The 70,227-nt window shown below is 52.0% G+C and overlaps 1 protein-coding gene across 4 annotated transcripts; it reads left to right on the forward strand.

Moving 5' to 3' along the window:
• The first annotated feature begins 15,566 nt into the window (after positions 1-15,566).
• On the forward strand, positions 15,567-53,826 carry LRFN5 (leucine rich repeat and fibronectin type III domain containing 5). 4 transcript variants are annotated; one of them, XM_085060874.1, is made up of 4 exons: positions 15,571-15,900; positions 44,197-45,604; positions 46,599-47,311; positions 53,406-53,826. In XM_085060874.1, exons 2-4 carry the CDS (start codon positions 44,217-44,219, stop codon positions 53,513-53,515), a joined length of 2,211 nt encoding a protein of 736 aa, XP_084917000.1. In that variant the 5' UTR covers positions 15,571-15,900; positions 44,197-44,216; the 3' UTR covers positions 53,516-53,826. The 4 variants fall into 4 exon arrangements, with proteins under 4 accessions (XP_084916998.1, XP_084916997.1, XP_084917000.1 ...); XM_085060872.1 differs by lacking the exon at positions 53,406-53,826 and having other exon boundaries at positions 15,567-15,912; positions 46,599-48,105; XM_085060871.1 differs by lacking the exon at positions 53,406-53,826 and having other exon boundaries at positions 15,568-15,900; positions 46,599-48,105.
• The last annotated feature ends 16,401 nt before the right edge of the window (positions 53,827-70,227 follow it).

Genomic DNA, 70,227 nt, shown 5'->3' on the forward strand with positions numbered 1-70,227 from the left:
AGAGGTGAGCTGTGTGTGGCTGCCAGAGGTTTGGGATGACACATCCTTAGGGAAATCATCATGGTTCTTGCATGAGCTTGAGAACCAGGTATTGCTGTTGTTGATGCTAAAGGGTCACTTGAACCCAAAACTGACTGAATAAATTTATCACAGAAAGAAAAATCCTGGTTTTTTATATTAAACAAAACCATTTGAGCCACAAATCACTAGAAACTCAAAGAATACTGTGGGATTGCGGGCTTTGAACTCTTTCCCAGTTAAGTGCTCTCAGCCAACGTGCAAGCCTGTCATCTTCACTTTTAGGTCTGTCTCATTCCTGCATAATGTATTTTACGTTAATTTCATCACATTTTCTGCCAGAATGCCAGATTTTCTGGCTCCAGGATTTCATCCACAAACTCAGCCTGTGTTGTCCAGACCTGGTCTGTTATTCCCAGCATGAGGCTTTGGTTCTTTCCACGACACAGTAGCTGATTTGCACAGTTTTAGAATCTGGGATTTGGAAGAACACTCCTTTCTGGCAAAGCTCGTGGTAGATAAAAGGTTACATGGACTTTTGGTTGAACTTAATCACTGTTTGTATGTTTTGCTGTATCTCTTGCAGTGGGAAACGGAATTATCTTTCATCTTGCAGAAATATAATAGATTAATAGCCCTGATGATCTAAGGTATATCTAAGGTAAACCTGTAGATAGAGGTTATATTTTTATTAGAACCACTGGTGTGGTAGGTGAAGTTTCAGATGTGAAATGCGCTTGTTTTTGAGTTATTGTCTGTTTTCTTCCATCTGTATTGGGTGTTGAGGTGAAGGATCATCTTCTCTGTCATAAATGTCCTTTGCTCATACCCTCTGTGCATCATGGTTGCAGCAGACCCTCCACCCTGTGTGAGATGAGCGACATTATTTCTGTCCTCTGAGGGAAAACATGGCAGGCTTGGAATTCCCTCAAGCAGTGGTTTTAAAAACAGTCCCACTAAGCTGCTTATGTGAAAGTTAATTTGATAAAAAATCCCCTACGAAATGGAAACGTCCCTTGGATTTCCACAGCAAAGCATCAGGAAGCAGCTGCTTTCACACCTGGTGCTGCTCTGAGCTGTGGGTAATGCAGGTAAGCCAGACACATAGGAAGGATTACTCTGGCTACCTACATGCTTCAAGCTGCTTTTAATTGCAAAGAAGGGCAAAACATTAAAATACCATAAATATAAAATATAAATATAAAATATTTCAAGTGTTTTTTTAATATTTGCTCCTCCATCTGCATCTCAGAGGAAGACTCCACTCCCACTAGGAGATGTCAGAAGCCACGGGAATGGGGAAGACTGGGTGCAGCCTTGCCTCAAAACCTGCCGGGAGGTGCAGGTGCTCCAACAGCGTAGCTTCAGGTCATGCAGCCTGAGCTGTGGAGCAGCACAGCCACAGCTGGGCATGGGAACTGGGAGCGGAAGCAGCTGGAGCCTGCGGAGGTCTGCAGGGAGAGGGGAAAGCCTGATGGTGGGTGGTGGCAGGGGGGTGATGCATGGGTGTTCCTGGCCAGGCCACACTGTCAGGGCCATGAACTTCACTGGGAGAGAAAGCTGGCCATGGACAAGGGCTGGAGCAGTGTCTGGGACACATCACTGGGACACATGCTGGGGCATGTCTGGGACACATGTCTGGGGCACATCCTGCTGCATATCCTGGGGCACATCCCTGGGGCACATGCTGGGGCACATCCTGCTGCATATCCTGGGGCACATCCCTGGGACACATGCTGGGGCACATCCTGCTGCATATCCTGGGGCACATCCCTGGGGCACATTGCACCAGCTCAGCACGGGCAGTCCTTGACATCGTCCTGGAGCGTGGGACAGGGCTGCTGTGGCTCTGCAGAGGTACTTGGCAAGGAATTCATGTCCAAGAAGGCTCAGAATGAATAAATGCCTGTGGGACCTGTGCCACACCTGAGGGGTGGCAGGACATCCTACCAGGCTGTCCTGCCAGGACCATTCTGCTGAGATTGCCCAGGTCCCAGGTGGACAATCCCCTGCAGAATGGGACCTCTCGCAGGGCCCCTCACCTTCCAGAAGCCACCATTTGTCACATACAAATGCCATTTAAGTTTCTGACTAATGAGAGATGTAATTAATGGCACAGAGAGCACACTGTGCATCATGTGATACATCACACACATCTGATACTTTGTCTGAGAAATGATTTCTCATTGCAGACCCATCCTTTGCATTTTTGAACTTCACAGCCCAGTTTACACGCCCCAGCACTGTGGTGTTTGGCCTGTTCAGGTGTCCCCTTCAGGTTTAATTTTTTTCCCTGGGCTTTATGCATTTATTCAGTCTGTATTAAATAGTGGTCATTATTTATCACTGGACCACCTGGCAATGAGCTCTGCCTGGAGTTCAGCTCTCCGGAGATGCCTCATTTGTCTTCTGTTTGCCTTGAACGTAAGTCATAAGGCAATGGGGCTGCTTGAAAATGTCCCATTTTACTGAAAGAAAAATCATTCTGCAAACCAAATACACAAAGTGTAAATTGTATAGGGTTTTCATGGGCATGTTTTGGTAATGAGGCAAATTATAGGGCTGGCTTCTGTGAGAAGCTGTCAGAAGCTTCCCCTGTATCTGATGGAACCAATGCCAGCGGCTCTGAGAGGGACCTGCTGGTGGCTCTGAGAGGGACCTGCTGGTGGCTCCTGCAGCTGACATCCCCCCAGCTTCCTCATTCCATCGTGCTGCTCCCCTCCGGTTGATGCTAATGGATGTATTCCCAAACTGAGCACTGAACAGGGTAAGAAGCAGCTTTTAGGGAAGAGATTGCTATCTGGTGTGTGAAACAATGAAGGGAGAAAACAAACAGGAGAAAAGAGAGAAGAGAGGGAAGTACAACCTCAGGGCTGGATTTCTTTTCTTTGTTAGTGCTGGGTTTTGGGAAAGTGGAATTGGAAAAAAACCCCTTAATTTAAATTTTATTCAATGCCAACCTTCTCACCCTCAAAGAACTGTAACAATACTAGTGGGTTGTTTAAACAAACCACAAAGTGCCCACAAACCTGCTTTGAGGAACTAATAGGGAATCTGGTGGTTCCAAGACATCTCTTGAGAAAAATAAAAAGCTGGGCTGTAATGGTGTTTGGAGTGCCATTTGCTTCAGAAATGTTGCCTTATTTGCTTCCACAAGATCCTCTCAGACATGTTTCAATCATCATCATCTCAGCCATGGGAATAAACTGAGATTTCTTGATCCATGAGAAGGTGCCAGTCACTGAGTTTGACTTTGAAATTGAAATGCTGCCCCTTTTCAGACTCAAAATCAGCAACTGGCAGGCCAGTGCACAGACTGGTTTTTGTAATGCAAAAGAGATCCTCATGAGCCCTCCAAATGGAAGCCCTCCAGACTTGTTACACAAGTCTTAAATTCATTATTAACAGTGTAGCACTGCTAATTGTACAATTGTAATGTAGCATTTGGTAATTGCTCACTATACAAACACTGTAAAGGCCTTAGAGAATGCATCTAATTACCGGCTTTTGACAGAAAGCAGGCGGGAAATCAGTCCACCGGCTGGTGAAGTGAGTGGCTCAGCTTCCTCATCCTCACGGAGCATTGGCAGATGCAGTTACAAGCCCAGTGGATCCACCAGCCGGTGGCCACCAAAAGGGAAATTTTGTTCACCCACTTCTTTCACATCCTGCTTCCACTTCTGGGTGTGCTGTCCTGCTTCTGTAGCAAAGGGCTGAAAGAAGTGCTGGGAGGCATCTGTTGGTTCCACTTCTGGCCTTAGTGGAGGTGCAACTTCAAAATTAATCCAACCGTGGACCTTGGCTTTTACTGATTTCATGGAAGCAATGTCGAATATTTTGGAGAGGCTGTATGTGAGTTAGCTGTTGTGACGATTTTTTGCTGGGAATGAGTTGATTTTCTTCCCAGTAGCTGGTCTGGGGCTGTGTTTGGGATCTGTGTTAGTAACACTGTGGATCCCCCAGGGATTTGTCAGTCCCTGCTGAGCAGCACTTGCACAGTGCCAGGGGCTGTTCTGCTCCTCACCCACCCCACAGCGAGGAGCTGGGGGCACCTAGAGCTGGGGGGACACAGCTGGGACAGCTGATCCTGACTGCCCCAAGGGATGTCCCAGCCCACAGGACAGTGTGCTCAGCATGGAGAGCTGGGCGAGGAGGATGGGGGCACATCTGGAGTGATGTGGTTTGTCTTCCTAAGTCACTGTCATGAGTGCTAGCAGCTGGCTGTCCTGGGGTTGGCTGAGCACCTACCGGATATGGGAAGCAGGAAATAAACTCCTCGGTTTGCTTTGTTTGTATGTGCAGCTTCTTCTTCACCTGTTTAAACAACTTTATGTCAACCCATGAGTTTTTATGCTTTTGCTCTCCCCGTTCTCTGCCCAGCCCAATGGGAGTGATTGAGTGGTGGGGTGAGCTGAACTGCCAGCTGGGGTGAGACCAGGGCACCCGAGAGGCCAGAGCTGCTGGTGGCACTGGCCCACTGCAGGAGCTGGTGGTGGTTCTTCCAATGACCTGCTCCTGCCCCAGGCTCCAGCTGTGGCTGGCAGCAGCAGGCACAGCCCTGGGACTCTCTGTCCCCAGCAGATCCCCTGGCCTGGGTGTCCCCTCCGTGTGGTCCAGCACAGCCACCACTCAGTGCTGGTGGGCAGCAGGAGGGGGCCTGGGGCTGTTGAACCCCTGGCCCAGCCACACTGCCCTGAGCATCAGATCTCCAGAGCCACCACACATGGGGCAGCAGCACAGCTGTGCCTGTCCAGCAGGGTAGTTTTACACATTTTTCATTAAACTTATGTTAAATACGGGAAAAAAAACTGCAGAAAGGAAGCTTGGTATTTCATATGTGATCTCTTTCATACATTTTGGTGCTTCTCAGGTTTGGAGATAAAAACGGGATCAAAAAAATTTTCTTCTGTCTTTCTGTTGGAAATGTATTGATGTTTGCTGAATTGACATGATAAATTTGCTTAAAAAAACTAGTCTAAAATCAGATGGAATGAACAGAATCTCTAGAAATGCTTTTCCAGTCAGATGGGCAAGGCAAATGATTATTTCTTTTTACTTCTTCTACTTTTTGAGAAAGAAAGTTAGTTCCCTCTTTTTGTTTCAGAGCCAGAGCTCTCCTTGCAACGCTGCTCTCAGATGTGACCAGCAATACAGCCCTGCCCTGAACAGTGCCAGGAGCTCAACAAGCTGTCTCAGACGTGACAAGTGGCCATACATGAAGCAGATTTTTGGTTCTACTGAGAGAACATCTTTTCCATGAGTATCTGTAGTTTTTGAGAACATAAAAAGCTTTTCTGGAAGGAGCTCCTTTTGTTGTGCAGTTTGAAACCAGAGAGGGGAGTGGTGAGAGGGAAAGCTGAATCAAGACAACAGCATCTATCTCTTTATTGTGTATGAGGTCTTTCCATTGGAATGAATAAAGATAAAAATCTACTTGAGTATCAAAAAAGCCTCTCTGAAACAGCTATGTCCAGCTTTATTTAAGATTCCCATGCCCAAAAACAAGGTCTTCATCCCAAGGTGCTGTTGTGACAGACGAGAAGCTGTGATTTTAATGACTGCCAAATTGCAAATGGTGTCATGGGTGGGGAAAAGAGGTGCACTTGTTCCTCTAGTTAAGGAAAAGGGTTGAAGTGAGATAGGACAACAGGAATCTTGAGGTTAATCCTCAGCAGTGTGCAAAGTCACAGGAGAAATTGAGAAGAAATAGCTGGAGACAACTGGATGTAGGTAATTAAGGAGTCAAACAAGGCAGGTTTCAGGAAGACAAATTGCAGTCAAGTTCCTCAGCCAGAAATATTTTCCTTCTGCCTGACACCCAGGCAGGATTATCACAGAGTACCCATGCAGGATGCATGAGGTTGGCCAGGCTGAGCTGCACAGAGATTCCTGAGCTGAGCGCTCATATTGCCACACCAGGAACCTGAGCCTCCTCCTGCCCAGAAACCAGGAAAGCACATTTCCAGGTTGGTGCCACACATCAGCTCCTGTAGGGCTCAGCAGGAGGATGCTGAGCGCAGGTGGGAGATGTCTGCCATGGTGGTGCATGGCTCACACAGGGCTGTGGGGCTCAGCAGGGGCAGAGCCTGAGGCAGGGGACCCCACTATTGTGGGGGCAACAGGAGAGGCATTCCTGAGGGGTGTTATCCCCATCGCAGAGGGAAGCGTCAGGTTCCCAGACCTGCCTTTGGCTTGGTGCACAGGGACAACTGCTGCTCCACACAGCTCCCTGAACTGTTTGGTCACTGCCATGTAAAAGATATTTTTGGGACATAGAGTTCCCATTTCCTGGATATTTTCATGTGTCTATGCACACTGAATTCCTGTTCCATATTCATAACTCCCTGACCTCCCAAGGGCACTGGCTCTTTGCAATCTCACCTCCTGAGGCTGTAAAATAGCTGCGGTGGAGGTTTTGGATGTGTTTTTTTTAGAAGTTAGAGGATCAGATTAACCATTTGATATTCAGACACCTCCTGGAGAGCAGAGCTGGGCAGGCAGCTGCTGTGATGGGCAGGCAGGGAACAGGACTGGTAACGGAGGAGGGTGATGCTCGGAGAGGGGAGTGTGGTGGCAGCTCCAGACCACCGTGGGAGCCAGGCTCAGGCTGGTGTGGGCATCCAGCCATGGCAGCCAGACCACGAGCAGGGGGGACAGGATTGATCACCTTCCTCAGGGTGCAGGGGGTGCATGGCTCCCAGGCTCTGTGCCAGCACATTAACACCTCAGCAGCCCTACACCTTCCTGGGCTGCTCTGACACAAGTGGAAAAACACCTGTTTTCCTCTGATTTTCAGCATTTATTAATGTGTTCAGATGAGCAAACCCTTTTTGCAGCCACATTTTTTCAAGCCCCAGTCTTCATCCTTCACTGCCCAGTGTGAGTTCCCAGGACTGTCAGACACGTGGCCCATCAGCGCAGCAGCTTGAAGGGGGGAAAGAGAGGGATTTGGTCTGGGGGTGGCAGCACAATTCTCAGTATTCCCTGACGTTCTCCTGTTAACCCACAGTCAATCCCAGCACACTCAGAAATGTTACCCAGGCACTGAGAAACAAAGGAAAAGCAGGAAAACATTCATCTTTAGGGGCTGAACATTAAAAAAAAGGAAAAAAAACCAAACCTGTGTTTGGAAGCTACAGTGGGAAGCTGAAGATCAGAAGTAATATATGCTTTTTTTTGAGGATGGCAAGAGATTGGAGCAGCTCATACAAGGGGCCAGTTGAGTTTTGCCTATTGAAGTTGTTTTTAAAAATCCAGCCTGGGCTCGTTTCCAGAGCTTCAAACAGCAGCAAACCCCTCAACCCTCTGGCTCTTGGCCCATGCCCTGTGGCAGGCCAGACAGGGATGATGCACCTACTGCTTCTCCTTAAGGAATGAAATCCTGCAGGACCAAGGGTTCTGTCCTTGAGAGATGACACTAGCAGGAGCTGCCAAGAGCACGTGCTAGCAACAGGAGTGAGAGGGTAATTAGCAGTGACAGCTCCTGACCCAGGCATCCCTGATCTCCCTGACTCCTGTAAGGGGAGTTATTAGTCAAATACAGTGCCTTCATGGGAAACAATTACCGCTAATTACTGTCAAGTCATGGCTTCCTGAGATTTTAAACACAGTGTGGAAGTCTTGTATGATTAAAGACCATCAGGTGACTGTCTAGGGGTTTCCATGCAGCATATTCCTTACAAGATGGTTCATGCCAAACAGGTGACTTTCACTGATGTTTAATCTGTACATAATATTAAACATACAGCAGGCTGGCAGACTGAGACACAGCAGACAGCCCAAACCCTCCTCTTGTACCTCTCAAAAACCAGAATCAAAGGGGATACCTGGAACATTGTGATTGTTCCTGTGACTGCTGATCAGACTTTTGGTTAACTCAGCCCATAGCCCACCAGCCTGGTGTGTGCTGGGAGCAGCGTCACTGAGCAAGAGCCCCAGGGTGGCAGGAGGTGGCCAGAAGGAGCTAAAGGTCTGCAATGCAGCCACTGTCCCCCATCCCCACAGCCAGCACCTCCACATATCACCTTTCAGGAAGTTCCATCATGGTCTGCTGACTCTTGGGAATAGAACAGACCAAGCTGGGAGGTGTAAAAGTCAGCACACCCCAAAAGGCTTTGCAGCAGATCCCACAGTGGTGGGACTGCTGAGGCTTCCATGCCTCCTGTTGTGTTGGAGGGGATGCCCACTCCATGATGGAGGATGAGGAATGAACACTCACCCCGGGATTGGGATCTTCTTTGCTCAGAGGTGTGCGATTCAGTTATGGCTTAAACATTATGGAATCCCATGGCTTGAGTGGTGAATAAGTGAATTCATGTGAATCCCTTGGGCAAAGGGAATCAAATCCCTGCTTGTTGGGCTTGGTTGTTGTATCTCCTAATGAGCTCATTTTAAAAAAAGGCTAATTGACAGAGTAGTTGGTCCTGTACATTTGAGAGATCCAAATAACCATGACACCTCTCTTCCTGCCAGCTGCCAGCTGTGAGGAAGAGTGTCCGTGGCCAGGCAGGACACTGAGGAAGGCCAGAGCAGCAGTGCCCTCCTGGAGCAGTGGCTGCAGTGGAGCAGGGGCTGTCTGTGCTGCAGAGCCTGTTGGGACAGTCGTGAAAGTTTCCACCTGCTCAGAGAGGTGTGGTAGCAATGCCAAGCCTGCAAAAAGGAAAGGAGGGTGAGCACCAGGAGCAATGAAGTTAGTTTTAGCATCTCTAAATCTCTGGAAAAACTTAAATCCAAGTCTAATGCAGGATCTTGAACTGGCTTGTGTTATGAACATACATGAGACGCTGGTAGCGAATGCCCAGACCAGAGAAAGGACCAGATCCTGGGCTGGAAACACTGTGTCACAGTTAAACTGAGGAATTCAGCACTTGGAAATTGTTGAGTCTTTGCCTTATTAGATTATCTCGCTGCTCTTCCTTCCTCCTCTGTAGGGTTCTTTATTCAGAATTTGCTCAAATATTTTCCTTCAGAAGATTTAATATCTCAAAGTGCAAATATCCAAACCCTGAATCATTTTGTAATTTCATACTCTGTGGTTCTTTCATATGCATATCAATCATTTGCCATCCTTTTGAAGGATGCAGCTTGAGTAATGGAAGAGAAAGAAAACCCATTCAGTGTTGATTTTAATTGAACAAGCTCGGAAGCGGTGGGGATCCATGCCAGACGCCAGCTCGCTCTTTTTTGAAGAGTTATTACTAGAATTCTTTTGCTTCTATGTCTCTATTTTTTTTCCAATTAGCAACTTCTCAAAAATATTAGTTATCTTATTATTTTCCCGGTTCTGCTTGTTTGGAATGCTTATGCATAATAATCACTAAATCCACTTTCTCCTCCTGTTCCAATGGAATATTTTATTCCTTGTCTGGGGAGCAACACTCCAGCTTGCATTCCAGAGTAATTTTTGCAGTGAAAATTAACTCATTTTTGGTGCAACCTTTTCATTTTGGTTATGGCAGTAGTTATGACAGAGTTCCTGTATGCTCTAAACTGCAGCTGTAGAGACTGTAAATATTATAAATTAAAGACTGCAAAGACTGGAAATGAAAGATTATTCTTCCTTCTGTGTACAAATGAGGTGTAGGGTAGTGCTTCATTCTGCCACCACAATGAGTTGAGCATGAGCCCTCAGCATGTTGCTTGGATATAAGAGAGGAGATAGGACATCCAGAAGAATAATAGTTTGAATTATTGGACGCGCTTTAACATGTAAGATTTGGTTTAAGGAAAATACTTAAATCAGCAACTGGTAGAAGAACGAGTTCCTGTCTGTTATGGAAAAGAGCTCTGCACATGGCTCTGACAGTGTTGAGGGAATTGGGGCAGGTGATGGAGATTTTGCTGTTTTCTACTGAGAAGTCATATGAACTAAGAAGGAATAAATTGTGTAAGAAACAAATGTGAATAAGGAAGAATTTTAAAAGACTGAGACCCAAAACTCCAACATGAAGAGACTGCACATGTTAAGGAAGCACGTTATTAAGATTCCAGAAGCAGGGAGGAGGAACCAGGCAATGAAACACACCTTTGACTTTAAACAGGCGGGGGGAGGCGTGCTGAGCCTGGTGGCACAGTATAAAGTGCCCGTGTTGTTTGTCAGGTGATGCCCACCCCATCCGCACGCCACCCAACACTTCTGTCTGCTGAAATCATGGAATCAGAGCATAATTTAGATTGGAAAAACCCTCTGAGAGCATCAAGTCCAACCACTCCCCCAGTATTTTCAAGCTGTTCAACAATGTATGATCGGAAGTTGCATTCAGGGATAGGCAATCATTATTCTTGAATCCAGCAGGGTTAATATCACCTTCAGAAAGAAATTAAGAGCTGTTTTCCCCTAAACCATCTCATCAGACTGCAGCACTACACCACACTACACACAGCCCTGGGTACAGGTTGGCTTTGCCTTCCATGTCCAGCTGTGCTAGTCCCCTCAAAAATGCAAGTATGTCTGTTCAGAGGTGAAAAGATGGGGCTGCCCATGGTGTCAGCAGCCCTCTCCTCGTAAGCTCATAAGCTCTGCCCCAGCTCCATCCCACATATCAGCACTTGCCTGTCAGCTGCAGTGAGCCCCTGGCAGTCCCCGACTGCTTTGGCCTCTGCCTGTCTTGAGAAAACCAGTCCCAGTGCCTGGAGGTGACAATGACACCTGGCAGAAGGAAATGGCCTTTTGCAGGCAACAGATTTTTTTTGGACAGGCTGTTTTTCTAAATTATGACTGGGCTTACACTCTACTTTTTATTCACAACCCTGCAATAAATCTGTTTCTTCCTGTTTCTTGTGTAGGATTTCCAACTGTTGTATTTCCTCCCACCACTATTTCCCAGTTAAACAAGAGCCATGCTCTGGGCGAGTTTGTGTCCTCACCAGACCACAGAAAACCTGTTGTGTGGGGTTTTCTGGCTCCAGGGTGGGCACTGCCTGTCCATGAGGTTTGGGCAGAGGGGGACAAGGCTTCTCACCAGCACAGCAAACACTTCCCACTTGTGCCTCATGGTCTTTCTGAGACAAAACTGTGCTCAGGCAATGCAGAATCGTGGCAGGTGTGTGATCACCACAGGACACCCAGTGCTCATCTGTGTTCATCCTCCACCTTGTGTCTGACAATTAAAACACTTTTTTAGTAGGCCAGGTATCAACAACTAGAAATCTTCATATAATCATACAAGAGATTTAAAAAAATAACTCAGCACATTATTTTATTTCTCAAAGAATAAATCTGTTAAAAGATTAAGCAAACAGACACTACAGTTACTGTAATCACAACCTTAAACCTAAGCTGTTTTTTATTTAAAAATGCAAAAAAAAAGGTGCACTCCAGCTATTAAGTATCTCTTTACACGGTTTGGTTCCACCAGATGAACCAGTCAGCTTGGGGACAAAGCTGCAGCCAGCCCCCCAGCCCTGGCCCCTGTGGTTTTGGGTGAGAGGTCCCAGTCACCAGCAGCGCCAGGGGCAGGCAGTGCAGGGCTGACACATGAAGGCCAGGGAACCAATATGTGCAATTCACCACCCACCAACGTACCCTGGGGAGAAATGTCACACCAGTTCACCTTAAATAAAATCAGAAGTAGTGCTGAGGGACCTGTTTGTCCAGGCCAGGTTTAGCACTGCTTGCCCTGCGCCTCCCCAGCCAGTGAGGGCAAGAGCTGGGGGCATCAAGACAGCTGGGGAGGGTTCTCATCTCTGGCCTGGTGACAAGGAGACAGAGGGCTCAGGAAGGTGTAGGATCGGTCCCTGCCAGTTTTTGTACAATGCAACAGCTCCCCCATCTTACAGACTAAAGAACTTAAAATGGAAAAACATCCCCAGGAAACGATCAGTGTTTAACTCCACATGCTTCCCTGGTTCTTCTGAAAGGAGAGGCTGATGTGCATTGGTAACTGAGCTGCTCTTGTCTCCAAGGTGCTACAGGGAAGGGAAATTCACTCCATGCAATGTGGCACATGACATTTCAGTGATTAGGGCAGTGAATTTTCTCCTTGTAAGGATGAATAAGCATTGCTGGTTCCAGACACTTTTTGATGAGGTACCACAGTCTCTCTTAAGGAGTACTATGTACTGCCTCTTGATGTATTTTTCGCTGGGCTCTGAGAACCTGCAGTGCCCGGCGCCGCTTCCCTGCACTGCTGCTGGTCTCCTTTAGGGTGTACACGCAGCACGCAGTTCCAGCATTCGGTGCCAGCTGAGGAAGGGCGCCTGTGCCGATGGAAAACTCAGTGCTCAGAGCGGAGTGACGTTATGCCTGAACAGTCCCTGCTCCAGTCCATGGCACAGCGACCACCACGGCAAACACGGGGCATCCCGCCCCTCCTGCTGCCCCAGCAGTCTGGCAGCCACCGCCAAGAATGCCTCTGGCTGCCGCCACGGCTCAAAGGATGGCTCCGGTCTGTGAGGTGGGGCCGGGGAGAAGGTCTGCAGGGATGAGGGACAGGCAGCCCCCTGTGGCACCGCACGTGTGGGTGTTGTGGGCAGCAGGCTGGGTGAGTATGGTACCCCATCGCCAGCCCGGGGTGCCGCTGCAGCACGGTAGCACTGTGCCCAGCCCCAGGTCCCTCCTTCCGGAGGTGGCTAAGGGTTAGAAGGTGCATAAAAACAGCTCTGTGTGTTATTTGAATGAAGCACTTTCCTCAAGGTCTCCTTATTTCAACCAAAAAAAGAAATGATGAAATAATTTTAAAATTATACCTATGAGAGGAAAAAGATTTCAGGTTAAGGAGTTCACCAGTTCTATTAGGAAAAAAGCATTTTAACACTGGATGGTGAGGGGAAGACAAAAGCCCCAGCAAGAGCTTGTTCAGAAGGGTAAGGCTGAGCCCCAGTAGGAGTGAGGGTCCCCAGGGCAGGGTGAGTCCTGGCCTGAGTTAGGTGGGGGCTCACCTGAGGAATCCTTAGGATCCCAAGTGCCAGGGCCACGTGGGAAAGTGCTTTCCATGAAGTATGCTGCCAGGCACTGGGAATAATGATGCCAGGACACAGACCTGCCTCTTCCCAGGGCACTGAGGTTTGTCCTGAAACAGGCTATCCCAGGGCATTGAAGGGTGCATTCAGGCACAAACACCCCTCACAGGATCACCGCGGGCAGCCGGGAGCATGCCAGGAGACACCACAGCAGAGGGGTGAACAAGAGGGAGTGGTACAGTTTCAGGGTAAGCCCTGCAGCAGCACAGCAGCCACACACTGTCACTTAGGTCTGGGTCCAGGATCAGGCAAGCAGGCTTTCCATCCCAGCCATCACGGAGTGAACCTCACCGGCACACCCAAAGCTCCCGAACTCTCAGACGCCCCAGGGGGAAGCAATTTTCCCAACTGGGTACATTAACTAGGTGGTGGTGTTGTCTCAGTCTCATGTCCAAGAGGGATTTCAGGCTGGCAGAGAAGCTGCAGCAGACCTTGCTCAAACACCTGAGGCCAGAGAGCACAGGACATTGCTGTAGCTCCAAGGATGGGGAGCTCCCGGGCTGCGCTGCACTGGTTCCAGTTCACAGTAGTCCTACACCAGCCCTCACAGTGTGTTTGTGCTGGATGGCACAAAACACTGCACCCCCCAGTATGTACCAGGCTCTGGTTACAAGCACAAGCTTCCACTGAGTTTCCACCGAGCTTCTCCATGTTCCTATGGCCAAGGAAGCCCTACTGTGATGTTTGCCTCCCCTCCCAATGCCAGCCACACTACCTGCATCACTGGCATACCAGCCAGCCTGCTTCTGGGGCAGCAGAGAACTGGCAGAGCAGCAAAGGCTTGAACCTGGAGCCCAAGACACTGGTGGATTCCAGCCAAGACCACGGATGTTTTACCAGGGAGCATCTCATTGTCTCTCTTCTCTCTCCAGAGGGGAGCACAATATGAATGCTGAATCAGAGCTGAGGATGACATTGTCTCCAGCTCCAAAGACCAGTGCTAGGACTGAATGTGGGGCACAGACCACATTAGCAAAACCTGTGACATGAGTTTTCCTTTGGGGGAGAGAAGATTTAGACTAATTTTCTCCTGCCAGCCTCTCTTCCCCTGTAACGGCTCAAACCAGCTCCATGAAACAGCAGCTGGTACTTGGAGATAAACACTAACTCAGGCCCAGGCTGTCAGAAGGGCAGAGGATGATGTGGCTCTAGCAGCTGTGTTGCTTGTGAGACCAGGGTCACAGGCTGCTGTGGAGACCACAGAAACAAATTCTCTTTCCACTTCAAAGTTCTCAGGTCACACGGACAGCCCTGTGCCCGAGAGCACTGATGTGTTCCCTCTTCCCACCCTTACCGATGCTAGCTGCTGCATCCCAAGGAACAAAAAACTTTGGCATGGTATCAGCAGAGAGGCATGAGGACTGCCACTGCATCTTCCCGCTTCTGGGATGGGGGTTCTGCCACACGCATCCCCAGTGAGAAGATGCTTGTGTATCCCAGCAGCATTGCTCCTGCTGCCTCCAAGCATGTGGAGCAGTCAATGAGTTCTCTCCTGCACCCTCAGCAGTGGCGGCCACGCGGGATGGTCTGGCTGCGGAGAGTCCCGGGGCAGCCCCGGAGAAGCGGGCAGCTGCCTCCTGTCCCAGCGGGACGGTGTCGGGGGAGACAGAACCATTACCCAGCGGTAGCAGGGCACGTGCCTGCACATCCCTCCAGGTGCGGGGTCACTGGCCGTTGACGAGGCTCATTAATTAGCTCCTCTTCCAGGCTCTCCCGGCAGTGCTCCTCTGCTTTGGGTCCTGTAACGTCCCCAGCGTTTCCCCGCAAAAGAGCATTAAAGAAAGGTGTCCGTGTTCCATACCACGAAATGCACTCTCCTCCCTGTTAGAGATCCAGGAGACAGGTAACGATGCCGAAATCCCCAAAGGCTCTCCAATTTACTGCCCCCAAAGATGACCCAGCCTTTCCTTCACCTGCCAGGATCATCCCTCCTGCAAGTCCGGTGTTGCAGTCCCTGTCCTCCGACCGGGCAGGGCGCGGGCAGGATGCGGACAGTTGCGTGCCCCGAGGGTGGACAGGAGCCCTCGCCATGCCGGACAGCGCGGAGCAGAGCTGCCGCTGCGTTCCCATCCCGCGTGGCCGCCCCGCGGCGGGGGACGATTCCACTGGTGCATCCCCCGGATCGATCATCAGGTCAAATCCCCGGGCACCCCCGCAGCCGGGCCGCCCCCGCCCGCCGCCCGCTCCGGACCCGGGGCCCCGGGCGGCGGCTGAGGGAGGGCTGTGGGTTGCCCCGAGGGCCGCGGCCGCTCTCGGTCCCCGTCGCCGCAGCCTAACCCCTCTGTGGCGGGGCAGGCGGAGGCGTGTCCGTATCCGTGCCGGCGCCGGTGTCCGTGCCTGGTCCCGCCCGGCGGCGCGCAGCCCCGAGCCCGGCGCGGCGGGGGGCGGCCCGGCCGCACGTCTGCGCGGCGGCGGTCGGGCGGCTGCGGCTCAGCCGTGCGTGCGGCGGGGCGGGGAGGGCCCGGCTGCTCCAGCCCGCCCCGGCGCGGCGCGGGGGAGGCGGCGGCTGCTCCATGCGGCAGCGAGCGGCGCGGCTGCCCGCCGCCGGGGCCGGGGCCGGGGCCGGGCTGAGGCCAGCGGCGCGAAGGATGGGCGCAGCTGCCGCCGCCGCGGAGGGCCGAGCCGCGGGCGCCGCGCTCCCCGCTCTGCCCCGCCGCAGCTCCCGCCGCCGCGGCTGCTCCGCCTGAGCGCGCCCGGCGCGGAGCGGCGCGGAGCCGCATGGCCCTGCCGCCGGCCGCCCCGCGCTAGCGGCACCGGCACCCGGGAGGCGCCGGCCCGGCGGCGGGGCTGCCCGCGCCTCGGCCACGTCCGTCCGTCCATCCCTCCGTCCGTCTGTCCGTCCGTCCAGTGCAGCGCCCGGGGCGCAGGATCCCGCAGCGGGGCGCGGAGCGGCAGCGCTTGGCGAGGATTAACCTGGCTCAGGTACACGACAAGGTCAGCGCCGGCGGGCGCGGAGCGGGGCGGGCTGCCCGGTGCGGGGCGATGCTGGAGGGCCGATGAAGGCGGGTTGTCCCGCGCCTCCCGCCCCCGCCCGCGCGGGTGTGCATGTGCCGCCGCCCGCCCGAGCCGCCGCGTGGGGCCGTCCCCGGGCCGCCCTGCCCGCCCCGGCCGCGGGCAGCTCTGCCGCGGACCCGCGGTAGGATGCGGGTGGTGAGCGCCGGCTCGGGGCGGAGCGGCGGGCAGCCCGCCTGCCGCCAGCGCCCGCAGCCCGCCGGGGCCCGGCCGCGGCCGCACCCGCAGGGGACGCGCTCCGGCCGCCGCCCGTCCCCGGAGGCACCAGGTAACGCGAGGGGAGTCGCGCCCGGCACATCTGCATTGCACCGCGGTACTGGCCCGGGGGATGCGGCGGGAGTGGGGGGGAGGGTGGCGGCCCGGCGGGTCCCGAACGGCCTGGTCAGGGCAGCCCCGAGGCGCGGCGGGGTGCCGGGATGGGGGCGCCAGGACGACGCCCTTCCCGGGAGGGCGGCGGCCGCGGAGTGCGCGGGGCGCGGAGCGGCGGGCGGGTACCCCGCGGACTGGCCGGGCCGAGCCGGGCCGGGCCCGGCCGCGCTGCCGCCGCTGCCCGCGGGACGGCGCCGGCGGCCGCCCGCGCAGGGCTGGGCTGGGCTGGGGATGCAGCGGGGCCGAGGATGCTGCCAGGCTGCGATGCTGCGGGGCCGCCCGTGCCGCGGCCGCCGCCCCCTCCGCGCCGCGGTGCTGCTGCCGCTGCCGCCGCCGCCGCCGCCCGGTTACCCGGCACCGCTGGCGCTGCGGCGCTGCCCCAGCGGGCGGAGGCGCCGCGGTGCACGGAGCCATCCCAGGGCGCTCTTGCGGGCTGCTAATGGGTTGCGGGGCTCTGCCACAGGGCGCGGGAACCCCGCGGCTCCCCTCGCCCTAGTCCTCCCGCCCCGTCCCACCGCCCCTGGCCGCCACACGCACACCGCTCTCCCCGGGGGCCGCCGTGGTCCCCCGCGTCCCGGGTGCGGCTGCGCCCCCCTGTCCTCCGTCCCATCCGCCCTCTCCGTGGCGACCACCGCTGTGTGCGGGAGAACGAATGTAGGACAGGATGGACCTTCCCCGCCGGAAGGTTCCCGTTGGGGAGGTGGCAGAGCAGCAGCGGAGGAGCCGGCGGAGCCTCGCAGCCATGTTGGTGTCGGAGCAGCAGCCCTCCCGGCTCCAGGAGCCCGACAGCGGCCGGCAGCGGGTGTGAGAATGGGCACATCTGGGCCAGGTGCACTGGGGAAGCCTCTTCCCGGGCTGGTCCTTCCCAGCACAGACTGGGGAACACTGGCTCTGCAGTTCCTCTGCATCCTGGGACAGCGGCTCTTCCCTTCCTTCACTTTCTCCTCCTCCCTCCCAGTCTGTTGTATCTCCGGGACACTCATTACGTCGTGTGTCTGGAGGAGAGAAATGTGTTAGTCCCAGCTGTGGTCATGAGCACAGCCTCACCAGTCCTGGAGACCAGGGGTGGGACAGCAGGTGCCCCCAGCCAAGCCCAGCCCTGTGCAGCCTCTGGCTGACTGCCGCGGAACTGGACGGGCTGGGAGTCCCTGCCCTTGGCCATCGCGCTGTCGTGCCGGTGATCCTCCCCACCCACACTTCCATTTCGCATGTTCCCGAGTGACACGTGGTGTCAGCTTATTCCTTCTCAGCGTCCTCGGGCGAGCGCTGCATGTGCAGGGCTGCTCAGGCCAGCACATCTAGACAGCACATTGGCGAGTCGAAATGGATCCATCCTGGAATTGAAGTCTAATTGGTTCCAGCTGTGCATCTGCAGATGGAGGGGCCCGGGCTGGCTCTGGCAGCAGTGATCCTGGCTGTGGCTGTGTCCGGGAGCATGGGCGATGCTGCCCAGATGGACTGCATGTGTTGGGACCTGCATCCCAGCTGCCTGGACCTGGGTGCTCGGGGCTGGGTGTGCTGCTGCAAGGATTCTGGCTGGGCACTGTGGTCCTGTGTACAGGCCACACCTCAGAGCCAGCCCGTGGACTCTGTGGTATTGCCACAGTCATTCCTGGCACATAGAGGTGTGCCAGGCCTGGCAATTCCACTGCTGGTTTGGGAGGCAGGTTTGGTTTTGCACAAGCAGCTGTACCAGAGCCTGAGTGTTCTCGGTGCCCAGCACCTTCCCAATCCATGTTGCTAAATATATACTGTACTCAAGGGATTATGCATTTGTTTAAATGCATAATAAATGTATTTAAATGCGTAAGACTGGATCAGAATGCACACCAGAGCTCGCCAGTTTGGCCTACAGTTACAAGCCTCTCTGAGATACATCTCATGGCATATTACCTCATCTTTCTGCTTCCAGAAAGAGCAGTTCCTGGTTTTCTCATGGCAGGGCAGCCAGTGAGGCAAACTCTGGATATCTGAGGTTCCCAGTGCAAGTTAAAGCTGAACTAGTTCACGTGTTCACCAAACACTTCGAGCTGCAGGAGGGGACTTGAGATTGTCCCATTCCACCAAACACATGCAGATGTGGAAATGTACTCCGGATTGTCCTGTTCCACCAAGCATATGCAGCTGCAGGAGTGGGCTCCAGATTTTCCTATCCCAGTGAGAGCCGGTGGGCTGAGTGCTCATGTCATCCTTGTGACAAAGAGAAGCTGGACTTGGCTGCAGCACTGCTCAGCCTGGTGTCCCAGGGGCTTGGTTTGAATTTTTCATGCAGCTCCGTTGTCTGGAGAGGCTCCCACTGGCTGTCAAAGGTGTAAGTGGGGCCAGGGGGGAGGAGAAGTGGCTGCCCAGCCCAGGATGTGGCCTGGCTGGGAATATGAGACAGAATGGGGGGAAACTGAGATGTGGCTGAGCAGCATGGCAAGAAAAACCAGATCTTCCCCAATTTTTGGAGAAAGATTAGAGGGGATGTGGAGGCGGGTGCATCAGGAAGGATGGCCTGGGCACTCAGGGTGCATGTCTTGGGAAGGTGGAGCATCCCAAGGTGCCTGGAGGGCCTGTCTCTGCTGGGGCACGTGGAGATAGTTCAGAGGCTGGAGAGCTAATGGCTTTGCATTGCTGATCGATACCTCCTGTGCTTTCAGATGTGGTAACAGGCTCGGTTTTATAGAGCAATCTTTGCATATTCCCTGCACAAGCAGCTGGGCTGGAGCACTGCTCTAATGGCCTCGCTATTAGCAGGCTCAGAACCTGAGCCAGACTGAAAAGGCTGTGTAAGTGCTGCTCAAGCGTTTTGGGCCAGGCATATTCCATGCATTAGGGAAGATTTGTACTCCTTGGACCAGACATCACTGAGTGTTGTCTATTTATACGCATCTAAATATATCCTCTGCAGTCTTCAGACTTTTCTAGTTAGTAGTAAAATTACTTTTCAATATCATGCTATTAAAATGTGCTTGCTGACACTATCTGATGAGGTTTGTGCTAGGAGAGAGCTATATGTGTGTGTTTGTTTTAAATAAAAACTATTCTTGAGGTAGTTACCTAAAACAGTTTGGAAACAAAAGCTGGTTGTCCATGTGGCTGGGTAGCAGAGAGAAATGTGGTCAAACAGAAGCAGCACTGGAGACATGCTCAAGCCTGGTAAACCAAATCTAAACCTTGTTCAAAGTATAAGGTTTTGTTGCTGAAGAGTGAACCATTCTTTCTAGAAATACATATCAAATAATCATGCACTTTGCAGCAAAATAGAAACATTTGCTTCAAATTAGTCAGATATACCTTCTGGTGCTCTGGAGTTTGAGATGTCATTTTGAAAACAAAATGACAAATCTTGAAGTAGTAACTTTGGTTATGGAATTCCTCGGTGCGGTGCCCAGATCCAGGCTGTTGAGGGTGTTCCCACACAGCCCTGCTGCAGGGGTGGGTCTGTGTCCCTGTGTACATTTCTCTGGAGCTGGTGTGGGTCTAGTTGGGCTCCCGAGGAGGGGTGGAGACCTCAGCTACATCCCCAAGTAACCCACGGGCTTGCTCACTGGGTGCTGCTGACAGTGATGGCTGGCTGAGTGCCTGCAGCCCGACATGGAATAGTGATGGCCATCCTTTTGCTTTTTGTGGCAGCTCTTGCTGCCAGTTCTTGGAGAACTGAGAGGCTGCAGAGGAAGGGAGAGACATTGGTATTCACATGGGAGCAGGTGGAATAAGGAGGGGAGAAGACAGGGCTCTTGGAGGAGGCCCTGGCCCAGAGCCCTTTGAGCCAAAGACCAGTGCTGATCCTACGGGCCATGCCAGGTCCCTTGGCTGGGCTCTGGGCTCCATGAGCCAGAGGTTTATAGCATGGTGAAATGGTGTGGTGCCATGAGCTGTGTCCATGCCAAGGACCACGGGTGCAGGTTTACCTGGCAGCTGCTTTAACTGCCTTATTGACCCATTATTTAGGTGGGGTGAGGGTGGCCGTGGTGTATGAGGGGCTCCCTGCTCATGTGCCACATCCCACCAGGCTCGCCAGCCACTGAGGCACAGGCTGGGCACCCCGTGCCTTCCACCTGAGCTGGGCAGCATCTTTTGTGTTCTCGTGGAATAAATGGCTCTGTAAGTCATACTTGTTTCAAGCAGGCTCAATAATGTAGAAGGTGGTTTGTCAAATGGCTAACTGGGGCGGTATTGGGAGCCTTGGTGGGTGCCTCTAATGGTGTAGCATGTGGCCAGTGGGACCTTGAAGTATTGGAGCCAGTTCCCGATGCTGCAGAGCTTGTGTCCAATGCTGTCCTTTTGAGTTTGCTCTTGTAGATGAAGCTTCTCCCCAGGAACTGTCTCATGGCAAAACATTGCCATGAAAACACATGATTAGGTAGCTTTGCTTTAAAGTGGAATATCTTTATTCCCTTGAAATTTTCATTAAGGCTTCTCTGTCAAGATCATGTTGGAATTCTTTTGGATTGGAGACAGATAAAACTCTTCTGTTTTCATTGCCTCAGCATTGTTTCATTGCCAGATAGCTGATATTCCCAATATATTTATTTCCAGTTATTTATACTTCATGGTCTCTACTTGGCCATGGGGGATGGAGAAGCAGGAGCCCACCACAGTGAGCTGTGACAGCTCTGTGACTCCTGCAGCAGGAATCATCAGCTGTGGGACAGCAGGTGTACAAGGAAAACAGATACAAAGAGGAAAAGGTGGTGGAGAAAGTCACACCGAGAGGAATCCCTGGGATATGTTCTTTGTCTCCTGGTGCTGCTGGTCCCGGGATTGGGATGGGATTGCTTTCACACCGCTGAAGATGCAGAGATGTTCTGCTGCACATGGGTGAGGTGCTAGTTAAACTTCTCCGTGTTTAAGCCAGAGGTAAGAGTTTGCCTGGGATGTGAAGTCTTTGCCCTGGCACAGGTGCTGTGGAGGGCAGGTGCCATTGGCAGCGCTGCTGGGGCTCTGAGACCTGCGTCGTTCTTGTTTTCTCCAACGCACTTTTGAAACCCTTGATGTAAAGCTCCCTGATAGGGCTCGTGGGAGCGGGTCTGAGTAAGGCGAGCGGGATTTGTCGCCTTGTCAGCTGTGAGTCAGTGGTGCTGCCGGGTACGTGGTGTTTCACAGGGAGCCTTCTGCTGCCGGCTGTGATTCCATGTGGAGCCAGTGTTGCTGCGCTGTGTGTGCTGTGGGCAGGTTTGGTGTTGCCGTGGGCAGGTTTGGTGTCGCGATGCTGTGGGCAGGTTTGCTGTGCTCGTGGCTCCTCCTGACACGTCAGCCTTGTGTCTCATCTCTGCCGGCACCCAGCTGCAGTGACGCTGCTCTTGGGGACCAGGCTTCAAACTGCAGTTCCCAAGCAGTGGCTGCTGTTCCCCTGCTTCTGAGCCTCAGCTTTGGCCATGGCTGCCCTTGGGGACAGTGCTGTGTCACAGGCATGCAGGAAGGGCTCTGCACACCAACAGTACCCTGGTCAGGAGAGCAGCGTGGCCCTGAATGCCACAACTGAACCCAGGCAGGCTGACATCGACGACTGGGCATCTTTCAGCTATGGAGTAAAGAACAAGGAAAACAGCACAAGTCCCTGTCGAGGCTCCAGTGGTGTCTGCCAGTGCCCAGCAGTGGGGTGTCCCAGCAGCCACTGGGCAAGGGTCCTTGGCACAGCATGGGGTGGGTTGGAGGTGTGCTGCGGGTGCATCCAGGTGATAACCTGTCCTCATAATATCATTTGTAGGTCTGGTAGCATTCAGGCCCCATGGGCTGTGCTGAGGGCCAGGGCTGGGGTGCACATGGAGAGAACCAGCCACCCTGGTGACATGTGGCCTCAGAGGCTCAGCCAGCAGAGCACCTGCATGGGCACTCCTTTGTGGGCTGCTCGTGATTTGCTGCCCTAGTGTGTTGTGCTGCTGCAAACAGACATGTCCTTGTCCCCAGGTACATAGCAAGGATTGCATTTAGTGACTGGAGGGTGCAGCCTCCTTTCCAGTACTCCATGTTACTTGCACAGAGCCCACTGCTCTGCTGGACCCCACAGATGTCCCACATATGCCTCCCCTCTGCATTCCCACATTGGTGAGCAGTGAGGATCCCTGCATTGGGGTCTAGTGTGTGTTGGAAGTACCTGTGGAGACGTGGTTAGTGCCCTGCAGCAGCTCTTCAGTTGTCCAAGGTGAGGAAGTTTGTTCCTGCTCCAGACAGAGGGAAGAGATGTCAGCAGAAGTGCAAGTGTTGCTGGTGCATACCTCTCAGCATGTGAATCCTGTGAGCAACTCAGTGTAAGGGCTGTTCAGCCCAGCCGTGTCCCTCACAGCTGTTTTTGCAATTAAATGTTGCAGAGCAATACTTGTGTTCTGGCCTGATGGTATAAATCAGTCCTTTTTTTAAGTTTCTTTAGAAAACATGAGCACCCCAGTGCTGTGGAGTGCAGCCCTCTCACTGGAGTTACTTGTCTGTGGTGCAGAGGCTGAACGTGGTTGCTCGTCCTTCTGTGCCTGAGGTGAGGAGCCTGGGCATTGCAGTCTGCTTCCAGACTGGCACTTATCATACATATCATTATATCATCTTAATGCAGTATGTCACTAATTCTTCTGCAGTCCATAGGGCTGTTGACACGCCCCAGGGTTCTCCAGGCCCTGGCTGTGCTCTTGTCCTCGTTACCACAGGTGTGTCGGGTCATGTGTGACACCCGTCATGGGACAATGCTCTGTCCTTGCTGTGTCATGGTGCTGCCTGGGGTGGGGGCACAGGGTGTTCTCTGGAATCCCTCAGCGCAGAGGAGCTCCTGGAAATAGCAGAGAAGTGGTGCATTGAGTTGTGCATGCTGCAAGGCACTAGCTTCTAAACATTTCGTAGAAAGTCATAGCAAATGGCAGTGCCCAGTGGTTCCCTGCATGACTGGGAGGTTCCCAAGTAAAACCCATCTTGGCAGAGGCTGCCATCTCAGGAGAGATTTGGGCTTCTTTCCATGACACATGGTGGTCTTCAGGGAGCATTGGCCTTGAGCATTAAGCCTGGAGGATCTGTGATGTGATCTCTGGCCTGAAGGGCATTGTCACCTGAGCAGGTGGTGGATGCAATTGCCCTGCCCTGAGCAGGGACCTGCAGGGGCCCTGCCCTGATGGCAGCTAGCCACAGGGACTGCCTGTGGGTGAGCACCTAGCAGGCTCTGCCAAATGCTGGGGCCACGCTGGCTCTGCCACCGTAGTCCTGGTGCTGCACAGAGGGGCCTGGGGATGCTGCTGCCTGGCAGGTGTCAGAAGAAACATGGCTGGGAGTGCGGAGAGCAGAGCTAACTGCTGCCCACCGCCAGCTCTCTCCCATCCCCAGCCACCTCCAGCTCTGCTGGAGGATGTTCAGCTGCCTGGACTTGAGGTTGCTCGAGGGCTCCACCCCACCTTGCTGCAGATGCAGGGTCTTGTGATGTCCCTTCTGACCTGCACCAAAGCGCTGGGCACCCGGGAACCTCCTGGGGATGGAGATGCTGGGGCTGCTGCTCTGCTTGCCCTGCCATGTGCCATACTATGGTGCTGGGCTCTTCCTGCCTGCCCAGCTGTGTGCCACAGTGCTGGTTCCCTGCTGCCCCATGCAGGGGTTGTTTGTTCTGTTTGCTGGGTCTAGGTAACAAGCCAAGCACGCACAGCCTGGCCTAGAGTGTTCTGATGTGCTTGAAGTGGGAGGTTTCCTCCCCAAGGGCCGGCATTCCTGTTGAGTTCATTGTTGCCCACGCCTGCCCTGAGTTGGACGTGCCTAACCTGTGCTATTTAAGAAGCATTCTGCAAACACATGCCTTCTGTGGATTGAAGCTATTCCCTGTTCCAGAGGAAAACATGATAAACGCTGTGGAAAAAGACACATTAGGTCAAGATGGAAGATTGCAGCTTCTGCTAGTGCTGGATGAGGATTGTGTTAATTTCTAAGGGAACAGATTAGGACAGTAGTTTTTAAATGAGCGTTCCTGGGTGTCGTTGTGCTGTATATCCAAATGGGTAACAGCTGAATTGCTGAGGTGAATGCCCTGTGACTGTGGTGCCACTTGGCTGCGTGCCCATGGCAGCTCCATTTGGCACCACAGCCCCTCCGTGCTCACACTGGCTCTGCCAGTGGCTCCTGCGGTGTCACCAGCAGGCACAGGGCTGTGCTGAATAAGCTTCATTTCTTCTAAGAAGCCTTAAAGAAGCCAATGTACAGACTGTGTGACTGCACTTAAATTCCATCTGGAAAGTTACGATAACAGTAAATAAAGAACAATAATAAGGAGTGAAATTGTGGACAGCAGGATACAAGACTTGGAATGCTGGGGAAAGGCTGGACTTGCTCCTTACCATGTGGAATTTGGTTGTAGGTAAAATCAGATATCCAGTTCCCCAATGGTCAGTAATGCTTCCCTGGTTTCCCTCTGCCAAGGCTTTTAAAGTGTGCTGAGCGTCATGGACATGGTTTTGATTTACATCTACAGTAGCAAGTTGGGTGAGGCACCAGAAGGGGATTTCTAGGGTGAGGTGATGGATCCATCCACGTCCCCTCCATGTGTGTTTGGCAGGTCAGGTGGATCTGCATTGGCAAGGCCTGATGCATCAAGTGCAGATGAGGGGCTGGAGGCACTGGGGGGCTGCAGTGCTCACCTGTCCTCTGGGGCAGCATCCTGCACACCGGAGTGGGCAGCAGCCTGGGAGGGAGGGGGCTGCAGGGCTGGGGGCACTGGAAGGATGGGGTCTGACTGCCAGCTCCTGCTGGTGGTGGCAGCCCACAGCCCTCAGGAGCAGTCCTGGGAGTACTGGTGCTGGGTGTGCTGCGTAGTGTGGAGCAGAGCAGAGTGCTGGCTCAGCTCCCTTTCCAGCTCAGCCCAGAGCTGACTGCTGGCATATGACACTCCTTATCTCTCCAGCTCAGAAATGCAGTGCTCAGGGCATCCTGATGGATTTGTGACACTTCCCATGGGACTCTGTGCTCATAAACCAATTAAAGGATTACATTGTTGTAATGTGGAGAGTATTCTTTGTTTATTAAGTAATGCAGGTATAATTCAATTAGTGATAGGCTGACCTGCTGATGTCAAATGGGGATGCCAGTCAGGTTGGTCTTGAGCTCTGCCCCCCAAATTGGAGCAGTAGGAGCTGAGGGGAGCAGCTGCCCCTCCTGTAGCTCCCCTTGCCTGACATGGAACCGTGAGAGTTTTTATGGCTTTTACTGCCGTGTTCCTTTACAGAATCATAGAATCCCAGAATCATTTGGATTGGAAAGGACCTTACACCTTGTTCCACCCCTGCCACGGGTAGGGACACCTTCCACTAGACCAGGTTGCTCCAGTTCCACCCAGCCTGGCCTTGGACACTTCCAGGGATCCAGGTGCAGCCACAGCTTCTCTGGGCAGCCTGTGCCAGGGCCTCACCACTCTCATAGGGAAGAATTTCTCCCATAGAAATGAGATGATTTATTATTATGAGATGGTTTCAGGCTGGGACAAGTGTTTACTGTTTGTGGTGGCTCAGAAAGCCCCATGTCACCAAGCGGTGTCCAAAGCATGGTCTGCATGTAGGCACAGCTTGTGCCCCCTGTGCCTCCGTGTGGGTGACTGTGGGTGGCTGCAGTCCCCTCCCTGTCCCCAGCTCAGGCTCTGCCATGTGCTGCTCCCTGTTCTGTATCCCTGCGGTCTGGGCATGGGCACTGCTGCTGGAGTGCCATGGTGTGGAGGGGGGTGAAGCTTCTGCTCCCTTTGGTGAGGTCTTCAGTGCGGAGAGTCCTGTCCACAGGGAAGTCCCCCTGCTCTGGGCCGTGTGACAGCCCAGGGGAGTTCAGGGGCTGCAGCTGTTCTTCCTTCTGGAAAGGGGAGTTCAGGGGCTTGTGGGTGACTCATGGTGCCTTGGCATCAGAGCGAAGCGCTGCCTGAGCACCTGTCTGCCACCAGAGAGGGGGAGAAACAGAAATGTGAAGTACACTGCACATCAGTAAGGCTGTGCAAAAGATTCCGGAGTGGAACAGGACTGATTCAGCAGATTTGGAGATTAAAGTTCAAATCTCAGTAAGGCATGATTTGCTCCTCGGAGAGAGACAATGAAACTTGGACAGCACAACACCAGTGTGTGGCTGGGACCAAGTGGGTGCAAAAGGTGTTTCCAGACTTCCAGAACTTTCCAGAAAGACTAGTAGGTTTCAGTGTCCTGAATAATGAATGCTGGTCAGAAGCCCTCTCTGGTTTTCCATGCAATCTCATGACAGAATTGCGCTTAGTTGGCAACACAGATCAAAGCAAAACTTTATGTGTTGAATGCAAATATAATGTGGAAAAGGGGGATCTGCACACGTGTGGGCTAATAGAGGCACAAAAGCAGTTCGTGTAGCCTGGCAGTGCTAGAGCAACATAAGCACCTGACAGCAGAATTATCTCTGAGGACCACAGACTGACTTGTAAACCCTGGAATAAATTGCTCTTATTTTGTAGCACCTACTTGCTCAGCTGCACTTTGCAGGATTTTGCTTGTCTGGCAATTCCTGTTCATCAGGAGGAAACCCTGGACTGCTGCGGGGTGGCAGCTGGTGAGCTCTGAGCTGCACAGAGGGTATGGCCCTGGCAGTGAGCTCTTTCCCTGCCAAAAAAGTAACAGGTAGAGGGGCCAGAAGGGTGATCTTGGCGGCAGGGCAGAGAGGCTGCGGACACTGCAGAGGGGGAGCTGTCCTGGCCCCCTCTGCCCTCTCCCACTGCAGGGCAGTGGAAGCCCCAGCCCTCAGCAGACCATTCCTACCCTCAGGGCAGTGGCACAGGCAGCATGGGCTGCCTAAAGTGTGGTGCCTGCTGCAGCAGCTTTGTCCTCCTGGGGCTGCTGCCTGCTGCTGCCTATCTGTGATACTGTGAAACCTCTCAGGTGCTGCTTCTGTCCATGAAGCTTGAGCAGCTTCTTCAAATCCTCCCCAGATTACAAGATTTGAATTTGTTTTCTTGGCAGACAAAAGTGAAAGCTCAGGATCTCCGTGCTCAGTCACAGCCTGGCAGCTCTCCTGTCATGCTCATGCTGACAGCGATCCGCTCTCCTGACGTGTTTCCTGTTCCCATCCTGGTGCGATGCAGTGCCTGACTTTCCGTTCACCTGTGCCCTGCTGCTGCTCCCAGGTCATGGCATTCCAGCTCTTACAGGAGTTTGTGCAGTGACACAGCTGAGTCACATCACTGTGGGATGCAATTTCTGTCCTTCCGAATGTTAGTTCACGTTGATGCGCAAATGCTGTTTCCCCATGACTTTAATTGCAGGTACAGCACCTCTGGGCATCCAGAAACAGCAGTCTCTGCTGTGCTCCCTGTTCCCAAGGTCAGGATAACAGAGGGGCTTCATGGTAGTTGGAGGGGCTGGAGCTGGGAGGGTACCTATTACCAATTAATGAAGGGGAAAGAGACAATGGCAGGAATTCTGTTCCCAGCACATCTTCATGTTTCCATTCACAGGAATGGAAACAGCAACCTGCCCACATCTCTGGTGACTTTAAGCTGATGCAAATCCTTGCAAATGTTGGCTTCCTCTCTGCATGGTTTGTGGTGACCTGTGCTCCTGGAGGGCAGGATCCCTGTGTCCCAGGAACTGGGGCAGGGCAGGGCAGGGCTGAGCGGCAGGTTCGGGATGATGTGGCCGTGTGCTGATGGATGGTGCAGGCTCCCAGCAAATGGGGACAAGGGGCCATTCATGGCCTGCCTTGCATGCAGCAGTGCTGGGCTGCCTGCAGAGCACCTGAGGCTGTGAGGAGGAGGAGGAGTCCACTGGAAGTACCCGGGTGGGCGCAGTGCTGTTGGGACAATGCACTCCTGTGTCCCTGTCCTGCCGGTGCCGGGCATGGAGTGAATCCTGCAGGTAGCTCCTGTCTGTCGGACCATGGAGTCTCATTGCTGCTGCAGAAGTGACGATGCTTCTGTCACATTCGGGGCCCGTTTGTCACATTATATCAGTGTATTCCGAAGTGTTATCACAGGGTGTGGAGCTGATGGCTGGAGCCATCTGCGCTAGGTGTGGACCAGGTTGCTGTTCATCAGCCTTGGTTATAAGGGGCACCAGGCTTCCAAGCAGGATCACTTCGCTTTGTGAAAAGATCTTTTCAGTATAATTTTCAATATAATTTTCAGTATAATTTTCAGTATAATTCAGTATAATGTGGCCTGCTGGGTGCCCATATGTGGAATGCCCATGTGAGGTAAGGAAATTGCATGTAAAGGCAGCTTGTAACACTGGGAGGATGCAGTGAGGATAGTTGGATCTCATTCGGATGATGTGAAAGAAGGGCTGCCTGGGAGTGAGGAGTCCTGCTGCAGGAGATCCTGCTCTAGGAGACCCTGCTCTGGGAGATCTGGGGATTTGTCTGTTTTCTTTGTGCATATGTGAGAGTTTACCTGATGGCACATAGCAAAGTAGCAAGTACCCTAATTTAAATTGGTGAAGCAGAGTGAGGGGTTGCCATATCCCCTTGTAGTGGTGGGAGCTGTCCTGTGCTGTGGCCGTACGGAGCTGCTGGGTAGGAGCTCACTGTCCCCACATCATCCCTCAGTGCCAGAGCCAGCGGAGGAGCTGTTCTTGTGCCCAGTGCCATCCCAGTCCCCGCTCTGCTGGGCTGAGCTGGCAGCCCATATGGAGGGTGGTGACAGGGGGTGACAGGGGGGTCCCTTGGGATGGCTTGGGCACCCAGGCATCTTTCTGAAGAAGGGAATCGAAGGCATTGGCTGTCTTTCTGTCCCTCAGTTCAGAGTGGGATTTCATGTCTTAGGGGCCTCTCTCCTGAGATAAGGGTATGTGTTTACCCAGACAGTGCTCCTGGAAACTCTCCTGCACTGTCTCTGGCTTAGCCTGTTGTGGTTGTATTCCTCCCAGCAGCTCCTGGGTGGTTCTGGTGGGGTTTTGGCAACCATGGACGTGCTGTGATGCCTCCAGCTGCTTCCTCTGGTCACAGTCATTCTGAGGAGTGGCAGTGTGATGCCAGGATATTTTTTTACTTTTGGCAAATGTACTCTTGCCCTGAGCAACCTGCTCTAGTGGAAGGTGTCTGTGCCCATGTCAGGGGGTGGACCTGGTCTTCAAGGTCCCTCCCAACTCAAAACATTCTGGGATTCTATGGTCTTTCAGAAGACTCACAAGTCCTTTTCCTTGGAGCTGTGTAAGGTCACTGTGCCTACAAAATCAGTGGTGCTGGAGCTGCTGACTGATGAATGGACTTGAAAACGAGTCAGTCCTGTGATTGGAAGTGCTGCCCAGGGCATCATTCTGCTCTGCCCTTGCTGGGACACTGAAGTAATTTACTTTTCTCCAGCTCCCCCTCCTCATTTTTAATTACAAAAGTAAACAAGAGGACCAGGCAGCAAAAGAGATAGGCAAGGGAGAGCTTAGACAGCAAAGCTGGGAATTAAAAAAAAAAAAACTGTGGATTCCATGAAGATTTTTTTTCCAATGAAAGTCTTTCTTATTAAAAGAGATTCAATTGCCATCAGATCTTTTTAGCAGAAATTAAGTGCATACAAGAGAATTTGTGTATCTCAAGAGCCTCCAATGCAGCGGGAAAGGCAGGATGCCTTTGCTTTTCTGTTGCTTTCTTTAATATGAGAACAATTTAAAGAACAGTGAAAAACTTAAAAAACCAATCAGCAACAACACAAGTGTTGAAATGTTGGCAAATGGCTGTGGTACTTGTCTGGCACTGGGACCTGCTACAATGTCCCCCCACACTGTACCAGGACCTGCCCCCTGTTCCCTCTGCTGCACTGGAACCTGTCACCTGTCCCCACCCCTGGGGCTGCTGGATCCATGTTTTAGCTGGGCTTGAGCCTCTGGGTGCTTCCTGAGCTGTAACCAAGGAGTGACTGCCTCTGTGTCAGGAAATAAGAGAAAATTCCCAAGGTAAGCTTCTCTGCTAAAAAATGGCATTTTTTGTAATACAAAGGGCTCTTCTCAAAACGGTTCACATGGGATGACTTCTCCTTATATTTAGACCAAGTTTTGGCATGACCTGTCTGGGGTGGGGGGTTTTGTGGGTCCCTGGAGTGTGTGGTTTTGAACCAGGCATCCCGAGCCTGTGGGGATGGCTGCATTGTTCCCTTGTGCCACCAGAGCTGTAGACAGTGCTGGTGGTGCTGACCCCTGGCAGCCTGGGGTGTTCAGGCTCCCCAGGAATAACTTTGAAGAAAAAGATGGATTCTTGATCCATTCAGAGCAAAGCAAAAGTTAAAAAGCTCCCAGTGACATCCCCTGCCATCATCTCTGTGTTTGCCTCTCACCTCTCACCTCCTTGTGTACATCCAAGGAGTGTCTGAGCAGCAGGAGTGGCTGTGGGAGATCTGGAGTGACTGGGAATGGTGTTTGGGTCTTGCTCCCCGTGCTGGTGGCACCTGGGACCCTGTTCTGCCTTTTGAAGCTTGGAGCTCTCTCCTCTGTCACCTCTCCTTCCTGCCAGACCTGCTGGGGTCAGTGGGTAGGGTGTGACAGGGACATGTCACACAGATACATATTCCTGTGCCATGGAGCTGGGAGATGAGGAATAGTGATGCATTTTTAGAGAGGAAGTTGTATGGAGAGCAAAGTCTCTCTCTCTGCTTTGATTTCTGGGCATAATCTGAAGATAACTCAATTAGCTGCAGTAAAGTCATGCTGATTTACTTGAAGTAAGAGTTTGAGGTTCCTTGTTTCTACAAGCATTTCCCTGCACAATGCTGCTCTGCCTTCTTTTGTGAGAGGGAAACTGCATAATTTTCCTGATATTAATTAAGATAAGAGAGAATTATACCAAAATATATTCAATGGGGGATAAATAAGTTTAAAACATGCCTGAACTCCAGATCACAGTCCCTGGCCTGGCCACTGGCACAGCTCTGGCACCTCAAGCAGGGGCCTCTCTGCGGAGTAGGTGTGGGGCCAAGTGGGGGGGTCAGGCTGTGGTGCCACTTGGGAATCAGCTGGACTTCATTTTCCTTTGAAAATTGTAGTGAGTGGGGAAGGCACACAGGGAGGGGATGCAGCAGAGAGTGGCTGTACTGTGGCCACCACGAGCTGAAGTGTGCCTGTGCTGGAGCTCTGGGCATGCTGCTGTGGTGGCCCGGGGGCTGCAGAGCTCGGGAGCCACGCACAGCCCCTCTCTGCTCCCCTGGGTGTCCCTGCATGAGTGACCAGCTTTCCCAGTGTGAGTGCACTTGGCCACGGCTGGCAGAGCCCTGTGCTTGTCCCAGTGTGGCACCATGTGGGCTCCATCTCCTCCTGCCTGGTGTGCTGGAGCTGCCACTGCACACTCCGGAGGAGGGCTCCTGCTGCTGCCTTGCTGTGCTGGTGCCATGCAGAGAAGCCTGCATGGCAAGGGGTGAAGGTGCTGGCTCCATGAGCTCTGCTCCAGAACTGGAAGGGCTCGAGGAAACTCTGTTGGAGCTGGTGGTGCTCAAGGATGAGCTCCACGTGTTGAATTCCCTTTGGCTAAAGAGTAGGATTCTGTTATTCTGAGCAGGCACGCTGCAGGTTGCTGTGCAGTCCCAGCTGCTTACTCCCGATGGGACTCAGGAGCTGCCCCTTACATTGGTACAGAGCACAGCACTGTGAGCCATGGCAAGGTGGTTTGGGTGTGTTGATGTGGGAAAAGGTCATCAGGCTCTCCCAAGATTCTGCCTTCTCCAGCCATGGTCAGAATGCAAGATGGAGACTCCTACAGTGCAGCTGCAGGCATGTAGTGTGATGGGCAGAGCCTGGTGTGGTCCAAAGCAGCTGCTGTGCAGCTCCTGTACAGCTGGCTCACAGCTGGTCACAGCTGGATTGTGGTGTGAACAGAGCCCTCAGGAGGCATTGCTGTGGCCTCGGGGCAGGATCAGCCTCAGCTGTATGGCTGCATTTGGGGTGTGGGTGGCCATCCATTGGCATCCATCTCTTGAGTTCCTTGGAAATCTTGCCGTAGCAGCATGGTTGATCAATTTTTGAAGCAGCAATTAAAATCTAAATTTCTTTGCCAAAGCCTTGAGTATGTCTCTTATCTGAAATGCTCAGAGTCTTTGCTGAGTTAAGAACATTACGACCAAGAGACCCATTAAATTTTCTGGCACAGAAGAAGGAGATAAATCCTGCAAACTGATGAGATCGCATGTGGCAGATCTCATGATACCTGCTTCATGCACTGAGATGTAGAGAAGGAGGAAAATGACCTTTCAGAATAATTTCTCTGGGCTGGAAGTTTTGAATGTGGCTAGGGATGTCTTTTCTTCTTCCAGAAATCAGTGTAAAGTAGTTTTGATCTTGTGCAGCTGAAGGGAAACCTGTTTTACTAGCTTATATTACTTTTTCTGTCCTACAAGATGTTTGATTTGTCTTTTGGAAGCAGAGGAAAGGACACAGTGCCACTCTGTCAGCTCTTGCCTGAGCAGTTCACACCATCTCTGGTCATCATGTTCACAAACTTTCAGAGCTGTCATTCAGAGGTAGGTGAGGTCACAAAACAGTCATGGTTCAGCTTCTCCTGGTGTCAGTGATGGTGTCCTCCACTAATCCATGGTCTGCAAGTTCGGGAGCTGCGGTTCATTAATGGGAATAGCTCCACTCAGCTCTGGGCTAGGCTTTTTAGCCAAAGCTTCCATCTTAACAACCAGCAAACACCAATGTTGGCACTACCCAAGTGTCCCTAACAGCAGGGCATGTTAATGTGAGGTGACAGGGGATGAAGAAATGGCTGATTTACAGATGAAATAATGAGGCACTTGCTTGGTGGTGACTTGTTGAAAGCTATGGGTCTGGAGCAGCTCCCGGGGAGCCAGCAGCACTGGGCTGAGGTGCTTTTGGGGTGCTGGAAGGGCTGGAGTTTCTGCTGCAGCTGCCTATCTCACTACCTTCTCTTGACCCACATTTCTGCCAGATCATCAAATCACAGAATCATCAGGGCTGGAAAAGCTTTCCAAGATCCTGAAGTCCAACCTATGCCTGATCCCTACCTTGTCACCCAGCCTAGAGCACTGAGTGCCACATCCAGTGGTTCCTTGGACACCTCGAGGAATAGGGACTCCACCACCTCCCTGGGCAGCCCATTTCAGTGTTTGAGAGCCCTTTACATGAAGAAATTCTTCCTACATGCAAGGGGTTTAATTCTTTGCTCCACTCTCCAAAAATGCTTCTGCACACTGAGGGTATTTTTTTCCCAAAGTATCTGTCTTCTGAGATTGCTGAAAGTTTTCTAATTAAAATGTTCAATATCCTTCGGTCAGGTACCAGGTGCAGGAGAAGGACTACATTTGAGATATAAACATAAGCCTGTTACAGGGCTGGACCTCACAAGGCAGAGCAGGAAATGCATTGGGGTGATGCAGAAGTTTTCTGTGATTATTTCTGTTTGCCACTTGCACTGGAGCAGCAAAATGCAAACTCATGGCAGCTGTTTCCTACTGCTGCAGGAGCTAAAATAAAGGTTAAAAAGTGACAGTTTAAGTAAGACAGTTTAAAAGTGGCAGAGCTGGATAACTGGTACCCAGGAGTATTAAAATAATTGGCCAAGGAGCTCCCCGAGACAGTAATGGTTTATTTTTAACAAATCCTGAAATGCTGAGGATGAACCAGAGGCATGGGAAAAGGCTAATGAAAACTGATAGAAAAATTAAATATGATTTGGTCCAGGGAGAATTGTGCCATCAGCTCCTCCCAGGCTGTATCCGTCTCCCACTGGCTCTGCTCTCCTCCCCCTTGCATCCCTCATCATTTTCACCACAGGGTCTTCTGCAGACCTGGACATAGAAAGCAGTGAGATCTCCTGTCCTTCCTGCTCCTGTTGGATATGCTGCTGGGATGGCATGGCCATGCTCAGCTCCTCTTCCACCCTGTCCTGGCACATTGGATGGCTGGACAGTGGTTTGGTTGATGCCATTAGGGGCTGGGCACTAGTCCCATGGCAGCCCTGCAACCAATGACCCCTACCACCTGCACCAACTGCTGGTGTCCCTAGCCTAGGAGGTGCCAGCTGGACAGCTGTGTGATGTGACCAGGTGATGGTGCAGTGACAGTGCTGACCCAGCAAATGACCAGTCCCTGTCCCTGGGCATGGGTACACCGGAGGCCAGCTTGATGTTCCCACGTCCTGATCCTGACTCACCAACCCTCATTCCAGAGCCAGGCTGTGCATTTCATAGGCTTCTGAGGTTCTCTTGTCTCCATCCTGCACAACACAGCTTTCCTTACGTGTTGCTTGTACAGAGACCTCATACCATCTCAAAAGCAGGTCTTTAAGCCCTTCAGCATCATTACTCTGATGCCTCTCGGCAGTCAGGCAGCAGCTATGGAGAGAGCCGATGTGAGCTGACAGCACAGGCTTGTGTGTGATTTCCTGATGGCGTGACAGAAAGTGCCCTAATGACTTTCTGCTGCGTGTTATATTGTACTCCGCAAATTTTCTTCTCATTCTTTCTGGGAGGGTCAACTCCCCGAGTCTGACCCCAGCAGAGGTGCAGTGAATTAGGTAGTGTGTCACCTGAGGGAGTGACACCCTGGGTCCTGCCTGGACAGGGCTGCTGTTAGGGACTGTTGGTCATTGCAGCCCTGTGAGCCACAGCTTGCTCATGGCGCCATGCTGAGGAGCCCCACAGACCCACCCAAGCACCCCTGCAAATGAGCATCTTTGTGCTCAAACATCCCTGTGTCCAAGCACCCCTGTGCTGGAGCATCCCTGTGTCTGAGCCTGTCCTGTCCTTGGCCAGAATCCCTGGGGCAGTGCCAAGGGTTCACTGCCACTGTCTTTTACTCCTGTCCTCCCCCGACTCTGCCACTGATCCCAGTTTGCTGTCTGTCCTGTTGCCAGAGCTCTGTAATATTTCCTGCAGCTTATCATTACTTTCTTCTGTTCTTATTCCCTATATCAGGAAACCATAAATATGTATTTTAGAGCCGTCAGTTTTTCAAGCGTGTGGAGTGCTGCCTCCTGAAAAATCCCAGCAGCAGATTTTGAGCCAAAGGGAAGATTGCAAAAATAGTTTCTCCCTTATGGCACATTGAAAGTTTCCCTTTTAGGCGAGATTGCCCAACCCTGACAGATGTATCTGAAGTTCTAAAAAATATGAGTCCCAGTATTTCACTTAAACTGTCATTCTTGGTAAAGGAAAATATTCCTTTTGGTACGCCCATTGATTTCCTTTGGATCTCAATACAGACTAAAGTCCATCGGGCTCCTGCTGCAGCCACATGGTCAGTGAGCTCCATGTATGTGTGTTGAGCAGCTGTTCCAGGCTGGCTCTGTGGTCAAACTCTGCTCTGAGTTCCTGAACTGGAACTCAGGACTCAGCTGGGGGGCTGCCCAGAGCCTTGTCCCCTCACCAGCCCTGGACACCAGCTGTCTGTGCTGGGGTCTGGAGCTCCTTCAGCACGGACACCGTGGAATGTGCAGGCAGAGGAGGGTGGGTTCTGCTCCGTGCTCGCTCTTTGTTGGGGACTGCATGACCCTCGCTTCTTTCCCAGCCTTCAGCTGAGGGGAGGCAGCCACCACTCCCTGCCTCACGCTGTGTCTCCAGGGTGCCATTGGGCAGGGTGGTGGGATGGGAGGGACGTGCGCTGCTCCTCCTGCCTCAGCTGCATTGCCAGCACATGGGAACGGGGCTGGGGGCTGGCCTGGCACTGCCCCTGGCCTGCACTGCCCCTCGTCCTGCTGCTGTCAGTGTTGGACACAAGCTATGTGTGGTGATGGAAGTGCTTGAAATTCACTCTGGGATGGGTGAGATCCTCTGCCAGGGGCTCACCTGCTGGGGCAGTGTCACCTCACGTCATCCCTTTGGGAGCTCCCTCCTGGGGACACATGGTGCTCTGGCTGTGGCACCGCGGCGTGGGAGTGCTGGAGCAGCAGCAGCAGCTTTGGGATGTCCAGTCCCAGGACAGTGGGTTCTGCTGGGGCTCCCCCTCTGGGGTGTTCTCGGCCTCAGCCTCAGTCTTAGTGTTTCACAGTATGCCAGGGGCTGTGCCAGGGGTCACACAGTCAGTGCCTGTCCTGCCAAGCGGGATTGCCTGGGTTTCCAGACGAGATAATATGGTGGATTAATTAGATAGTGAAGTGCTAAGAGCAACTGAAGAGAGATGTGCTTGCTGCGTGCCCCAAGTTTGGATTTATTACTACTACTTTCTGTATGGCCTATTAATTTTTGATGACTTTAGATAAATTGCATTCAGCCTGAAATAAATTAAAATAAGTGCATATAAATCATGTTCTATTCTTGGCTTCTGCTAAACAAATTTCCATTTCATCTCTTGTTGTCCTTCCTTTATTACATGTATCCTGCCGGTGTGTGTCACCCATTATTGTGATGGAAATGTTTTATCTCCTTGAGATTCCCTGGGTTTGCCTTTGAACTGTCAGGGGTGCTGTAGACATGGCACATCTTAGATCATCTCAGTAGCTAATTTGGCCACATCTGTTTGATTTACCAGTTAACAAGCCAGACCTAAATACTAAATAGGTGTTCTTCCATGAAAGTGATCTGCAGTTTGTACCCAGTACTCCTTGACATTAACTTAAACTTTAGAACTTAAAATCCAGCTTATGTTTTATGACTCACATCCCCAAGTGATGTTCAGGCAAGTGTAGAGACAATCCTAATAAATGCCCGTCTGGTTTTAGATTGTTTAATTTACTATATGTTTATGTAAGAGTACAGTGACTAAGAAAAGAATTGGCCTCAGTTAATGCTGCAACGATTACAAGATATTATTATGCAGATAATAAATGTCCATCTGGAGTAAATCATTGTTAGTTTACTTTTCATTTAATTTGGTGGGCTGTGCAGAAGCGAGGCTGTGGAAGAAATAAGTTATTTTTACAGTGCTTGATAAAACCTACGAACTGCTCAGGCTTGGAAATCTGCTTATGGTTAATCCCCCGTTTTGGTCTGCTGTGTCGTGCTGACAATCTCACCCTTCATAGTGCTGGTTTGTCGTCTTCTGATTTTCCCTGGTTAAACTCTGTGTGTTTGGTGGGCACACTGGTTTGGCCACAGTGCCCTGGACAGTACCTGGGTTCCCCTTCACTCCCATCCCTCTTCCACTGCCCGTTGGGTAATGAGAGTGTTGGTGCATTAAAAACTGTGACATTTGTTGGCAAAGGAAACCTCGAGAATAATTTTTTTCATAGACTTATAGAATCCCAGAATGGTTTGGTTGGGAAGGAACCTTAAAGTTTATCTTGTTCAACCCCCATGACATGTGCAAGGACACTTTCCATTAGACCAGGTTGCTCCAAGCCCCATCCAATCTGGCCCTGCACATTTCCAGGGATGAGGCATCAATTACCACTTTTTTCCATTATTACTTATTTATCACAGCAGTAATTTAGAAATGGCCAGTGCTGGGTATCCTACACTGCTGTAGGGTGGTGTCAGGAGTGGAGAGTTCCAGGGAGTTTGGGGTGTGTGGGAAGTCCTGTATCCACACGTGTGTCCTAGGGCTGTGTCTGCTCACCATTTTTGGAGTCACTCTCCTGTGCCTTCCTTGGTCCCCTCAGCACCTTTGGCAACATCATGCAGCTGTGTGGTGTGGTCAGCGCCTGGAAGGAAAGGGATGGCATCCCAAGGGACCTGGACAGGCTGGAGAAGTGGGAATGTGTGAAGCTCAGCATCATGCAGCCTCACTGGCCTCAAGGAGCACTGGTCATTGCTGTGTGAGGGTGTAAGGTCACTACCAGGATGTGGCCATGGAATGGTGTGGCTGTGCTGGACCTTGAAGCAGCTGCTGCCCTTCCCACCCCCACTGGTGGTGCCTGACGTGGGCAGCCCTGACACCTGGCACTCACCAGGCACCAGTGGGCATTTGACAATAAGACAAAAATCCCACATTTCCTCATTATTTGACTCGCCTGTGTGGAGTACTGTTGTTGGAGTGCTTGGGCAGGAGAAACTGCAGGGAGAGTGTGCAGGTGAGAGCAAGTCTGTACCAGGACAGGAGTGGGTGAGTGGCTGGTGTGACTGGCACAGGTGGCACTGCTGGTGTCCTCCTGCCACAGTTAGCCAGCAGCTGGAGCATGCACACCAAACTTGGGTGCACTGTGTTCCCATGCTGGACATGGACATGGCTGGTGTCTCACCCCACCCAGTGCACTGGGTGCCTCTGCCCGGGCAGACTCCATGCCAGGGACTGTGCCAGGATGGTGGTGGCCCTGAGGAGTCTCTTCCCCCACGCCAGTGCTCGCCACATGTCCCTCTGACTGGAGCATGTGGGTGGATTGTGCAGGGCCACTGTGGCTACCTCACTTTCCCGTGGCACCTGGGAATGCATGGCTGTGAAACAGAGGGATAGAGGAGTGGCAAAGAAAATCCCTTCATGTTTGCGTTGTGTTTTGGTGTTGCAAAAACAGTTGCAAAAATGCCACAATATTCCAATTCAATAAAAATGTTTTGCTAAATTAAAAGCTGCTTTGTTTAAACAGCTATTCACTTAGGCCTGCTCCTGTTTGGAAGCTGCACAGCTGATACTGGTGTTGCTGTCAGTGTTTGGCACATCTGAGTAATATTTGGTACAGGAAATTCTCAGGAGCTGGGAAGCTCTCTATAGAATCACAGAGTGGTTTGGGTTGGAGGGACCTTAAAGGTCTTGGTGTTCTGTCCTTAAAACACAATGTGTGCGTACTGCATACCTGAGATGCTTTTTGGTGACATCCCCCTGTGCAGAGCTGTGGCCCTGACTCCTGTACTGCTGGGGGGTGTTGGGGTGCCGGGGTGATGGTTGTGGGGGTGATAGGTTCAGGGGAATGGGGTTGGGAGCTGTCTTGAATAACACTGCCAGCCCAGGGCCAGGGTTTGGGAGAGGGCTGCAGCTGGGCTGGGAACTCTGAGCACAGGCTACGAGGACTATGCTGCTTTCTCTGTGTGCATACCATTGCGTGGATGATTCCTGGGGGCTGGAGGAAAGGAAAAGGATGGAATTCATGAGGCACATTTTATAGAGGGGGCCAGGGAAGTAAAGTAACCTGTCCATCTGTCTGTGCGTGTGGTGTCTGCAGAGCCTGGCTGGCCAGCGCATGGACCAGCAGCCTTGGGTGCTGGTGGTCAGCAGGGCACAAGGAGAGCCTTGTTGTGAATGGTGATGGACAGTGCCAACGGTGTGTGCTGTTATACATGGGTTGGAGGCGCCTTGGGAAGCTGGTGCTCACTGCTGCTGGACTGAGAGATGCATTGCTGAGACCTCCTGCCCCAAGGAGCAGGAGGATACAGTGAAAAGAGCTTAGATAGGCTGTTGGCTGTGCCTGCAAAGCCCCAGGTAGTTACACAGCTTAAATAGAACTTGCTGGGTTTGACAGTGGTGAGAGGGGAGTGCAGAGTTGTCTCTTAGGAATGGGAGATGATCTCTCCATGTGTGTTTTTATCACAATACCTTTCTCAGGAGCGGCTGTGTTTGGTTCAGGTCCCCTCTCCCCATGCACGGTGGAGCAGTGGGAGTGCCCCAGCACGGTGTGCCAGGCCGTGGGATTGCCCAGTGCAGTTTCCTCACGGCACAGCTATTAATACCTTACCGAGCTGCAGTCGTGCTCTGCACTGCTGCGTTGAATCATCCCATGGATCGCTCTGGGCTCTTGTCTGTGATAGCAGTGCCTTGATGAGCTGCTTCCACCACAGCCCCACGTCATGTCAGAGCCCCCGTTCTGCTCCTCCTCAGTCAGTCCTTAACCCGGGGCACAGCAGGTTCGTTCAGTTCAGCCGGCAGTGCAGAGCAGAGCAGAGCAGAGCAGAGCAGCCGTGTGCGTAGCTCTCACGTGTGGCTGTGGGCTTGGGGCCATGCCAGCAGCAGGTGTGCAGGAAGAGTGCTGGAAGTGTGCAGGAGGCACATTGCGAGTGTGCTGGAAGTGTGCTGCCACCTTGCCTGCCACTGTCAGAGTGTGGTCCCCATGTGCTCAGAGCAGCTCACTGCGACACCAGCGTGAGGGAGACAGTGTGGGGCTTGGCAGGGAGTAGAATGAAAATGAAATGAAACAAATGAAATCCCTGGAAATCCCTTGTCTGCTGCACTGGCTGTGCTGACCCCAGTGTCACTGTCCCAGGGGATCCTGCCACAGGGAGCCAGAGGCGGGGTGGTGAGCATTGGGGATTCCTCTGAGTACAGCCTGGAAAGGCTCCAGCCTTCCTGTGAAAGTGCAGGACACAGGAAGCTGTGTCAGCAGAAATGAGGGGAGAATGCCCAGAATGTGCCCGTCTCCCTGCTCCTAGTGGAAACACTCCAGCTGTGACATGTGCACTGCTGCAGGAACCTCATGGGTTTTTTACCTTTCTAAGCACTTGGCAGTGCTTGTTTGGTCCCAGGCAAGCTCAGAGTTCCTCCTCTCTGGAGGGACAGCTGTTGTACAGCTGCTGGGGCTGGCAGGAGCCTGGCATCCATGCTGGAGGGGAGCCATGGTGGTCCATGCTCCATAGCTGGGATGGAGCTGGTGTGAAGACCAGAAGTGCTGTGAGAAACATCTGGCAGGGGAAGGACCACGGGAGTGTCACCCATCGTGTGGGCAAGTCTCATTTGAGAATGGCCAGGGAAGGTGGGCAGGGGGTGACAACACTGAGGGGTCCCTGCCTCCATGAGCTCAGGCCCTGCCCAGCCACTGTCAGACCTGCTCCATACCTGAGAAATGGGGGTAGGGAAGGAGTTCCTCTGCTCTGAGACAGAAGCAGCAGTCTGGGGACATGTCCCCAGTCAGTCCCCTCCAGCAGACAGGGGAGCAGTGGAGGGGCTCCCAGCCCCAGTCAGCATGTGCTGGGGCTCACAGGTTCTCCATTCTTTGGAGACATGGTTCCCACTCTGTGTGGCCATGAGCTGTGCAGCCCACAGCAATTCAGGCTTGGGTTTTGTAGACAGATTAATAACTCAAAATGATCAAATGTAGCAACAGAATGGATGTAAAAAGTAGTATATATGAGAGGGTTTTTTTGTGAATCACAAATGTCACATGAAGAGCTTGACTACCCTTGTCCAATTGCAGGTACTGAGCAGCAAATGAGCAGTGCTCACCTTCCTAGGAAGCTGGCATTTGTTTTATGTATGAATGCACTTCCCTTTTTTTTATCTTTTAAGCAAGTAATGAGAATCACGTAGTGCTTTCATTAGTCAATAAGGTGTTTTCTGCAATAAGGTGTAAGCCATGTCAGTGCTGCTGTCTCTGTGAATTACCTGTGTGGGGGATGAGGTATGCTGGGAGAGGAGGGGACACATGTCCAGGCTGACTTTCAGCCAATGTGTTTTTTCATGGATGTCCTCCTAAGCCACCAGTTCCTGCAGTTCCTATTGTCATCTAGAATGTCTCAGTGGAGGGGTACAGCCACAAGATTGCTGCACCAAGCACTCTGGGAGGAAATGCTCTGTGCTTTTTCAGTAAGGAGGTGAAATGTTCATGCTGCCCCTGCAGCAAGGGGCGATGCCCAGGCTGGGGAGGATGGGCTATCTCCATCCCTGCACAGCCTGGGGCACCAGCTTCCTCATGTAGATCCAAGGGTGGCTTCGCTGTTTCCATCAGTTGAGGCATCCAGGTGCCAAATCCACATTTGTCTTCATTGCACTCAGGGCTGGTGGGTGCTCAGCACTCTGATCCACCAGGACCTCTCTATAAGCACCCCATGCCCCTCCCTGAATTAGGGCTCAGTGCCTCCTCCTAACTCAGTGTCGTTGGCAGATGTACATGGGGTGCACTCACCTCCCTGCCCAGGTCAGAGAGAGACACTGGAGAGGACTGTCCTTAAACCCAGGCCATGGGGACAGCACTAGCGACTGGCCACAGGCAGGTCTTGCCCCATTTACTGCAGCCCTTTGAGCCTGATAGTCACTGATGGCATTGCATCCAGCTCTTGCCATGTGCTTGGCATTTGACCAGAAGATAGTGAGAATAGCCAAAACTCTCTTAACATCCAAAATACCCACCTTTGCTGGTAGGTAACCTTGTAACCTTGTCATCCCAGCTGTTGTTGAAGTAATTTCATCTTGTAATGGTATTTCCAAACTTGTGAATGTGCTGGTTTGGGTTTAAGCTTGTGTTTGTCTTGGGTAGCTCTACCAATGGACTTGGCTGAATCCAGGCACGCGACTTTAATCGCAGCCACAAATCTAAATTAGAAGCATTAAGTCAGCAAATTTAAATGAGTGTGGTGTCCCCAGCCAAGGCTCTCCAGGGACCCTGGTGGCTGTGCTGCAGATGCCCTGAGCCGCTGAGCCCTTTCCAATCTGGTACTTACCAGATGTAGATTAAAGGAGCAAAGTCCCACCTGGAAAAGGCAGGTGACAGTCCCTGGCCATGACTGCAGCTGCTGGGTCAGGAGGTGGTCAGTGGGTGACACCAGTGGGATTTGGGGGTCACAGCAGGCAGTTTTCTACACTGCTCAGCATTGCCATTCCCCTCCAGGTCCTTGTCACCTGCAGAGCCACCCTGACCTACAATGCTGTCATGAAAGTGAGTCCACAGAACATACCTGAATGCTTTCTGCCACAGGTCATGGCAGCAGGAATGGTGGTGATTACATTGGTTATGGGAGCAGCTCCCAGCACTGCCCACAGCAGCAGACTCTGCTTTGGATGGCAGTAACACAGTCTTTCATTTTTCCAGTGGGGACTCAAGAGTTGGAGTAGTCCTGAATACCTGCAGTCCCCAGAAGTATCAGGAAAAAGTATGTTCATAGTGCTGAAAATCAGGGTTTAGGGCTGGTGTTTTCACTAATTCTTTTTGTTGCCTCTGCTTGCACAGCATCACAGATTTGGTTTGGGTTATGGATCGATTGGACAACAGGAGCAATAATTGTTGTTCTAACATTAAATATCCTTAAATATTGATGGCAGTTCACAACTTCTGGTTCTGGCTAGCTGTGCAACTATTTTAGCTGAGCTTCATTAATGCATCTCTGGGATGGTAATGGGTCTGAGTAATCTGATCTGAACATGTATAGCTGTGCTGGTACCAAAGGGAGCTGAGTGCTTCACTCCCAGCGTGGAGCCCCTCTGAGCACCATTGCTCACAATGGCACAAGTTCCCTCTAGACACGTGGGTGCTTCCCCACGGGACCATGCTCCCACCTGTTCCATGGAGGAGCATTCCCTGGCCCTCCTGCCTGGCCGTGCCGTGAAGCCTTTGGCATAGTCACTGATGGATGATCTCATGGAGCTGGCGTGGGCACTGCTGCCATCGGCCCTGTTCCCACTTGCCACGAGGAGCCGGGCCTGGCAGTGTAAGCGATAAAGCTAATTGAACCGCTGGGTTTCCAGGGGGAGTGCAGCGCTTCGGCAGCCAGAAAGCTGTGATCGGCTAAAATTAGCCCGAGATTCATTTTTATTTAGATCCCTGTTGTGGGGGCTTTTCTTGGATTTTGGTTTTTTTGTTTTGTTTTATTTGCATTTTTGGGGTTTGAATGACATAAAAATAGCTCCTTCTGAGTTTATTCTGAAAATAGCATTAGGAGCTTAAATGTTCAGTGAAGATGGGTGTAAACCCATTGAGCTGCTGTGATTTTGAGGCTGCTGAGAGTTCCAGCTGAGAAAGTGAAACACACGTGAACCACTCCTCATTTTCTATACCTGGACATTTGTCATTATGGCCAAGCAGCCCGGGAGGTCAAGGGCTCTGTCGGGAGGTGGAGGTGTGCTGGGCAGCAGGATGGGCTCTAGCAGGAGGGGCCCGAGAGGCAGCACATATGGTGTCACCAGTGGCTTCCCAGTCACTTTGTCTCAGGTATGTGAGCATCAGGGTGTGTATATGTGCATTTGCAAACATCACTGTCTCTCAGCCGTCCTCCTGGCAGGCAGTACAGGCACTCTTGTGTCAGGACAGGGGAATGAAGAAGAACCAGGTACACGGTGAGGGTGACTCACCACTACCTGAACTTCAGTTCCATGGTTTAACCACAGACTGTCTTTTTTATTATGTCCCCTGCTTATCTTACAGAGACTAATTGCCGTTTGCTCTCCCTTGCAGGCTCTTGAATCTGATCTACAATGGAAAAACTGCTTTTGTTTCTGCTGTTCATTGGCGTAGCGGTGCGAGCTCAGATCTGCCCCAAGCGCTGCGTCTGTCAGATCTTGTCTCCAAATCTCGCCACCCTGTGTGCCAAGAAAGGGCTCTTGTTTGTTCCTCCCAACATTGACAGGAGGACCGTGGAGCTGCGGCTGGCAGACAACTTTGTTACAAACATTAAAAGAAAAGACTTTGCCAACATGACCAGCCTGGTGGACCTGACGCTGTCCCGGAATACAATCAGTTTTATCACACCTCACGCATTTGCCGACCTGCGCAATTTGAGGGCTCTGCATTTGAACAGCAACCGATTGACTAAGATCACTAATGACATGTTCAGTGGGCTCTCCAATCTCCACCACTTGATACTGAACAACAATCAGCTGACTTTAATTTCTTCCACAGCTTTTGATGATGTTTTAGCTCTTGAGGAATTGGATTTGTCTTACAACAATCTGGAAACCATCCCTTGGGATGCCGTGGAGAAAATGGTCAGCTTGCACACTCTCAGTCTAGACCACAACATGATCGATCATATTCCTAAGGGGACCTTCTCCCACCTCCACAAGATGACCAGGCTGGATGTCACATCCAACAAACTGCAGAAGCTACCGCCTGATCCGCTCTTCCAGCGTGCTCAGGTGCTGGCAACCTCAGGAATTATCAGCCCCTCAACATTTGCGCTGAGCTTTGGTGGGAACCCCTTGCATTGCAACTGTGAGCTTTTGTGGCTGAGGCGCCTTTCCAGGGAGGACGACCTGGAGACCTGTGCCTCTCCCACACTCCTGTCCGGCCGGTACTTCTGGTCGATCCCTGAGGAGGAGTTCCTCTGCGAGCCGCCGCTCATCACACGGCACACCCACGAGCTGCGGGTGCTGGAGGGGCAGCGGGCAGCCCTGCGCTGCAAGGCCCGGGGTGACCCCGAGCCAGCAATCCATTGGATTTCACCTGAGGGCAAACTGATTTCCAACGCGACCAGGTCCACAGTGTACGACAATGGGACGCTCGACATCCTTATCACGACGGTGAAGGACACAGGCTCCTTCACCTGCATTGCTTCCAACCCGGCAGGGGAGGCCACGCAGACAGTGGACCTGCACATCATCAAACTCCCCCACTTGCTGAACAGCACAAACCACATCCATGAGCCTGACCCAGGCTCCTCGGATATCTCCACATCCACCAAGTCGGGCTCCAATGCGAGCAGTAGCAACGGGGATACTAAAGTCAGCCAGGATAAGAAGGTGGTCGTTGCGGAAGCAACATCCTCCACGGCTCTGCTGAAATTCAATTTTCAGAGGAATATACCTGGGATACGTATGTTCCAAATCCAGTACAATGGTACTTACGATGACTCGCTTGTTTACAGGTAAGGCAGCTCCAGCCTGCCCATGTGGGACCATGCTGGGTGCTCAGCACTGATGTGTGGCCCCTGACCTGGGCAGCCCCTCTGCTGGAGTTCCTGTGCCAAGCCGTGCTGGCTGAGTGGAACCTGGCCCTTGGCAGCTCATGGTGGGAGCCTCAGGAAAGACTTGTGCCATTTTCTACTTACAAATGGGAAAATTACCTTGAACGGTGTTATTTTTAGATAATCCAAATGGATCTCTAATCCTCTGAACTGATCTGAGAAAGGTTGCGAAGGTAGATGGATTAAATGGATCCCAATGTGCTCGGCTTTATGGAAGCACAGGGAGAATGGTGTCTGTGACCATGTTCCTCACACCACTTTCTGGCAGTGTTTGTGCCGGGGAAGTACAGGGGGTCTCTGTGCTGCCAGGTGTAGCTGTTGCACCCTTCAGCACTGGCTTTGCTTGGTCATTTCTTCTATGAATTTCTTTATCCATTAATAGGACAAGGGCTGCTGGCTTTAAACTGAAAGAGAGTAGATGTCGATCAGATACTGGGAAAAAATTCTTCCCTGTGAGGACAGTGACACCCTGGCACAGGTTTCTCAGAGAAATTGTGGGTGCCCCATCCCTGAAAGTGTTCAAGGCCAGGCTGGACAGGGCTTGGAGCAACCTGGGATAGTGGAAGGTGTTCCTGCCCACGGCAGGGGGGTGGACTAGATGATCTTTAAATGTTGCTTCCAACCCAAACCATTCTGTGATCCTGTGATGCCATGTTTTTAATGTGGTTGCTCTAATGGGGGGCTCTGCCATGCCAGTGGGCTTGGCAGTGACTGCTGCTACATCAAAGGCCAGGCAGGAGCTGCTCAGGGGATGGAGATCAGCCCCACAGGGGCTGTGGCAGAAGTGGGACAGCCAAGCTGTGGTAGTCCCCAGCATGGCCTGGGCTGCCCTACAGGGTGGGAAGGTGCCTCTGTGTCTGCCAGGTTCATTCACACTGGTTTCCTTCTCTCCCAGAATGATACCTCCCACAAGCAAAACCTTTCTGGTCAACAACCTGGCTGCGGGGACAATGTATGACCTGTGTGTCCTGGCCATCTACGATGATGGAATCACCTCGCTGACGGCCACCAGAGTCGTGGGCTGCACGCAGTTCACCACCGAGCAGGATTATGTGCGCTGCCACTTCATGCAGTCCCAGTTCCTGGGTGGGACCATGATTATCATCATTGGTGGGATCATTGTGGCGTCCGTGCTCGTGTTCATCATCATCCTCATGATCCGCTACAAGGTGTGTAACAACAACGGGCAGCAGAAGGCCACCAAGGTCAGCAACGTGTACTCACAGACGAACGGGGCTCAGATCCAGGGTTGCAGCGGGGTGCTGTCGCAGTCCATGTCCAAGCAGGCTGTCGGGCACGAGGAGGGCATCCAGTGCTGCAAGGCTGCCAGCGACGGCGTGACGCAGTCGCCGGACACCAGCTCCAGCCAGGACTCGGCCACCACTACCTCCGCTTTGCCTCCCGCCTGGACTTCCAGCACTTCCGTCTCGCAGAAGCAGAAGCGAAAGTCGGGGCCAAAGCCCGGCAGCGAGCCGCAGGGCGAGGCTGGCGGCAGCGCCGAGCCCCAAAACTCGAACAGAAATAACTCCACGGCCCTGCAGTTAGCCAGCCGCCCCCCCGACGCGGCCCCCGCGGCCCACACGTACAAAAGAGCACAATCAAAGCCAAGTAAGTTCCTCACTCTGCCGGCCGACGCGTCCCGAGCCAAGCGCCGGCGGTCGCTGGGCGGCGAGCTGCTGGAGCCCCGCGGCGCCGGCGCCGGCGGACTGCGCTCCAAACGGAGCATGTCCATGAACGGGATGCTAGTCCAGGCAGACAGCGCCGGTGCGGATAGTGGAAAAGCAACTTTCTCCAGTTCTGAGTGGATATTGGAAAGCACTGTGTGACCTGCTTTTTTTTCTTTTTTCTTTTTTTTCTTAAAGTTTTATTTTAACTTAAAACACCAAACATTGTGTGAAACTCCCTTTCCCAGGGAATTGGATTTGGAAGTCCACTGCTGTCTCGCTGATTAATGGCTCGTTCATGCGGGGTTCTGTATAAGCCACCCAGTGCACACAGGGGTTTATTTAGTTTTTGTTTGGTTTTATTTAATATCAAAACCGAAGGCAACATTCAGAGATTTGGGGAAAAAAATAAAAAGGAAAAAAAAGATTAGGGGTGAAAAAAAGCATGAAACAGCACCAGTGCCTTCCCTGCTCTAGGACTGGCTTCCTGGTTCTGCAGTAGCAGAAAACAAAAGAGAGAGTTTTCACAGAAAAAGCCTTTTATAAAGGAAATGCAATTTCCTCCAAGCTAACAAATAACCACTTCTGGATCAATCAGTAAAATGATATTTTTTAAACCGGTCAGACTGTATATTTCTTTTCCGTGACAATGGTGTTGCCTTTGTTTTTAGGCAGATGCTGTACAGGAGCAACAACGCTGTGTTGTTATGTTGTGTAAAATAAAATATTCACTCGGTACTCCAGCCAGCCTCGCGGTGACTGCCCTGCCGGAGCCGGGCCGGGGCCGTGGCGCTCCGCAGCTCCCACCGTGGGGCTGGGAGGAGGACAAGGAGGTGCCAGGTGAGGGGTGCATCCCCTTGCGCCGGGGCTGGGCACTGGTGGAGCAGTGGGGCACCAGTTCTCCCTGAAAAGGTGCCTGACCTGCAGTCCCAGAGCACCCTCATGATGCCCACAGCACAGGCATCGCCTCTGTCCTGCAGCCTTTGGGGAGGGAGCAGCCTGGGGTGCCTCGGGGTGTGGGGCAGAGCTGAGCAAGGGCAATGAGCAGGGCTGGCAGGCGGCCAGCTGGGCAGGCAGGGCTGCAGCCAGCAGCTACGTGGCCATTCAGCATCTTGTTGGTGGCTGCTCAGGTGATGATGGTCATCTCCTGCTGTCCTAGACTTTTGGGGTGTATTTCCTCTAAACTTTATGGTTTGATCCAGGTCTGTTCAGTTCCTGAGCGCAGTGAAGGGCCAGGAAGATGATTGTCTCACGTTTCAGCTCTCTTATTGCGGTGCCTGTGGGATAGAGTGGTTTTGGGCCACTCTGTAGGGACAGAACCCCACAGCAGTAGGGGACAGCAGGTGCAAATTCTACATTGTGTGGATGACAGTTGCTCTGCTCCTTGTAAAGGGAAGCCTGCAGTTAATATTAATTAAACTCATATGGTCATCATGTTCAAATTAGAAACAGCTTAACTCTGAACATTTGTGCATTGTGCATTCTCAGATGCCAAATAATAGGTTTGAGATGTGCTTTGTGGCTATAAAAGTGAGAGAACAGTTAAATTTTATACCCTGTATGCTTGTTCTTGGGGGCACTGTAACTAAGACAGGTGCCTGAGGATAGCCTGGCTCTATCCAGGGCAGCAGCTGGCCCCAGGGAAGTTGTGGGGCAACATCTCATAGTAGGGAATGGCCCCTGGCATCCTGTCTGTGTCTCTGGGACTCTGCAGCGTGGGGCTGATGCTCTCGGCCATTGTGGGTTGCTCTGGGTGATTTTATTGCCTGACATGGAAGAACAAAGTCAATGAGGGTGGTGTAAAGGACCTAAAAGGAAGAGGCTGCTTCTTTTTTAGAAACTCTTTTTGCTTCCCTCAGGAAATTCAGAGGCCAAATAGGAAACAAAGCCTCAAAATGAGAAAATCAGCTTCCTGCTGGAAAAGTTAAAAAAAATGATCAATCCCTCCTTGGATTGCTCTGGCAGCCCATGAGTGCTGCATGAACACAAGGGAGCTATTAAATAATGTGCAGTCAAGGACAGGGATGGTGTGTCCAGGGTCTGCCAGTCTGATGACAAGGGCTTTGCCCAGTGTGGGTCAAACATGAAGGTCTGAGCCCCAGTGAGGGACTGTGCTGGCAGAGGCACTGTCCCCCCATGGTGGGGTGGAGTGAGAATGTCAGAGGTTTGCTGTGGAGGGGTTTGGTTTAATAATGCATTTTAAAAACATAAAATGAAAATGCTTTTATGTGTTGTCTAAAACTGGACCTAAATCTGTGTGATGTTTTGTGAAAGTGCTAAAATACTAATGGTGTCTTGTGGTTTAGGGAAGTTTATTTTTATATTTGTTATTTTTCACTCAAAGGAATAATTTTCTAAGCACTGCAGCTGATGTTCTGTCCATGGTGCCTCTGTGTCAAGCAGCATACAGGGACCATATGGACCTGTGTTTGGTTTGATTCTCTGCTGATAGTGCAGGAATGGGGATCTGGGCAGCCGAGGGTTCCTCTCATGCCAGCTTCTCTCCCTGGCTGAGAGGAGCATCCCTTGGGAATGCCCTGGGCATGGAATCATCTGTTCCCACTGGAATAATTGTGCAGTGGGACATTTTATTTAATTTAGGCTTGATTCAAAGTGTGGGAAGCCTCATGGAGGAGGAAATTCTCTGTCCTTTCTGTTCTTCAAAACCATGGGTTGCCAACAGTGAGTGTGAGGCAGAGAAAGTGCTGAAATGCTCCTGGATCAGAATAACACCAGGTTGTTTCCCCCAAACTGGAATAACTCCTCACCACAGGAGGTGATGTAACAGGGGGTGTGATGTGCTGTGACCCCAGCATCACCTCCAGGTCTAGAGGGTCTGCAGGGACATGAGCCCAAGGTGCCTCCCTGCCCCTCAGGCATTGTCTGTCTGCAGCTTGCCTCCATGCACTTGTGCTGAGATATAGATTAACCAAGATTTTGGCTGTGAAAGGATGTTTATTCACAGGCACTGGTGGAAAAGAAACTTCTCTACACTTACTGAAATGGCTGTAACACACACCTGGGCCCAGGCCTTTTCTGGAGGTGGTGCTTTGTTAGAGGCTGGTGTGGCTGTGCCTGGATGGAGGAGCTGGGTGTTGTGTCTGTTGTTTCTGTGCAGCCTTCCTGCTGTGTCCAGGCATGTCCTTGCCATGAATACATGGTGCTGCTTCACTCTGGTGCCACTGTGGCTTTGTTTCTGCAGCATGTGCCCATGCATTTGCCAGCTCGCCCCTTGTGCCCACGTGGCCCTGCAGCCATTGAGAGGGAGCTGGAAAGTGCAGCCATGTGTCTCATGTGTGGGACAGGGGACACAGCTCCTGGGCACCTGCTGCTCTGGCTGGGAAGGGCCGGGCACTGCTGGGGCATGTCGCCTGCCCGAGAGCTTTTGCCGAGGCATTGGCATGATGTGGTCTCATCCCTGCTGGTGGCAGAGCTGCTGGAGGCTGGAAGCTTGGTGCCAGCAGCACAGGGATGCTCCTGCCTCCCAGAGACCATGACAGCCTTGCTGGGCATTGCTCAAGGAGCATTCCAGACCAGTGGAGTGACACTGAACTGTGGCAGGAGGACAGTCCTGGGCAGTTGTGTGTGCCCCTAGAAGGTGCAGCGGGGCCCTGTCTGTGCCATGGCATGACTGTGCCTGAAGCCATGGTGGGCACCCAGCAAGGAGAGAGGCACTGCTTCCCTGGGATTGGCTTCAACCAGGAGTAATGGCTACAGCTGTTACCATGATCACGTCTCACCATGATCATCTTCCCATCAACCAAGGGGAACCAGAGCCTCAGCGATGCTGGAGCTTTGGCAGTACTGGAGTCTCAGCAGTACCACTTGCAGAGTGGTCACACCTGTCAGCACTGTGATCACTCGGGAACATTCACCTCCCTGTTCCAGGGTGCTGCTGCCCACTCAGGGTGCACCATCTCTGCCTGAAAGCTGCACTAACAGCAGCCACCCAGTTGCACGGTGCCTTCTCCTGGCAGTAATGGTAATGTTGGGCAGAGTCCTGCATTTAAAAGCAGCAAACTGTGGCCAGTCCATAGGGTCCTGCTTACAAAGAACATGGTTCTCCCATTTCCCATTTGCAACATGTCCCTGTGTGCCTGGCTGTTCAATGGGGTGCAGGGCCTGGGGCAGAGCCTGTGCTGCTGGATCATGCCATGCTGAGGGGGTAGGGGGTTGCCTCCTGTGGCCCCTCAGCCCAGTCCTCTCCCACTGCCTCTGTGGTGCTGCACCCCCTGTGACTGTGGTATTGTCCCTGAGGGCATCACACACGGCAGAGGGGTCTGGCTGGTGCCAGCCCACCTGCACAGCAGCAGCTTGTCCACCCTTCCCTGCGGCTGAGGGCAGGTGTGTGGCAGCAGGCACTGAGTGCCAGGAAAATCAGCTGTGAATAGGAGCACCTGTGCCCTGTGCTGTCTCTGGTGAGTGGCTGAGGTCTGGATTGTGGCTGAAGTCTGGCTGTCACAGCAGCCCAGACCCCATGGAACAGGACTGTGCTGGTGTGTGGGGAAGCAGCAGTGCCTGTTACAGCACCTACACCCTGCAGTAACACAATCCCAGCAAAGGGTGAATCTTACTGGTTTTGCTGACTGTGGACTTTTAATACCATAGATTTATTCTCAAGAGCCAGTGTGAAGGCTGCTGCTGGAGAGAAAGGGAAGCTTGCTTGGAAGGAAGGAAACTTGAAAGGGAAAGAGCAAACATGCTGGCTGCAGAGCCCATGTCAGGAACTGTGCTTGTATTAACAGAATAAGCTCCAGGTTTTGTGGTGCTGTGTCACCTCAGATCATTTCAAGAACTTCACTTTAGAAGCATCTGGGTCAGGAATCTGAAAAGTGAGCCCAGGCTGGTGTGCTTGGCTTGGTCTGAGCTGGTGTGCCTCCTACACTGCGAGGCTGCTGCTCTGGAGGCACCCACAGTGCTGTGTGTGAGCTGTGCCATCTCCTCTGCAGGGGTTATTCCCACCAGGAGAGGGAATGAGGAAAACCAGTCAGGGTTGGAGCCCAGCCCCTCAGTGGGCACACAGGGACCCCCACCTGATCCAAGGCTGGGCTCTCTGTTACAGTCTGTAGTCTGTAACCTGCAGCCACCCAAAGATGAGTGTAAAGTGGTGCCTGATTTGTATTTGCATGTGGCAACGGCACATCTGCACTTCCCGAGGTAAGTGGAGCTGTGCTGGGCAGCAGGAGGGGCTGGTGCAGTGGGACCAGGTGTGACACAACTGCCCCATGGGCTCTCTCTGTGCTGTGGGGTTGATGTGGGGCTCAGTGCAGGACAATGACACACGGCACATCTTCATTGCAGTGGCCTTTCCTCCTGCATGCAAACCTTGGGAAGGCGAGTGCTGTGTCTGTGCCCACCCACTGCTCTGTTCTGGCGTCCTCAGCTCTGTGTGAACCCCTGGCAATATGCAGAGTTGGAGTCCCTGCTGTGGGCAAAGGCTTGGCCTAGGCAAGGGCAGAAGCAAGTCTAGAAAATGGAGAAGTCTCTGGTTCTGAAATAATGAGCTTTGCTGGTTCTGTTGGGGGTTTTGGGGGTTGTCAGTTGGATTTTCTCTGAAGCAGCAGGAGTTGTGCTGTGCCTGCACTCCCTGACGATGACGAGACTTGTGGCAGAGGTGTGGGTGGGGGACGTTAGGTAGTTAGTCCTGTCTCTTGTTAGCCCAGTCTCCCATTAGCCCTGTCAGCTGCCACGCTCCGCTGTTGTGCCCCAGCCCCTGCAGTGCAGGTGGCACCATGCAGTGGGTGCCAGGGCCGAGGGCAGGCTCTGCTGCTGCTCCCTGCCTGGGCTGGTCTTGTAGCGGCTTCTGGGACCCTTGGTGCAGCAGTTCCTGGGACCATCAGTGGGTGCTGTGCCCAGGCTGGCCCCATGGCAGCTCCCGGGGCTGTTGGTGGGTGCTGTGCCCAGGCTGGCCCCATGGCAGCTCCCATGGCAGCTCCTGGGGCTGTTGCTGTGGTCCCACATCAGCGCGGCTTTGGCCGTGGGAAGGGCCGATCGTGCTCCTCATCCCCTCACTGTCTCTGTTCTGTCTCTTTGCGCAGAAGCCGGGGCCTCTCTGCAGGACACCAGCCCTTCTCCACCCCCTGAAAACGTTGCCACCGATGTTGTTACTCGGCAGAAAACAATACGATTCCAACTCTCCGAGGATTGACGTGTCGCACCGCACTCACCCCACCGAAACCTTTACTTGAAGCTGCAGCCGAGGCCATGTGGCCGTCAAGGTCGGCTGCCTCAATAAACTGTCTTCCCCCTCACAGGTTGCCCATCTCCCCCCCATCTGCCACTTTAAGTCTAAAATACCTGTTTTTCTGGTGTCCAAGGTTTTTATAACTAAAAATTATGATGAAAAATCTGGTGGCAACAGCTGCAGTCCCAGGTCATGTTCCATGTCGCCAGTGGTGAGGTCACGAGCTGTAAACGTGGTAGCTTCAATCACCTGAACAAATAAATGTTTTACTACGATGGCATGGGCATGTTGGTTGATCCGAGGGGTTGTGCCTGGCAGGTTGGTTGATCGAGAGAGGCCCTGTGCTGTCTGGGGTCCATGCCCATGGAGAGGCCCCGTGCTACCTGGGGTTCTGTGCCCACAGAGGGACCCCATGCTGCCTGAGGTCCACATGCCTGGCTGTGCTGTGTGAGGTCAGGCCAGGCTCTGCAGCAAATGATGGTGGGGGATTCCTGTGTCTCTGAGTGGGAGCAGTGAGCTGTGTCCAGCTGCAGCCCCAGCTCATGGCCATTGGTGCCACTGGCCCAGGGTGACCAGCTGGGTCAGGCAGTGATGCCACCAGAGAGCTACCTGTCTTTGTCCCTTGGTTCTGGGCAATGACACAAGCCTTGGGCAGAGAGGGAGCCCCATCTGCTGTTGGGGGAGAGCCCTGGGGCACCAGGATGCTGTCCTGCAGAGCCCTCCTCCCCTGTGCCAGGAAGGCAACCTGGGCTGTAGTGGGTGACAGCACTGCAGGCTGCACCCTCACCATATGCCAGGAGTGCCATGGAATAGGCAAAGTGCTGAGCACAGTGTGCCAGGAGCTCTGGTGTAATGTCAGCCCTAGCAGGACAGCCTGGGGTGGGGGGACAGCTGGGTACTGGCTGGGGACTGTCCTCTCTCATGCTGCCCCTGTCCCTCGAGCCACACAGCCTCACTTTGCTCCTCTAAGACCAAAGGGGTTTTTTGGATTTCTTTTTCTTTTCTCCCTTGTCAGCATTCCATCTGGCTCACAGATATAATTAGAGCTTCCTCAGAACCACAGTGAATCAGCCAGCCTTAACATAACTTCAGGACAGCAGATCACAGCTCTGGTAAGTGTGTCTTGTCACCAGGACTGGGGCTGCCTAGATGGGGGTCTTCTGGTCCCACTGCTCCCTGTGGGGGCTGCTCCCACTGGTGGCTCCTGTCCTGCTGTGCTGATGATGGACCTCAGGCTGTGCAGCTGGCTGAGCGACTCACCTGTGGCTTGTCTGTACCAGCAGAGACATCAACATCTCCCCAGGACACAGCAGTCCATGGAAGAGTGGCTGAGCTGAGCCAGGAGCCTCACCTGCCAGGTTCCCTCCTATGCTTCCTCCTCTGATGCTGCAGAGACAGGATTCACCCCATGGCATCGGCAAGGAGACCCCAAGCTTGGCACCCAAGGCTTGTGCCTGTGTGAAAAATTCATTGCTGGTCTGGCCTCACAGACCCCTGGGTAAATGGTCCATGATTCATCCAGTGCACGGAATGCCATGCCGAGTAGGGATTCAAGGAGAAAGTCCATGGGTTTTGATCAGGAGTTGGATCATCGCTCTTGTTCTCACGAAGCCTGAGCAGTGATCTTTCTGGTGCTGCACACAGCCTGGATTTCATGTGGATTATAGTAACAGCACGTATTGCTCTTCCCTTTCCTTGCTGTGCAGTGCAACTGGGGTTTAAATTCTGGAAAAGACTGAGCCCCAAATAAACTACTCTTTGATAAAATGTTCAGTGGACGTTGAGTCCACAGACCCATCCCCTCTCTCACTGCAGACTGGAGTGACTCCCCTGGTGAACTCCAGGACAACTGACCTTTCTTGGAGCAAGCAGGTGACACTGAGGTCTGCAAAGCAGCAGGGCAGAGCAAATACACGACCCAGACACGTGAGGTACAGGAATAGCAGAGGCTGTAGCTTCCTTCTAGCATCCTGCATTCAGCTGCATGGCTGCCAAAAGCCTTGCTTACACCAACATGCTCCAACTTCCAGCTTCACAGACCATATCCACTCTTTGGATTTCATTACACATTACTATCATGTTATTCTCCTCATTCAGTGGCTCCAATTTCAGGCTTCCATGCACAGAGCAGAGCTACTTTCCCCTTGATGATTCCTTTCTGTATCCTTTTAATTAATTGTCAAGCTAAGTTCTACCTGTCACTTCGATGTTAACTGGAAATACAGCTTTCACGGGGCAAAATTCACTGCAGGTATGAATCAGATTTGGAAAAACCTTGAAAGTCTGTGGAGTAGAGTGTGCTTGCTGTACAGTACCATGGGTGGTCCTCTTGTTGGGCAGGAAGTAGGGGCTGCTCTGTCAGGATGACATTTCATCCATAAACCATTCAGAGGATTAACAACAAGCAAAAGAGACCTCTCAGGAGATCCAGAACTTTGATACTTACTGAAGAATCATGCAAATCATTTAATTGCTAAAGCTGAAGGGAATTCTGGCCCAGAAACAACACTTCCTTATCTCCTGGTGGGTGCTGCACCAGTGTCCCATGTGGGTGAGCTCCTCGCCAGGCAGGTGCTGTGATGCTTCAGGAGCTTCCTCAGGAGTGGCCCCATGGGCCTGACCCCACTTACTGGTCACTGACTCACCACTGGTGCTCATCACAGGGAGTGAGTGGATTATGGGAATTGCTTCTCTTAATAGATTAGCCAAGGCCAGGAAATGTCTATAGGTGCTGAGGAGCTGGTGGCCAGGGGTCCAGGGGAGGCCAATGGGATGCAGAACACTCTGTCCCAGCAGCCTCCTGGGAGCTTGGACAGCCTGGCACGCTGCTCACAGGGTCTGTGGGATGGCCAGGTGATGGTGGTGTGATGGGTTATGTCTTGTGCTGCTCCAGGGCATCCTCAGTCAGAAATACCTGGGCATTCCAGCCCACCAGCATTGCTCACTGCAGCATTTGCTTGGCTCTTGCAGTCCTGCAAGGCACCAAGGAGAGCTAGTAGGGAATTTTCTGATTAAACTTTGTTTTCACAAAAATACACAATTTTATCATGGTCTAGTTCTGGTTTTGTTGGTTCTGTTTTCTTTTCTCAGTAGGGAAAAATTAACTGAAGAAAAACTTTCTGTTCAGAGACAAATGACACTCCAGAACAGATTGAGGAGCATCACTCTGGGAAGCAGAAGCTCCAGATGGGGCTGGATTTGCAGTGGGGGTGTGAATCTCCTTTTCCTTGTCTGATACAAACAACACTCGAAATTAACAGACACTGCTGACAACTTCCTTGATCGTTTTCATTTGGGTTTTTGTTTGGTTCTTTCGGGGGCTTTTTGTTTGCTTTTAATCTCATGGAAACTTTATGAAACCATGGAAGCACTTCCAGGTAGCACATCCCAGTTCAGGATGGTCGGGGCTTGGGGCAGCACAGAGGCAGGGGATGTGGTCATGTGGGAGCTGTGTTTGCTGCAAGTTGGGATTTCCAGGGGCATTGTCATAGAAAGCTGAAAAAACAGAGATGGCAGCCAAGGGCAAGCTCCTTGCAGGGCACTAAGAGGGGACTCCCGGGTTGGGAAAGCTGCTCAGTTAGGCACATCCTGCTCAGCAGGCAACAGCACACTCTGGGAGAAGTGGACTGACCTTCCCAATGGTGCAAGGAAGCTGCAGACACCCTGAAGGTGCCTTCCCTGGAGCAGTGTCACTGTGTGACTGCAGGTCTGGGGTCTGGGGTGGAGTCCCTGGGGCTGCCAAGGACATGCCCAAACAGAGGCAGCTGAGTATCCCCAGGTGCCACCCAGCAGAGACACGTGGGCACTTTTGAGGCCACTGGTAAAAAATATTTGATTGTGGGCCACCCTTTTACATGGTTTTCCGTATTTTTTTCCATAAATCCTCTTGTGTAGGCAGTATCAGAGCAGGGCTGGTTCAGCATTGGCACACACTATGGGGTGACATTGTCAGTCTCCTAAAAGGGACCTTCCCTGGCTACCAGGCAGGAGAAGATGGGTGAAATAAGGGAGATATCACTACACTGCCATCTGCCTAATGACATGGCAATCTCTTTTTTCAGTTACACTGGAAATAGCTTAGTCCTCCAGAATTATTTCAGGTTGCAATATGCACCACCACATCTGTGCTCATGCTGCCGAGGGGCAGTAATTAAGCACTCATTCATTCAAAGTCGCCTAATATTCCTCTTCATTATTTAGGAGTGTTCATCCCTAAAAAATTGTCTGACCCTAAAGTCCTAAAACCCTACTGAAATTCGAAATAGGTGGAATCTAATCTGTGCCTGGGCTGATGTCCTGTCATTCTCAGAGGACAAATGTGGGTAATTCGCTGTTGGGACCAAACCTTCCCTGAACATTATGAAGATGAACAGGTTTTTGTGCTTCAGCATTTTGTGCCAGGGTTCCTGAAGAGGCAGGGGAGAGGTAGGACTCTGGTTCTGCTGCCTCTCCAGCTGCTGGCCAAGTGGCTCAGGCTGGATGTGGGGAGAAGCCTCCCCCCCAGGCAGTGGAGCAGGGAGGACAGTGTGTGGCACTTCTGTCCATGGAGGTTTGTGAGAACCAAGGGGGTAAAGCCCTGAGTAACCCGGTCTGAGCCTGGGGTTGCCCTGCTATGAGCAGGACTAGGGCAGAGACTCTCTAGGAAGTCCCACTCAGGCAATTCCATGTTTCTGGGATTCAGCACAGAGCAAGGGAAAGGGGGTTCGCCCAAACCCCTTCAGAGAAGGGAACAGCACTGCCTTTGGGAGTTGACCCTGCCAGGGCAAGCTCAACTGGCACTGGAGTTATCTGCCAGACCCCAAATGAGCCTCTCTTTTCTCTCCAAGTGTTTCATGCTGCCTGTGCCATGTCCAGGGCAATGGAAGCTGGTGCCAGCCAAGGAGTGGTGCCGACTGCAGCAGGAGAGATAAGGGTGATGGCAACCAGCAGCCCCAGCTCAGGATAGTGCATCAGCCGCTCCTGTGAAGCTGAACCAGCTAGGGCTGGGGAGGGAATGGGGAGGTGGGAAGGGAGAAGGGGCTGTACCTGGTTTTCCGGGTGAAGCTGGGCCAGGAGTGGCAGTAGGGCAAACCCACACAGGTGAGAGGCTTTTGCCTGCTTTGTTGGGATGAAAGGGTAGGTTATAAGAAGGAAACATTGCCATGCCAGAGCCTGACCAGGATAGCCTCTCCCTTACAGTAGGTATTGAGGGCCCTACAGCAGTTATGCCTGTGTCAGGGAGGGATGGGAGCTGGTGTTGGAGGGTGGCTCTGCCAGGGGCAGGTGGGGCTGCACAAGGAGGGAGTGGTGCTCTGAACAGCAGGGTGTCTGTGTGAACAGCCTCCAAGGGAACATCTTCCCTGCAAGTGTGGTGTTTGTTGTGCAGTTCACTGAAACCAAAGAAAATTTACATCAAGTATATTTGTCTAGTATTTTTGTTGAATTGAAGCCCCTTACAGCAGGTGGATGGAAGGCAAAGCCTTGGAGCCTTTATTTTGTAGTTACATTAAAAGCCGTTCTTGAAAGAAAAAAAAATCAGTTGCATAGCTATCCCAGAAGGCTTCTTACTGTAACCCATCCAAGCCTGGGCTCAGGCTGGCCTGAAGGTCATGGCTCAACAGGTCACCAAATAATGTCACAAGAGCAGAGGAGGATGGGCAGCTGGGGGACATTTGGGGTGGTAACAGTCCTGGTCAGACACTCCAAAGTGTTGGGCCAGCAGTGTGCTGGGAGGTTTTTGAACTCATTACACAGTGACCATATCTGACACTGCAATAAGAGATGTTCCTGGTGAAAAATGATGCTGCAGAGCACAGTGGGGAAGGCTGCTGTTTCAGAACATGCTGCATGGTTGCTTGTACTGGATAAACTTCTCTCTGAAGCTCTATGGAGTCTCAGTACCACTTCTTAAACAGGGTTGAGATATGTTTGTGTATTTTTGCTGATGTAGTAGATAAATGTGGTGCACAAGCGTCCTTTCTGTCCCCATTACTCCCTCACATTAACTGAACAAATAACTGGCTGGGCTTGGCTGAGAGGCTGCTGGTTGTGCTTTGGAGTGATGCAGCAGGGTACAAATTGCAAAGAGCATCTTGACAGGCTGCAATAAGCTGAGCTTAAAAAATTCCTGCAATATAGCAGAGCTGGGGCTGGGATTCTGTTTCTCGTTTGGAAACAGAGGATGATTCTTAATCATGCACTGATATTGCCAGAGGCACATGGTGTGCCCAGTCTGTGGTGGTGGAAGTACCTGCCCTGTGTCCAAATTCCCAACAGCCTTGGTCTTGTTCCCCTCTCCCTAAGGGAAAAGCTGTTCTGAATAGTGCAGGGAGGAGGGTGGTGGGATTCAGAGGGTACCTCCTGGTTCGTCATCGATTACAGATGATGGCAAAGGTTGTCTTCGTAGAATCACAGACTGCTTTGGGTTGGAAGGGACCTTAAAGCTCATCTTGTTCCACCCCGTGCCATGGGTGGGATGCCTTCCACTATCCCAGGGTGCTCCAAGCCCTGTCCAACCTGGCCTTGGACACTTTCTGGGATCCAGGGGCAGCCACAGCTGCTCTGGGCAACCTGTGCCAGGGCATCTCCACCTTCGTTGTAAAAAACTTACTTATCTCTAATTCCTGTTGCTGTAGTTAATGGTAGATCATATGTTTCTTTTAAGCCGTGATCAGGATCTGAATGCAGATGCTCAAATACGGTTTGAAACATGCCAGTGGGGGAGAGGAGGCTTTGCTCCTGCGGTCAGGGTGTGCTGGTTTAGGGTTGCTGTGCTGGAAGCAGATGTGCAGCAGGGTGTGTGCAGGAGGGCTGGAAGCAGATGTGCAGCAGGGTGTGTGCAGGAGGGCTGGAAGCAGATGTGCAGCAGGGTGTGTGCAGGAGGGCTGGAAGCAGATGTGCAGCAGGGTGTGTGCAGGAGGGCTGGAAGCAGATGTGCAGCAGGGTGTGTGCAGGAGGGCTGGAAGCAGATGTGCAGCAGGGTGTGTGCAGGAGGGCTGGCCTTCCCTCCTCCGCAGCCCTGGGTCACCCCCTTGGCCCCTGCCCTGCAATTCCCCGTCAGATGGAACCCTGGCCCGGGCAAAGGCGGCGGCAGGAGGCCAGATCTATTTCTGTGCCGCGGGCGCTGCGGGAGGAGCCAAGTGCGCCTCGGCCCCGCACGGTATTTCTGTGCCGCAGCAGCGCGTGGGCTTTGCTGCTGCCGCGTTCCCGGAGTGCCGACAGCACGGCTGGCAAAGCTCACCCTGCTCGGGGTGACGGCTCCGGCTGGGGTTTGGCTCGGTGCTCTGGGCAGCATGTGGACTCTCGGTGCCTCGGGATGCTGGGCTGGCCGCCCCACTGCTGCGCTCTGTGCACGGCTGCAGTCAGGGCAGGTGGGCAGCTGCAGCGGGGTGGAGAGGGACATTGCTGCTCCTGGCCCCAGAAGCGTGACCCCACACCAGTCCTGAGCTGCATAAAGCCCTTGGCTGTGAGCTGCACCGGCGCTGTCTTGGCTCCAGTGTGAAGGATGGGCTGATGGCTGGAGCTGTGTGCTGTGGCAACCAGTGTGTCTGAAGGACAGACCCTCGGCAAGGAGCAAGGGGTTTAATATTTGCATTAAATATGAACCCTAAATGAGACTTCAGGAGGGAGTAGTATCAAATATGCTGATAGTCTTCGGATGTGCTCTAAGGAAAAAGGGTGTGTGTGTGGGGTGTGACGAAGGAGGAAAGGAACCATCTGCCCGCTGTCTGTGATGGATGGGGAAGCACACGGTGGTTAGCAGGGCAGGCGGCCTGAGGGGGAGCTTGGGAACTGCCGAGGTGTGGGGTTAGGGCTGCTCCCTCGGGCTGTCTGTTCTATACTCAGGAAGGTTCTCCCAGGGCAGACACCTCTGCTGGGAATGGCACGGACCTTGTTTAGGCAAGAGGCTCCGAGGAAATTTCCTGGGATTCTGCGTATCTGTGATAAGAAAAAGTGCTTCCCTCTAAACAGAAGTCTTCTAATTTTGGAAGGAAACCAAACTAACTGCGGGGCTCTCACTCATAGCCCATTGCACTTGCCTTTGCTCCTTCTAAGCAGCTATTTTGCCCAGCACACAGAAGAAGGGAGTTGATGGATGAAGCCTCTTAGTCCCACTGTAGCACCTGCAAAGCTTCCTTGAGCATCCTCTAGGATCTAGGGGAAAAAAGCACTAAATTGCACTAGAAATCCCTTTTGAAGGAATGTGTGGAAAGGGAGAGCTCAGCTGCTCAAGGAATGGGAGTTTTCTCTGTGTAAGACAGATGTGCACAAGCAGGCACTTCTGGAGCAGTAAAACAAGACCCCCCTGCCCAGGCATCCTCAGAGGTCTCCAACCCAAACCATTCCATGATTCTGTGTACTAGCCACATGCTACTCTCTGGCTGAAAAGCCTCTGCTTTTCATTTTTCCAGTTGCAATATGTCACCTTGGGCTGGTTTGGAAGATGCTGACAGTGACTACAAACATAAGGAAACCATCCTAGGAAACACTTTGAGGGCTGGATGTGGGTCCTGGGGCCCCTTTTATAACACAATTAAACCTCAGTAACAATCGTGTTACTGCACTCAGCAGAGCCTGTGGTGCTCTGCTGTTGGACTTGCAGTCGCCACACTGCTGGCTCCCAGCTGCTGGACTTCTCCAGACTGATGGCTCCTGGCCCCTGGGGTTTGTCCTTTGAATGGAGATATTTTTTCGGGACTGGCTGAACTGCACTGCACTGGACTGTGCTGGTATGGTGTCTCCACTTTAACCTTGCCCAGGAAGCCACCTCTGCTCGCTGTGCTGCCTGTTCCTCTGTAGCTGTCGGGTTGGGATGTGCCCACTCCACTGGAGAGGGACTTGTCTCTTCCTCAGTCTCTTTTCCCACTTGGTTCTGATGTCATTAACAACTGCAGAGTCAAATCAACTGTACTTAAGAGACTCTTGTGGGAATCTGCTCAAAAGGCATTTGGAATTCTTCAGGCATTTTCCTTCTGCTTCACATGAAGTGCATTTGTAGCATGGAGCAAGGGTCAGTCACTTAGGATCAAATCAAGGGTCAGTCACTTAGGATCAAATCCCCATTGCTATTCACAGCAGCACCAGCCATGGTGGATGGATCCACTGGAGCACTGGATGCTGAGCTGGTGCTCCATCATGATGGTTTTCTTTCATTCAACAGACTTCACAGTAGAGCTACCCAGGATTTCTCTTTTAACAAGATCCCCCCTTCTCTCCCCTTGGCCAGTGCCTTAAGAATAATCTCAAAGGCTCGATGTATTTCCAGCCTGTGGGAAATGCAGTCCAACCCTGTCAGTACCTTGTGCTCTCAGGATATCCCCAGCCCCAGGATCGTGATCTCAGTGCTGCCTTCTGCCCTTCCTCTTCTCAGCTGGCTGGGACAGAGGGAGCCTTTGGAACCTCCCCCCCTGCAATTCCTTAAACAAAATTAAAAACCTCAATGTAATTTAAGAGAGGAATGGAACAGTGCTGAGCAAAGGTTTCTATGTTGGTAAATTTTTTTTATGTGGAGGAACTAGGGATAGAGTAAGGAACTGGTGGGGTTTTGTGGTTGGTCTGGTTTTTTGTTGTTTTTTTGGTTGGTTTTATTTTTGTTTTTTTTTTTTTGGTTTTGTGTGTGTGTGGGTTTTTTTTTCCTGTTTGATTTAATCTTTGCATAGTGAAATAATAAAACTCAGCTCTGCTCTGATCCAGGCAAACCTTTCCAGTTCTCCAGCATGTACGAATGCTTTGAAGAATGAAAAAAAAGGGAAGGGGAAAGGAAGCTGCAATGCATTTAGCATGGGTTTACATTAAATCTTCATAATCTTTATCCCACTGGGCATGTGTGATAGCACTTCATTTGCCAGCTGTGCACAGCTGGATGCTCTGGAGCACAGCAAAACCCCGAGAAGCACAGGATAGCCTGGCACTGTCGGAGGGAGGATGGGAGGGCTGAAGGGGTGTGGGGGTGTTGCTTCCCTCCCAGTGCCCTGCCGAGGTCCAGCCCAGGCAGTGCAGGATGTCCCGAGAGGTGTCAGGGTGAGGATGAAGCGCTGCCACCCTGGATTGCTGCCTTGGAGCATCCCTGGAGTCGTGGTGCTTCCCTTTGCCATGGAGAGGGGTGGTGGTGGGGAAAGCACTGCCCAGCCTGCAGCCCCGAGCAGAACCAGCTTCTCCCCTGGCTTCTGCTCACCATCAGCTGCTCTGAAGCACCTGCGGCCCTCCACAGGGAGCCCCTTTCCCTTCTGCCCTGGCTGCGAGTCTGTCTGGAGCAACAAAAACACCTAAGAGTTAACAAAGGGAGAGGGAGGAGCTGCCTTCTGTTTTCCAAATTATCTTTTGTATCAAGATAATTACGTGCACAAGAGCTTAACTATTTGATGTGAGCAAAGAAACTGTCTTTAACAGCTCTTTTCCAGCTCATCTATTTGTTGTTGGTTTTCTCCCCCCTCATACAAAAAGGTTATTTACTTTTCTCTATTTAGTATCTCTGCCTTTGCTTTAAATCTAATCTTAGTGTCATTTGTCTTTACCTCTATTCAGAATCAATGAAGCGGTTAAAAAGGAAGCTTTGCATGTGAAAGAATGTGTATTTTAGCAGTGCACTTAGAGTGCTGGTGTGTTTTGGTTGGTTTGTTTCTGTTTAGGTTTTTTTTGGGGGGTGTTTTGATTTTATTTTGCTTTGGGTTTTTGTTGTGTGGGCTTTTTGTTTATTTTGGTTTTGGCTTTGTTTTTTTTAAAGAACCTGCTTTTTCTCCTGTCCCTTTTCTGGCTGGAACTTCTTCAAATCTCATCTATTTCCCACTGTTCTTGCCGATACCAAAGTCATGTCAAACATGTTTTTCCCATCAAAATGTGTTAAGAAGGCAAATCACCTCTGAAATGCTTTTTCTTGTGTGGTTTTTTTTCTTTTGGTGGCTCCACTAAGCTGTGTGAGGTGTTCCCCAGCACCTTTCCTGGTGAGAGGAGACTCAAACCTGGCAAAAAAGGTGATGGATGGGAGAGACCAAGCCCTCTGGGCGCTGCATTTGTCACCTGCGCTGTTAGTGTCACACACGGTGCCTGCGGATCCCTGGCATGGGAACTGAAGTGCTGCTGCCTGGACACCTGTGAGCAGTGAGACCCGGGCCGGGAATCCAGCCTGTCTGCTGAGAGCTGACTTGTCAGTAGTTGTTTGTAATTTCTGAGGGAGTCACCAGTTTAATGCTCTAACACAGGGATGAAGTGAAGCCACAACTGCTGGACCTGTTACTCTTACAGCTTCAACCTTTCCTGCTGCATTTGAGTCCAAGAAATAAATCTCAGGTTTCCACCTAGTCCCAGGGTCAGGGCAGCTGAGTGCAGAGGGAGCGCCTGGTGCATCCCTGGGTGCAATGCTGTGGGGAAAGCAGCGCCTGGCTGAGCTGTGGCAGTGTCTGGGCTATTGACTGGTCTCAGGCCTCACGTGGGCTTGGATCAGATGTTCTGGATGGCAAACGGAATGTGATGAATTGCTTCAGTATTTTACCTTTAGGTCTGCTCAGACACTTAGGGCAGTCCTGCTGTTTATTATGGATATTTTGCTGTAAAACACTGAAAATGCTGCATTCTTGGCTGTTTGCCCATACCCTTGGGCTAAAGAAGTTTCCTGACCTTAGAAGGGTGAAAAAAAGAGGCAGGCAAATGCATCCATGGGATATTTGAAAAAGTCATAAATCCAAGCTGGAATGAGAAGTAATTTAGTCATCCCTTTGGAGTTGTTTTCTATAAGAAAATATGTACTGGGTATCAAATTTGCATCCATTTGCTTTGATAGCAATGGTACAAGACAGTACGAATTTCTCAAAAGACACAATTTGAATTTATCCCTGCATTTGTGGGTAGCCCAGAGCTGTGCTCAGCCGGAGCAGGGATTGGAGCAGGTTCCTCTGGGCAGCTCCGAAGGCTTTGCTTGGGATGTGACAACTTGTTTTGCACAGACTATGCTCTTTGAAAAGCTGCTGCCCAGACAGTTGGGCCAAAACCGTGACTACACTGCATTTTGAAGGTTTTAAACCGAAGGAAACTCTTAATTATTCCAACAGTGAGCTCAGGTGTGAGGTACAGCCCTGCAGCACAGCGTGCTCTGGGAGAAGCAGTGAGAGCTCCTCTTGCTCATCCAACAACACTCGGTTGGTTGTTTATTGTTATCCACCATTAATGGTGGATAAATCCCGGGGGCAGGGCATTGGCTGGTGCCTGGCATGCTGCCAGCCCAGGGACATCCTCGTTCCCCTGTGCTGTCCCAGCTTCACCCGCTGTGCTGGGGGCTGTGGTGGGTGAGAAGCAGCAGCAGCCTGGGCACAGCTGTGCTCTGTCCCTCTCTGCACTCAGAGAGTGGAGCAGTCTCTGAGCAGATCTCCATGGGGAGCTGGGAGTGTCTGTCCTTACACCACCTATTCTTGGCAGTGTCCCATGGGAGTATTGCCACCTGCAAATCCGAACAGGACACTTCCCTGTTTCCAACACAACCAGGATGGGGATGGTGGGCACAGCTCTGGGCCAGCTGGTAACTCTGGCCATGGCTTCCTGAGTGCCTCCCCTTCCCTGAGCATCTTCCCCAGTATTTTGTATTGGCTCAGCTGTTTCTGACATTTTCCCTCACCAAATTAACTATCCAATATCTCATTAGTTATAATTTTGCTTTTGTTAGGAGAGCACTGTGGGCTCCATGCTGCTCAGTAGGTCTCATCCCAGTGTCAGCTTTGAGCTTTGCACTGGGGCAGCGCCTGCCACCACCATGCATGGGCTAAAGAAATTCCTGTTGCTGGAGTTTGCCTTGGCTGTAGTTTAACTTCCTCTAATGAAATACTTGCTCATGTTAATGAGGAGCTCTATGGAGTGGTGGGACCCACGTGTGACCCCACAGTTAATACAAGTGTGACTGTAGAAGCACAGTGCAGGAGAGTCCCTGGGGGCATCCTCAGCCCCTGGGCACCCCAGCTCCAGAAGCCTCTCCTTCCAGAAACACTGGGGAATTCACCTAGAGAGATTTAGCTGTACTTTTAATGACTTTTAAAATAATGATTAGATAGTTTGGAGTGTAAATGTTAGTGCTGCTGTAACTGGACTGATAATAACTGCTGTTCTTATTTCAGTGAGGCTGGTAAAACGTTAATGGGTGTAATGGGCAGCAAATCCTGTCCCTTGGACTGCGCTGCCTCTGCCTGTGACATGACTCAGAGTGTAACAAATTAAGTGGATATATTTTTATGGCAAGCTGTAACACTTCCTCTGAGGTATCTTGAGTTTCACTGGATGATTCCAGCTAATTGTCCTTGCGTTCATTATTGAGAAATTTCTCTGCTGTTATTTGAAGTGATGGGGATTTTTAGGCAGGGAAAGTGACTGTTCAGTGGCGATACCCTGCCAGACTTCCTTATTGCAGATCCAGGGTTTGGCTATACAGCATTTCTCCTTTGTTTCTGCTAATGGAGGCTAGAGTTATCATTACTCTCTCACCTGCTAGAGTGGGGCTTGTCTTTTAACTCCTCTTGGTGGAAAGCTAACTCCATATGGCCCTGTGGGGACTCAGTGGGGACCATCTGGCTGCGTGGCCCCAGCGTTCCTTGGAAGGACAATTCTCTTCAGTCCACAGCGGCTTTGGTTTGTAATTCACACACCATTCACTGAAATTATTTTGCAAACACGTGAAAGTAAGTTTATGTGATTATATACACACATGGAATAAACAAACAAGCCCCAAAATTTGCAGAGGCTGATGAGACAGCTGTACTGGGGCCACAGCTCTTTGAGATGGTGCTTTTTTTTCACTTCTTGTTGGCATTGCAGTGAAGAAAGGATTTAAAATACAGCACATTTTAAGGGTATGAATAATCATATTCACTATCTAATTTACATTGACTTAAGTAAAGACTAGGAGCTTAGAAAAGTCATTTTTTTATTTGAGAGTGTTTTACACTTTTTGTGGAAGGTTTTTTGATAGGAAAGCAGATGCAAAGCAGAGAACATGTAAGGAGCAGATACAGCCACTGAATTGATGTTTTGCAAATCCTTTAAAACTTTCCACTCCTATTGATGTAAAGCCTGTGAACAGATTGCACCAAACTGACATGGATCAGTGCTGTCCATGTCTGCTGAGAGCACAAGAGAAGGCACAGGGAAATGGGAGAGTTCTGGTCCCAAGAAAAGGGAGGATAAAGAAATTTATGGGAACTCACCTTCCCCCTGCTCCAGTCTGGGAATGCTGGTGGGGCTGTTTGCATGGAGTGACTATTGAAAGATAAGGAATAAATAAAAGGGACAGAAAATGCAGCTCCCTGGCTGTGCCAAGACCGTGCTTAAGCCTTAGTGTGGGGATTTTTCTGGTGCTGCTGGTGCCTTGCAGATTTCACCTCTGAACCAGAAAGGACTTTACTTGAGCCTCAGGTCCCTTCATCCAACTTGGCTCACTGACAGAGTAGAGCATTTGCCCAGCTTGGGCAAACTGACATCTCAGGGTGGGCAAAATCCTGTTTTGTTTTTGTTTTGAAGCATCTCTGGCTGCAGAGCTCACTGGCTTCACTCTCTGCTCAGGTGGTGAAGTCAGCCCTGGCCTCTGCCCTCCCAGAGCAGCCCTTGTTCATCTCCAGAAATGGCCTTTGCTCTGACCTGCACACCTGTTGTGCAGAAATTGAAGATGAAGTTCTGTCTCAGTAAATATGAAATTTTGCAGCTTGGTTTAAGAGTAACAACTAACTTGGCTCCACTTCACTTGGATGCCCAGCATTGCTTTGGTACATCCTGTGCCAGTGTCTTGTTCTGTCAGTATGAGGAAAAACCATTTTCCTCTCTCTCAGAAAAGCCTCCAGATTAATCTGTTGCCATAATGGCACAGGGGAGCAGCTGTCCTGCACAGACACATAAACTGGAGCATTTCTGGAAAATTAACTGCTTTACTGGGACCTTGGCACAGGGCAGTCCACAGGCTGGGTGGGAAATCTCTGCTGAGCCCCTGTGAATCTGCCCCAGGCAGCCTTTGCCGTGGAAAAAGGGCCTCTGGCCTGGCTGGGGGCTCTAGTGAGGGTCCCATGGGCTGGGGGGGTGGCTGTGTTCCACAGAAATGTCACCAGTGCTGCCCCACTGCCTTCAGCTCTGCTCTGGGACCCCTCTCGCTGCTCTGGCCCTGCCAGCAGCTCCTCGAAGGGATGATGGGGAGGAAAAGTGGCTGGCACAGAACGTGGCTCTGCCGGTTGTTTCCACAGGGATGCTGGCTTTGAGTTTCTGGATGAGGCACATCAGGAGACAGCAATGAGCTTTGCATTATACAAAATGATGCCCTGTGCCTGTATGGGAGTTTATAAGGCTCTGTTCACTCTCCAGCCATCTGAGAAGGGCATTCCTGAAGCAAACACTGGTGAGCTGCCAGGCTACAAACTCAGCATGTATGAAAGTAAATCAATAAACAGGCTGAGCTCTGCAGGGCAAAGCTGTTTCTGTGCATGCAGATGGGGAGGGTAAGTGGGCTGGAAGGCAGGCATGCTCTGTGGTATCTACTGTCAGGGTCCAGAGCAGATGGCATCACCTAAAATTGCCTCTAGGTCAGTCAGAGCATTCCTTCTGCACAGGCAGAGCAGTGCTTCTCCTGTTCCTTTATCCTGTGCAAGGCAAGGGAGGGAGCACAGCCCTGAGCTGGGTGACACCAGACCATCCTCCTCCACGGCCAGCAGTGCATCCCTGCTCTGGATCCAAACCACAGGAACCCTTTGTTGGATGGGTTTTGCATAGGAGGCTGGTAATTCCTGCCGTGGGAATAATGCTCTCCCGCTTACACAGCAGCACAATAGGCTCCAAACCTGCAGTTTCACTGGATCATCTCCTTCCCCAACTAAAAGGGAAAAATCTTTGCTCAGTTTCAAGGCACCGAGTGCTGATCAAATGATACCGACCCACTTCAGAGGATTTGTTTGATCCTTTTCTAAGTGGCTTAGTCTCCTTTACACTGAATATACAAAATCTTTTCTTATATCCAATTAAGATTTCTTCTAGGTCCAGGTGACACTTCACTCCCTGTTCAAAGGCTCCTCTCCCTGCTGCAGGAGAACTCAAGCTGGTGCTTGGAGGTGTGGGGAGGGGGAGAAGCTCCTTACTTGTTTTCCTGGTCGATTTGTCAATTGAGCAGAGTGTTTCAAACAGCCATAGACACAAAATAATTGGCTACACTGCACTTTACTGGGTATTTGGGCATCAGTGTGGGAAAAATGCCTAATGCGCTGGAGTGATGCTGCAGGGGAGTTGTAAGCCCCAGTGAGGACACGCTGGGACTTGTGGGGTTTGTCTACCAGCTGCCAGGGCCAAACTGGGCGTGAGAAGTCAGGGGAATTGTCTTGGCAGGACTGTCTATGCCATCCTGTCCCCTTGCTTCTGCAGGGGGGTGATGCTGCTGCTCCATCCTCGTGCAACCCTCACATTCAGGTGCTAGTCCCATATCCTCGGTGGCTGTGAATCACCACTTGATTAGGGAATCGCATGCTAAAAGAACATTTTTTAGAAATATTAATTTCCTGTGAGGAGTTCCCCAATGTCCAAGTGACACAAAACCTCTCTGAGCTTCCTTTTCCTACTGCCACCCCCACACTGAAGGAGCAGCGAGCTGAGCTGCCTCCTGCATCTCCAGTGGTTTCTGCTTGTGTGGCTGGTCAATTATATTTTAGCAATGCCTTCAAAAGCATTTTGTTTGCACAGGTGTCACTGAAGAT

This window comes from Lichenostomus cassidix, chromosome 5 (assembly GCF_008360975.1).
Source record: "Lichenostomus cassidix isolate B80296 chromosome 5, HeHo_3.0, whole genome shotgun sequence".
Lineage (NCBI taxonomy): Eukaryota > Metazoa > Chordata > Aves > Passeriformes > Meliphagidae > Lichenostomus > Lichenostomus cassidix.

What these genes read in the sequence shown, in the direction of transcription:
- LRFN5 (XM_085060872.1), top strand. Translation starts at nt 44,217, where the DNA reads ATGGAAAAACTGCTTTTGTTTCTGCTGTTCATTGGCGTAGCGGTGCGA. An exon ending in GATGACTCGCTTGTTTACAG is followed by an intron (nt 45,605 to 46,598) that starts GTAAGGCAGCTC and finishes CTTCTCTCCCAG; the next exon opens with AATGATACCTCCCACAAGCA.